We start from the raw sequence: 72089 nt of genomic DNA on the forward strand, positions 1-72089 counted from the left end.
TATTCCCTTTACAACACTGGCAGCTGCTAGCGTTTTGCCTGGGGTTAAATATCCCAGATTTTCTCCTTTTCCCAGAGGAGAGCGTTTCCGGAGCTCATGCCTGCCAGTCTGTGGGACTCCAAACAGGGTGACTGCCACCTGGTGGCGAGATGTCGCCGCTGCGCTAGGCCGGGCCGGCGCCAGGGCTCACCGCTGGCCACAGCTGCACGGTGGGGCTCAGTGTCCCAAGAGCCAGCCGGGGGGCAGGAGAACAGCAACGGGGAGGGCTGTATGGCAAGGTGCCTGGCTCCAGTGCTGGGATGCTGAGGAGGAGGAAAAGCAACCCCCTTCACAAAACATGCTTTGAATAGCAGCGTACATCACCTGTCGTCCCCCTCCGAGCCTAAGCAGGTTTTGATCCCCAGGGCCCCTGGAGTCTTACATCTTGCCTATGGGAAACCCATGATGTGTGGAAACCTCTTCTCCCTGCCTCTCTCAGCAGGCTTCTCTAAAAATCCTACCCCTGTGCAAAAAACCTGAGCCGCTAAGGGCTGCTTAATGGGAAATACCTGACAATCTTCTTCTCTCTGGGGATAGCAAATGCCTACATTTATTTGGGACCAAGGGAAGAGCCCCCTTTCTCACCCTGGTGCTGCTGCGGTCTCCCATCTATCATCTACTTCATCCCTCATGTCCACCCCTGAGTCTGGGATGAGGACATCTCTCCAGGCAGGTTTACCTTGCCCTCTCAGATCTACACTGTCCATCCAGCCAAAAACGGCCCCTGCGTACATGTGCATGCCACACACGCAAAATACACGGTCATTCCACCCGAGGGAAATGCTGCGTTCACAGTTTCTGCCTGCAGTTTCCCCTCTCTGGCTTACCTCCGTAGGGGGGTGGACTAGATGACCTAGGGGGTGGACTAGGTGATCTCCAGAGGTCCCTTCCAACCCTGACCATTCTGTGATTCTGTGACTCTCGAGTCAAACAACGTAAGGGAACAGCAGCTGCCTTTTCAGAGCCACCCCTCACGTAAGGCAACAGCGGGTCCTACACCTGAAAAGAGGAGTAAGCAGTGTAGGGGCGATCTGGTAACTCCCCCTTGCTGGGCAATAAGCTGGGGTGACATCTCCATCGTTTAACACTCGAGATATTCTCCTTCTCTGCCAGCACTGGGAAATGCTGTGACCAAACCGAATGGGTCCTAGGATGCTGTACCTTTCCCACCCTGTATTAACTGTCTAGGTTCACGAGAGGAACAGGGCAGCCAGATCCGATCAGGAACAGGATCTGACCATTAGTACCAAAACAAAGTAGCATGTTTGCATTGCAGAATGCTTAAAGAAGCAAAGTCTATGGGTATATGAGCACAGGAAGAGGGTAACTGATACTGAGCTGAATTGGAAAAATCATATTGGGTCAGGCTGTGGGTCCAGCCCACACAGTGTCCCATCTTTGGCAGTGTCTCAGTGGCGTTTTCAGAAATGGCCTAGGAAACAATTCTTCCTGCCTTCTGCAGTCTCTGAGTTCAATAACAATATGGAAGACACATCCTTAGCGGGGCCACAGTTGGTTGTTTTTTTTCAAATCTATCCCTATTTCAGCTATATGATACTCACTTCCCCATCAGCACATGCATTATTAAAAGCAAAGACTACACATTTGGCTTTATAGAACTTTTTATTTGGAGACACTTCTCACGAATATTGGTTCTTTATTAAGGCAATTCTGAAAGGATTGAAGGGGAGGGAAGGGGAGAGGGAGGGAACTGAGACTGTCAATGGGATTGCATTAAGGCAAAATTCCCTCCTTCTGTATTTCACCACAGTAAAATCCACGTGAAGGCCAGAACAGTAAATGACTCATTCCAAGGAAGAGATTCAGTGCAAATATATCCCACTGACTATCCGTAGATGGGGCTAGGCCCTCGTCTGAGGCAAACCCACAGTCCCTTGTTAGCTGCAAAGCTATGCTGAATTAGCTCTGTTGAGAATCCCTTCCCAGTGGGTTCAGGGAAGCATTTTAGTTTGTTTCGTATGCAAGCACAGGTTTAAATGCTTTCCTGCATCAGGGCCACAGCCCTTTGAGTGCCAGTCTGTGAAGTTAACAGAGTTTAATTTTTGTTCACTGCATAAATACGTCATTCTGGGTCCCTTTGGTTCACTTCCTATTGTATTGCTGCTAACTGAGTACATCCCCTTAGTTTCTTTAATATGGTTTTCATTTCTATCACGCTTTGCAATCTGCTTAAGTTTTAAATGTGTTATGACATAAAAATGAATTATCCTCTGGAAAGCATTCCTTGCAAAGGTTCCAGAGTTTGGGTGTTCTTGGAGGACCAGGTTATGGTGTGTTTTTTCCAGTGAGTAGTAATGTGCTCTGTGAGTAATGCCAGGGGTGGCAGAGGCATAACTTGCAGGGAACAATACTGCTCAGTTCACATACCAGCAACACATTGCAGACCCCAAACGCTTCTCTCTTTCCACAAGATTTCCTAAGAGGATCCTACCATTCCAAAAATATAGTCACTAATACTTGCGTTGGCTTGGAGAAACTCCTTTTGTTATCCCAGGTACAAACTGAAGGAAAGTATGGCAGAAACGCTACCAAAAGCATGAAGACATTTTTCAGGCAGAAGTAGTATATAACCTTTCATAGTCCTAAAAGCTGTCTGTGCTTCCCAAGACAAAGATCTCCAGGTGACCCCTGACAGAAAACTCTGGTATCCATTAATAAAAGGATATGTATAATCTTTGCTATTGAAAACTTATTCAGGAATATGAAATGGTTATATCTAGCAAAGTGGAAAATAAGGCAAAGAAATCAAGCACATATTACTGTTCAAAACAAGACATTTCTTGGATACACATGGAGACTTTTGTATGAACTGGAACCACGTGTGACATTCATGCCTTAAAAGCATGAGCACCCTGCATATTTCCTTGATACAGAGAGGAGCATCCAGTTTGAGGGAATCAAAAGGGTGAATACCAGGCATCAGTACAAGTCTTTTATGCTTTAAACTTTCTTCATGCCTTTTCCCATAAGGCAAGCAAACACTGTCATGACCATTTTGGGCTTTACTTCAACCAGGTCTTCTGGAAGGGCATAGACTCTTGCTCCAATTTTTCGTGCCATAGAGATGGCATACCTGCATTGCATGAGTGAAAAAAAAATAAAAACAAACAAACAAACAAAGAAGTTAATGCAGTAGCATTAATTTTCCCTCTACTAGAGTAGGTTGGGAACTTTCTTACTGACTCATCAAAATCAAATTTCTATAGAAGTGTATGAGACAGGTTCTCAGAGAACATTTCTAGTAAAAGATAACAGTGTATTCCCTGATGGTTAGAGCACTGATTACTGCAACACAGGAGACTGCAGGTCAAACTGGTATAAAACATTTAGTCTCCCATCCCCTGAAAGATTATCCTCACAACCAGCCATTCTGGTCTTGCTCCCCCTCCATCTCTGTGACTGTCTTTGCACATAAACAAATTCACAAGGGTTGAAAGCGGAAGGCTGATGTTGGTGGACATCAGTGTTGTTGGAAATCAACATTCAGGGGCTTCTCTTCAGCTTGAGTCATACTCAAAACATGCAAGCTAACCTTCCCATCTCCCTGCTCAGAGTGCACTGTTGCATGGCTACTACTGACTGTTCTCCAGGGGGTATGTCTCTTCTATTTTTTCATGAAAAAGCTAGAAAATCTCAGGTTATTCCCACTGCAGAGCACATACATTTCTGAAATTCTGTGCAAAATGCAGAAATTTGGGGGGGGGGGGGGGGGGGGGGCAGCAGAAAGAGACAGGGAAAGAGGGAAACATCAGTAGAGAGATGAAGAAATTAAGTATGAAGAAAAGTACACATAGGACTGCAAGGAAAGAAAGAGAACAGATGGTAGGAAATGGAAGGGGAAAAGAACAGTGGAAAAAGTCTATGGAAAAATTATGGCAGTTCTGCTTGCCTTACCGTCACCCTTTTCCCTTTTGTAGCTGCCACATAGCAAAGGAGAAGCTAAACTGATAATCAGACTGAGAGGTGATCTGTATAACTCTGAAAGGGAGATGCCCCCAGGATTGCCTCTCTGCTAGGAAATGGTTTCCACCCAGGAAAAAAAAATCAATATCCACATCCATAAAAACAGTTTTTCAGGCATGAATCCTGTCCTCCCCCTTCTCTCTTAAATATGCCCTTGTCCCACCTGTATGTGACTAAAAGAGGTACCATGACCTCTAATCACTGGTTTCCATGGCTCACTATTGTTGGCATTGTTCCCTGATCTCTGAATGAGTTTTAAATTTAATAAGAGAAAATAAGAGCTTGTGAAGCCAAGTGATTTTGATCCCTTCAAAGGGATTATAAAGCAGGAATTATAACATTACACACTTCATTTCCATTGATAGTGGGTTTTACTGCCTAACTCCTAGTCTTCATGCTTTTAGCTCTGGAGGTATTTCTCTAGTTGAGGTTGTGCCAGATGAGAGTGATAGCAGAGCAGTTCTCAAAGACAGACCCAGGCAAGCCTTAGCAGGTAGCTTGTGTTGCATGCCACTTAGCATGAACGTACTTAGCATTGTTTAGTTTCTCCTCATCATTCAGGTCCTCTGTCTTCAAGAGGTCATATTTGATTGACCCTGGTTGAATGGCATCAATGAGATCCAGTACTGGCATGCTGGTGCTGATTTTGCTATCCTGCATAGATGTAAAATAAAATTAGATGCAAGAACACGATGACAACGGACAGCTCAGTCAAATACCATTCAGGTATGAAGGGCTGCTTAGCATAATTTTTCATCAAAGGCAGACTAAGAAACCTTTCAAGGATTTCCCCCCTCCCAATGGATGAGATATCATGGAATCGTAGAATCATTTAGGTTGGAAAAGACCTTTAAGATCAGCATATCCAACCATTAACCCAGCACTACCAAGTCCACCACTAAACCATGTCCCTAAGCACCACATCTACATGTCTTTTAAATACCTCCAAGGATGAACACTTCCCTGTTCCAATGCTTGACAACCCTTTGGTGAAGATATTTTTCCTAATCTCCAATCTAAACCTCCCCTGGCACAACATGAGGCCGTTTCCTCTTGCCCTGTCACTTGTTACCTGGGAGAACAGACCGACCCCCACCTGCCTACACCCCCCTGTCAGGCAGCTGTAGAGAGCGATAAGGTCTCCCTGAGCCTCCTCCTCTCCAGGCCGAACAGCCCCAGTTCCCTCAGCCGCTCCTCACCAGACTTGTGCTCCAGACCCTTCACCAGCTCCGCTGCCCGTCTCTGGACACGCTCCAGCACCTCAGTGTCTGTCTTGCAGTGAGGGGCCCAACACTGAACACAGGATTCGAGGTGCGGCCTCACCAGTGCTGAGTGCATGGGGACGGTCACTGCCCTGGTCCTGCTGGCCACACTATTCCTGATACAAGCCAGGATGCTACTGGCCCTCCTGGCCACCTGGGCACACGGCTGGCTCCTGTCCAGCCGGCTCTTGACCAGCACCCCAGGGCCTTTCCCACCGGGCAGCTTCCCAGCCGCTCTGCCCCCAGCCTGTAGCGCTGCCTGGGGTTGCTGTGACCCCATGCAGGACCCAGCACTTCTCCTTGTGGAACCTCATACAATGGAATCAGCCCATCGGTCCAACCTGTGAGATCCCTCTGCAGAGCCTTCCTGCCCCTGAGCAGATCAACACTCCCACCCAACTTGGTGTCATCCGCCAGCTTACTGAGGGTGCACTTGATCCCCTCATCCAGATCATCAATGAAGTTATTAAACAGGACTGGCCCAGCACTGAGCCCTGGGGAACACCACTTGTGACCGGCCACCATCTGGGTGTAACTCCCTTCACCACCACCCTCTGGGCTCGGCCAGCCAGCTTTTTACCCTGTGTAGAGCACACCTGCCCGAGCCACGAGCAGCCAGGTTCTCCAGGAGAATGCTGTGGGAAATGGTGTCAAAGGCTTTACTGAAGTCAAGGCAGACAACACCCACAGCCTTTCCCTCATCCACTAAGTGGGTCACCTTGTCATAGAATGCAATGTCATTAAGCAAAGATGGGGTGCTGGGCTGGTGAATTTGCTTCCTGTGAGGAGATAACACTGATACACAACTACTGATGGGAGGTGCAAGGGGCCCCGACTGTGTAACTCCTGAGCTTATTACATGAATTCTGATGGAGCCATCCTTGCCTGGTGTAAACTGTTGATTTACATCCACTGAGTGTTTCCCACCTTGGGAAGCGTTGCAGATGCATTAGCAAAAATAGAAGCCCTCTGGAACTGGTCTGTCTTTGTGGTTATATGGTACCTTGCAAAATAGGGCAAGGTACACCTGCAAGGTACTACCAGGTTATAAGCATATTTCCATTTTTTTTATATACTTTAATACTGTTTTAGTAGAATTTTAATATTGACATTTGTAATTGCTGTTGTTTAATAATCAACAGCACAGCAGCTCTTGCTTAATTTCGGTCATCATTCCTGGCTCCATACTTTGATGTCCTATGTCAAACTGGCATTCAAGGTGTTTCCTGTTACGTTCATATCATGTTTCTGTTACCTTTTCATAATAAAGCCTCTTGAATAAAATCTGTATATTTGAACATGCCTTTAAAAGGGAATGAAAAATAATCACACTGTGTCACTAATTATATCATAATGTAAAGTGTGCATGTATATGCATATATACATCTATATACAGGCAACATATATAACATACACTCCAACACATGGAAAAAGAGATTCCTAAGAGACTTCTAACAAAACTATACCTTGAAACTGGAGATGGTTGAATCCTTCCCAGCTGCAGTCAGCGTTTCATTGACCCAGCTGACAATGATTTCATCATTGACCTTCTCTCCACCACCAATGTCTTCAAGGATATTCAGGGTGTACCTTAAGAGGGTAGCCAGGATAAGTGCATTTGCTCAAAGTCTACTATAACCTCAGAAGTATCCTGTATGTGTGCCACTTGACTGGGATCACCCAATGGTCCTCTTAGACCTGATACTCTCCTGCTTCCCACACACTCACAATGTATATGAATTATATTATAACACGATAATTATACTAATGGGTCTGATTCATCCCCAATTCCGTAATCCCTGTTCTAGGAGTGTCAAAATCTTTTGACACTCAAAACTCCTAGAAGGTCTCTCTTAGTGGATCCTGGTGTAAATGACTAATTCTCATAGTGTTTTAAAAAGTAATCACTGACTTTCAGGCCAGAAGGGAATTGTTATGCTCATCTAAGACTGACTTTCTGCATAAACACAAGCCTGGAATATTTTGCTTGCATGTCAGCATACACCTTGGAAAGACATCCCAAACTGATGGCAAGTAATCCACATCCCTAGATTAATTATCTGCCTGATAAACATATACCTTGCTTTATAGACTGAATTTAGTCTCTGTTCGGTTCCTAACCACTGGGTCTTCCCCCCCCCCCCCCCCCCAGTTATGATGCTCTTAAACACACACACATACACACAGAGAATTACATTAAAGTGGAGACAGCTACTGAACTGCATCCACTTCAGGTAGCAGATTACAAAACTTCTGCATCAATTCCTTGTTTCCAGTACGTTCTCCCCATTTCCTGATACAGAGACCTCGCAACTTCTTTTTCTCTCTTCCATGCAATGGACATTTATTCATGCTATACAGATAGTGACAATAATAATCTTCTGCATGAGCTGATTGCAATGGCCTTGCCCACAAGATAATGTGCTCCTTGATTGCATCCTTAACTAGGAGTGAACAAAAGGTTACTCTGTCTTTGCATATATGTGCAAACAGAGGAGCGAGAAAGCTGTAGCCTGTAAATCCTTCTCAGTGATAGCATCAGGAAACTATTATAATGCAAACTGAGTATACCAAAATGTTCTAAAGTTTGTGTCTGACTGCCATACCTTCTCATCAACTGCCAGACTAAGGCCAGCGTGAGCGTACGGTTTCCTTCATTCAGATCTTGCCCAGCAATGCCAACAAGGGAAAATTTGGCTTGATTCTTTCCCAGTTCCACTGCGTAGTTGCAGTTCTCAAGCTGTTAATGACAGGGTCAATTAGTGCAGCTCAAAAATACAGAAAAAAAAAAGAAGACAAAACACTGTGACTTTAATTTTTTTTTGGATCACTTAGCCCAGATCCTTCTGGGCAAACAGGAGCTTTGGGGCTCTGTATAATACAGCTGTTTGACTACCAGCAGCCATCCATCCCAAAAATACCATCGTAAAGAGTTAACACAGAAGGAAATGTTATAGTTCATCATCAGGGACTGAAAAACAGATTACCCTGGAAAATACAATTCTAAGCTCATGGGTACCTCCAGCACCATGGCATTGCTCTGAGGCAAAGGATTAGTGTCCCAGTCAATACTTTAGGTCAGTTAATCAGTCTGGCCTAACTGGATAGAATTAGCCATCCAGGTAGCTGGGAGAAAGCTTTGTATTTAGCAGCAACTCTGTGATCGGTTCTTGAGGCATCTGGTCAAGAACACTTATCATCACTGTCTTCCTTTGTTGTGGAGGGCAGTGATCCAGACAGCTGCAATTAAGCTGGTGCCATATGACTCATGGTCAAGATGCATTATAACTGGTGACTGAGACAGTAGTAAAAGTGGTCTGCAAGTACAGTTTTTAAATATTGACACAAAAAATTGTCAAGTCTTTTTACTTCACAAATATTGTTCACTTGTCAACAGAGCCAGTGAGTCAAACATCTTGTTCCTTTTTCAGGACAAAAAATTATTTATTGACGGAAAAAAGTAATTTAATGTGCTGTACTTGGGACTTGAGAGCAACACGAGTGGCCACATTGCTGTTTGAATTGATACAGACATCACTACTGGAACTATTCCAGCTTTTTGTACCTTCTTCATGTTGCCACCCAGTTTAGGATATGGTGGTTTGTTCACTCTGTTCCAGTCTACTGGCACTTTGATCTTTTCATAGAGCTGGAAGATAACCAAGGCATCTGACAGGTCACTGAAAACAATAAAAAAGATGTATTGTTAGACAAAGAACAGGGGAAGGGAACTCAACTAAGCTATTAGTAGAGGTAAACTTAGTTTCCTTAAGAAAAGGAAAAAAAAAAGTAGCATATATTCTTATAGGGTCCAAATGTTTTTATGTTTTTGTAAACAAATCGCTGGCTCTTTATTATCCGATGGAAGTGCAGTACCTCCTCTTACCTGTATAAGTGATTTACACGTGGATTAACACCGAGGGAGTTCATCCAGTTTCTGAATGTCCTCTCTTCCCTTGTCTCACCTAAACCAACAAATACATCAATCAACAGGCCTGCAAAAAGACAACTGTCCAGTAAAATCGGTGTCTTGCGATGAAACTATAACTCAGAATTTACAGCGCACTGAACCATAAACAGAAGGCGACCCTGGCTGACAGGTGAAATAAGAGAGTATGGTGCAGCATGTAATATTTCTTCATGCCCTATATATTACAGTATTTAGGCAGATTGGCTTGAAACACCTTCAAGAATTCAAGAACAGCCTGTGCCTCAGCATGAGCAGTTGCACTATGAGGCGGGGAAAGGAGGACCTGAAGCTCAGCAAATGATCCATACAAGGGTGGTCCTGACCCCAGCCCAGAGCAAGCAGGCAGCATGTTAATGCAAGATCTGATTTTTAAATTATATTCTCAATTAAGGGAATGTGAGATTAACTCTAGATTCCACTAACAAGCATGCTCAATAGTGGGATGTCTAAACCAATACTGGTTTAGACATCCCACAAACATTTTTGTCTTTTAACATGTGCTATCCATAGGACAGACCCCTAAAATGTGAGAAGTTACACACAGGTAAAGAGCAGCTTCCCCTTCTCAAGGCTGCCTGTGCTAATGGTGCAGTGAATATATGTCTGAAGGACGTAAGGTTAAGTTAGCGTATCATCGACTCAGAGCTGGGGATACTGTGGCACAGGTGGCCAGAAACATTCTTTATTTGCATTTTCCTTACCTTCAATGGAGCTCCAGTCGATGTCCTGGTTCTCTGGCTTATGAAGGGCAGGGTATTTGTTGAACAAGTTGGCAATGAAGGCCAAGTTTAGCTTCGGGTTCCCCCGGACGACGTCGGTGGCTGTGACGAACTGCCGGCAGCCCAGGCGCTCTGCCTGCTGCAGCATGCACTCTGCTCGCTGGACGTCATCCTTCTCCTGCACCAGCAAAAAGTGGGGCCATCAGCCTCACCCTACCGCCTGGCACTGCACACAGGACCCGCTCAGGATCTCTGCATGTGAGCAAGGTGTGGGGCTGTTCAAGCAGGTCCCTGTCAGATCTATAGCTATTTCCTTTCCCACTTTTAGTAATGGCAGGTCTGTGTTTTCAAGAGGGCTTTACCTACAATGCAGAGCCATCTCACCGTATTGCTTTTAGTTATATTCCATATAAAAGAGGATGGTTTGATGAAAGTCCCAAATAAATGTATTTAAATACACTTGTTACATGTTAGTAGTTTAGCAGCATGGTTCAATGGTTGTTAAAGTTTCAGTGATAATATCTAACAAAAGGCAAACCACATCATTTAATTATTTGAAAGCTTGGATTTCTGAAATACAAGATCATGTTGCAATGCTAAAAAGAGTTTGCTTGTTCTGACATCCTGGTGCAACCCTGTGTTGGCCAGCAATGCAAGTAACAGACAGAAAATACCAGCATTTACTCTAAACTTATCTCATCTTACCCTTAATCCTGACATGTCAATAGTGATAGCTGGAATGCCTTCTTCATCTCCCTTAGGGGCAACTTGGTTCAGCAAATGGTAATAAGCTCTTGAGTCCTGTGACAGACAGAAATTAAAGGGAAGAAAAATTACATCTAAAGCCAGGTTTTGCATGCCAGTGCTCCCCTGAACAATGGGCCTGCATGCTTTGTTTTTATTACATCAATCATTGGGCTACATAATTAAATTAATTAAGCTGGAAGCACTTAGCAGTTCCTACTTTATGCTGTATTTGCTGGATCTGATTCTTCCCTAAGCCAATATATATATGCTGCAGAACGCTCAACACACGAGACAAAATGCTGTGTGTTGCACTCACAAAAAGGACAGCAACAACAAAGAGAGATTAGAATTGAATTAATCTGAACATTAAATTAGAGATAAGAAAATGCATACCTTTATAATACTGTAGAAGTCAGGCTGCTGAGCATTTAATAAAAGAAAATGCAGAAGGAGAAAGCAGATGTTTAAAAGCAGATTTCAAAGCAACACTGGAACAGTTATGGAAGAGAAAGCATAGTATTCACAGACAAAGTTAAAACTGACAACAGTATCAGCATTTTTCAGGCAAAAGAGCAGGAACCAAGACAAGGATTTAACATGTCGTGCCTTTAATCTTTTGTGAAATGTAATGTTGCTTCCCTGTGTGGAAAATAATCTTATTTCAGAAAGAACTTAACTGAAAATAAAGCTACATGTTAGTATTTAGGGACTTGACTAACTAACCCATACTCTTCAAAATATAAAGCTGATTACCCGAATTGTTTTAAAACTTATACATATGCATTACAACCCACATATCAAAAAAGTGGTTGTTTGAGGTGGGGAGACACAGTTAGAGAATGACTGTAAAGGCTAAAGGCTTGGCCTCTAAGAGGTAAACGTGCCTTATTTTCCAACTGTAAATATGGTAGGTGTGATTTAGTGATTTATCTTTCAGTTGCAGATAGGATTTAATCAGTTGCATTATAGTCCTCTCGGCCAGCATACAGAAAGATAGGAAGACTCCATTCCCTTCCCTTTCCATCGATATTCTCCAGTCACTTCCACCCAGTGAACCAAAAACCTGTTACAATAAAAACTGTATTGTCAAATGTGACTCTCAGACTCTCCTGTTGCCTTCCTGGGTGTGTTTTTATGTATGTCAAGTAAGTCACGGTAAATGACTTCTTGTGCTTCAGTCCCTGGTGAAGCTTACAACCAGGCATCTCTGGAGTGGGGCTTTTCCCATGCTCTGCTGGGAGTGGGAAGGTCAGGTCATGGCTAGGGAGGTCGGTGTGCTGGCTAGCCCCTGGCTTTCCTTCAAGCCAGCTCAGACACCCTCCCTGATACACCCCCCACAGCCCTGGAAAGCTGTCTGGGCCTTTCACTGTAGCTTCAGTGCCTGCAGCTCATCAGTGTGCACCATTCAGGTTCAGCTACCTCTGTCTGGGAAGAGTGAAGGTCCTACAGAGAAAGCTCTGCACCCACAAGCCCATGAAGTCCCAAGTGCATGCAATATGCTGCATGGACTAGGAATGCATCCTTGCAAGTGCCTCCTCATCTAGCTATGTTATTTTGAATAGTCCTACTGAATTAAAACTTGCAGGTTAGTGCATGCAGGTTTATAGCAAAGGCTGGGAGGTAGAAGCACATAACCCAGGTGCTGTAGTGAAGAAAAGATCAAGTGGGGGAACTGGAAGAGCCCATCCTCTTCCCCTACACCTGGTTACATGTCTGGGTAAGGTCCAGCCTTTCCAAACCAAAGCCAGGTCAAGAAACATTTAAGGACATTTAGGAAGGAGGACAGCAATAGCGGCAGGGAACTGAAAATACAGCAGTAGAGCGCGTATGCCCTGTCCAGAGCCAGCCAGCCATTCCTTTCCCAGGCGTTTGGTGTGCTAGGGCTGGCCGTGATGCCTGGGAGGTCAGAAGGAGGAATACTACTGAGTGGAAGGGTAAACCCCGCTGAAATGATTTTCTGTGCCCAGCTCTATGTGTTTGGCAGAGCAGTCTCAGCTGCTTGGATTGCTTCAGTGCACAATCCCTGTTTGGAGGACAGGGATTTGGGAGTGGACCTGCTGTTTTGCTGTTGTTGGTCAGTGTTTCTCATACCTTGATGTCTGAGCTGAAGTTGTTGACTTTGTTGCATCCTGCATTCTCCAGGTGATAGTTTGCCCACCTCAGCAGCAGTTCCTCTGGAGACAACTTCATGAGATCCTCCAGGCTCTCTCCTTCTCTCAGAAGAGCTATCAAGGCTGAGCGAGGAAAAAAGAAAAGTAATAATGTTGTGAATACTTGTAGAGGAGAATGTGGAAGTATTTTCTCTCTTACACATTTTGCTACCCTAGTTTCTAAAAGTGAGTAATCAAAGCGTTGACAAAACCCAAGCTGTGTTAGGATGACAGAGGACATAAACAGAAAAAGGGTCTCATCAATAAAATGAAGAAAAGGCTGATAGTTGTGGAGCTAGTAGTGGATCATATAGAAATGCAAGACAATTTCAGTGTGGTCTAAGAATGACTCGATTTCCTTGCTTCAGGTCTTAATGAAAAGATGACCATAGAATCATAGAGTAGTTTGGACTGGAAGGGACCTGTAAAGGTCATCTAGTCCAACCCCGCTGCAATGAGCAGGGACATCTCCAGCTAGATCAGGTTGCTCAGAGCCTCGTCCAACCTGACCTTGAATGTTTCCAGGGATGGGGCATCCACCACCTCTCTGGGCAATCTGTGCCAGTTTCTGCACCCTCATTGTCAAAAATTTCTTCCTTATATCTAATCCAAATATATCCTCTATTAGTTTAAAACCATTTCCCCTTGTCTGGTCACAACAGGCCCTGCTAAAAAGTTTGTTCCCGTTTTTCTTATAATCCCCCTTTAAGTACCAGAAGGCTGCAGTAAGTTCTCCCTGGAGCCTTCTCTCCTCCAGGCTGAACAAACCCAGCTCTCTCAGCCTGTCTTCACAGGAGAGGTTCTCCAGCCCTCTGATCATCTTCGTGGCCCTTTTCTGGGCCTGCTCCAACAGGTTGATGTTTTTTCTGTGCTTATGGCTCCAGAGATGGACACAGTGACATTGAGTACAGAGGTAAGATGGGAATGGGAAAATGAACACAGACTCTCTGCAGCTTAGATGAAAGAAATCTCAGTGACCTTCACAGTGAAACTGGATACACACAGGTATTCTACAGATTTTGCGCATGACTTCATGGGTTCATGGGCCGGTAGAGTTAACTCACCTGTCAGTTGGAGAAGGTAGCCTATTTGCATAGAAAAATTAACACAGCTACGTTCATAGAAGGAGAAAGAGGCAGGAGGGAAGGACTGACCCTTGCAACTGCAGGATGTTCAGCTGATCCTGGAGCATGAAAGACTGGAACAAGTTTCAAAAAGAACAACTAATAACATGGAAACTTATTGTTAATGTGATAAAAAGGGAGAGTGTCTCACACTACTGTGATCTCCTTGTGATATCTTTTGTCATTCCTTGAAAGAAATATGGCTTGAAAGAAATACGGATTTGCTATATAAAGGAAACAGTGAAGACCTACTGTATCTGGAATTCAATAGATAAATTGATATAGAGTGCTTTGGGGTTAAACTGAACCAGAAAGGGGATAATAGAAGCATTTGAAAGTAGGCAGTGGATTTTATGAAGAGAACAATGTTAACATGGAGAGAAGTAGGCTGGAAGAAGGATTCTTGTGCAGTCTTGATCATGGATTGATTTTTGGATTAATGTTTTTCTTTTTGCATCAATTATCTTGGCACAAATACTAGCAATGTGCTAAAAATTTGATGAAGATATTCACTAGGTGGCATGGTCAATACAGAGGACGATCAGGAAGTCACACAGAAATAGCTAGATGACACTAATAAAAACGGAATGTAATTTAATAGTGCCATGTTCAAAGGCATTCACTAGGGAACTAATATGAATAACTGCTGTTAGCTAAAAGCTTATACAGACAAAGGATGAGAACAACTTGAGTGTATTAGATGTCTCCTGAGCTATCTGAGCCACCATGTGATGTGAACAGGGGAAAACCAAACACGATATTAGTGCATCCTAGTTATTTCCCATAGAGGCTGGGATGTATTACTGCCTTGATACCATGTGCTCATGAGAGCTCTTTGGAAATACAGTGTCCCATATTCAAGAAAGGGCAGTTTCACCTGGAACAGCTGCAGAGAAAGGCTATCAGGGAAAGAGAGAATCTGAAAAGAAATTTAAATTATCTTGGCTTATCTACCCTGACAAACTGAAGTCTGAGATGAGAAGTGAAGGAGAAAATACCAGAAAGGGAAAAATAGATATAAGGTGGATAAGGCTACCTACAGAGGAATGGGGACTGGGAACTCTGGAAACTGGTGGCTCTGGCTATGAAAGGGATAGAAATGTGGAAGGAGTGAAGCAATGAAGGTAACACCTGCATGGTAACTGGAGGAAAGAAGTGTCACTGTTGGTTGAGCAGACTACCCAGAGGCACAGGGGACAAAGCAGCAAGATGAGGTATGTGTGGACTGCATGTACACATCCACAGCCTCATGCTAAAGCTACTTCATGGAAAATTTTGGCATCAGGAGTACTGTGTCCAGTTTGGAGCTCCCCAGTACAAGAGAGACACTGACAGACTGCAGCAAATTTAGTGGAGGGAGACAAAGATGATTGGGCTGGAGTACATGATATTTGAGAAAAGGATGAGAAAACTGGGTTTATTTAGCTTCAAAAGAGGTCTGAGAGAGGAACAAGTATTGTCTTCAACAACTGTAGAGAGGCCAGAGCTGTGTTTCCCCAGTATGTTACAGTCACAAGGTGCAGGAAGAGAAATTCAAACTATTAAATGTAAGAAAAAAAATGTCTCAGCAAGAGTAGTTTGGCTGTGGAACAGCCTCTCCAGAGAGCACTGGAAAAAGCACTGAGCAACCTCATCTAACCTTGAGACTGGTACTGCTGTGAGTGAGTAGTGGGATGGCTGAACCAGAGGAACTCCAGGGTGGACCTCCAGAGGTTCCTTCCAGCCTTAATTATTCTGTGATTCTATAATTCTGATTTCACAAAGAAAGAGGAGATGTTTGGCAATCAAGAGCAAGAAAAGAGCAAAGCTTCCTGAATGCAGTGTAGCATTTCCTTATCCCAGATTTAGTGCCCAAACACCAATATACCTGGGTGTAGACCATCATTCCTGACCCAGTGAACATGAAATTAGCTCTGCACATGCAAGCCTACACACACCCTTGGACTTTGGAGTGCTGGAACTTGTAAAGAGCACGGGAAATTAGAGAAATCAAGAAGACAGGTAACAAATACTTGGAAAAAAATTCAGCTCAGATTTTTTTAAAAAGATCTTTATCCTAAAGGCTGTTCAGTGACAACAGTAGAGCTATACATACCTTCATTCCTGCTGATCTCTATGTCAGCAAAGAGTCCGATTTTGATGACTTGCCATAAAAGACCCAAAACCAGGTAAGGTTTCCCTTCTTTTAAGTCTTCAGCTCCAATGTTAACAACGTGGCACCCAATGGCTGAAGCAGAGTTCAGGGCCAGGTTCAAATTTTCCTAGAGAGAGAAGAGAACTTCCAAATGAAGCAGTGACTGGAGAGCTGAGGATACAGGAAGGGAGCACAGCCCAAACTAGTAAAATCTGTGAGCAGTTTCACTGTGAATGCATTCACATACCTAGAATCATAGAATCATAGCATAGTTTGGGTTGGAAGGGACCTATAAAGGTCATCTAGTCCTGCAGCCCCCTGCATCAACCCCCTTGCAGTAAGCATGGACATCTCCAGCTAGATCAGGTTGCTCAGAGCCTCGTCCAACCTGACCTTGAATGTTTCCAGGGATGGGGCATTCACCACCTCTCTGGGCAATCTGTGCCAGTTTCTGCACCCTCATTGTCAAAAATTTCTTCCTTATATCTAATCCAAATACATCCTCTATTAGTTTAAAACCATTTCCCCTTGTCCGGTCACAACAGGCCCTGCTAAAAAGTTTGTCCCCGTTTTTCTTATAATCCCCCTTTAAGTACCAGAAGGCTGCAGTAAGTTCTCCCTGGAGCCTTCTCTCCTCCAGGCTGAACAACCCCAGCTCTCTCAACTGTTTTTTCTTCACAGGAGAGGTGCTCCAGCCCTCTGATCATCTTTGTGGCCCTTCTCTGGATCTGCTGTAACAAGTCCATGTCTTTCCTGTTGTGCTGGTTTTGGCTGGGAGAGCGTTAATTTTCTTCAGAGTAGCTGGCATGGAGCTATGTTTTGGATTTGTGACAAAAACAGTGTTGATAATTCAGGGATGTTTTAGCTACTGCTGACCAGCACTTACACAGAGCCAAGGCCTTTGCTGCCTCTCACCCCACCCCACCAGCGAGGAGGCTGAGGGGGCACAAGAAGTTGGGAGGAGACACAGCCGGGACAGCTGACCCCAACGGACCAAAGGGATATTCTGTACCATATGATGTCATGCTCAGCAGTAAAATCTGGGGGAAGAAGGAGGAAGTGGGGGACATTCAGAGTGATGGCGTTTGTCTTCCCAAGTGACCGTTTAGTGTGCTGGAGCCCTGCTGCCCTGGGGATGGCTGAACGCCTCCCTGCTGACGGGAAGCAGTGAATGAATTCTTGTTTTGCTTTGCTTGTGCACACGGCTTTTGCTTTACCTGTTAAACTGTCTTTATCTCAACCCACAAGTTTTCTCACTTTCACCCTTCTGATTCTCACCCCCATCCCATGGCAGGTGGGTGGGAGGTGGGAGGGAGTGAGCAGCTGTGTGGGGCTTAATTGCTGGCTGGAGCTAAACCCTGACACCTGTGCTGGGGTCCCAGGGCTAGAGGCAGTGCTCTGGGTGGATCTCACCAGAGTGGAGCAGAGGAGCAGAATTGCCTCCCTCAGCCCGCTGGCTATGCTGCTTTTGGTGTAGCCCAGGATATGTGTCTGACCACAGGGACCTGGGGAATGCATAATCTGCTGGCATTACTGGTAAATTCTGAGTGCCAACACAAAGATGGAAAGGACCTCTTTGGCAAAGGTGAATGATGCCATGTCACAAGGCATTGAAGCTCAGAGCATACATCTGCGTTCACAGTGATGTCCTGGCTCAGTCCTGGTTGTCAAAGCCAGGCTTTCCCTATAGCTAAGGCGCAAACACGTGATCAAGTGCAGACTTAGCTTCAGCATGGAGCAAGCTCTGCTCTGCTCAGTCTTGCACACATGGAGGAATGAGGTAAGTTATAGCCCAATCGACTGGCAGATATTCCAGGTTCAGCTCTCCCTAAACAGCCCTAACAAAAGCCCTAACACCTAAGATACAAATAATTTGCTAGCTGGCAAGGTATACAAAAAGCACATGGTCATAGGAATCAGTATGAATAGACTTGAGGTTTTTAACCTTGCAGTTCAGCCAAGGTCAGAACAGGTCAAGCCTGGGTATTTTCTTTTTGAACTTCGGAGCGTGGGGTCCTGGTTTGGGAGTAATCAGTGGAAGCAGAGAGATGCTGTGATTCATAGTGAGGGGTGGAAAGAAGGTGAGGTTTCAAGAATGTTATGTTCCTTTTCCACTTCCTTCCCATTTAAAACAAAGAGTATAAAAAAACCTGACCCACAGGTCTAAGCTATTCAAAAAGGTGGCTTGGTAAACAGAGGATAAGTAAAGCAGACAGAAGTCTTGAAAATATAATTTATCACACAGATTCTCAATTTTTCACATGAATTTCCTCACCACTGGTGTGACAGAGAGATTTGATTAGATATAAAATGCAGAGACATAGTGTAAATTCTCATAAGCTAGAAAAAATTGGAGCATTTCAAATTAATTACCTTTTCTCCACCAGACAGCTGTAAAAGGGTTAAGTTAAAGTGGAAGCTATATTGATCAAATCATGTCTATGTGTGACAGGGATTGATCTGAGCTGCATCACTAAGCTATGCTGCTGACCAAAATGATTAGAACTGAAAGATGTGGTAGACAGCATAAAAATCCAATTTAATGGCTTCTGAGCTTACTTGAGCCCGGCTAATGTTCCATCAAATCAGAGTAGCTGAGGGCTAAACTGGGTTAAGTTCATATCTATTCCATATATCTATTTATATTCTGTATCCAGATATATAGATGCTGTTCTTATAAAAATATTTCTCTACGTACTGCTGCGTGAGAAACACAATAAGCTTTATAAAGTGAAAGTTTGCTTTTTTGTCCAATTTTTAAATCTTACACATGTGCATGTAATAGAAATAAAGAAGGGATTCAGCATTCAAGGTGAAATAGCATGGATTGTAAAAGGCAGGCAAAGACTATGGTCCCGTCTCAGGCACATTGCACATCACAGTGCTTCCTGGATCTCAGTTAATATTTTGGTGAGGACATCAGACTGCAACACAGCAGTTGTGAATTCAAGTCCATGGCTGTGCCTGTGTGACCTTGTATGCAGGGTTCAGCCTTCTGAGAGCTGCTCCGACTGAGACTGGTCACCACATTATCGAGTTGCTCTTGCATTTGTACGGCACCTACTGCAAAGGTATCTCAAGCTTTGAACTGGTAAACATACATTGGGTTAGGTGCAAATATAAACACAGTTTGTTTAATGGGATTGCTCACATGTTTGGAAAGAAACAGAAATATAAGTCTTTATGGGTTTACGATGTGGACCTGAGCATCTCACTTTGGCACAAACAACTTTGCCTGACTCTGTTGGGCAGGATTATAGTATCCCCAGCCTTTGCTCTGAGTATATCAGAGCATCCTAAAGGAAAAGCAAAGAATCTTGTATTTCAGTACCTGTATTGTGAAGGGTGTGAGTTTCTTTTTGTTGATTGTTCTCTCATCAATGGTATCTGGCACTGAAAAGTTGATCATCTTACTGGAAATAAAAGATAAAGTAAGAAATACACTACTAGCTATGTGAACACAAAATACAGATACAGCTTTTATCACTACTCTGTAGGGCAAGCCAAAATGCTGGAGAGTTACTGAATTGAGCAATTCTTTTGGGTCACGTGCAGATTGCACTACACGTGTGTGGCCAAGAATGCCACAAGGTGGTGTGAGAAGTTTATTGTGCAGAAAATTTCTGTGAAAGCACTCACTATCTCGTGCTGCCACGTGAACCCCTAAAATTCCTTGGACAAAAATAAAACCAAGTAACTCCTCAAATTTCACTGTATTGCAAGGCTCCAGAGGCAAGGAAAAACTCTCGTTTAACATGAAAGAAGCTTTATATTTTTAAATATGAAAGAAACAAAACCCCTAGCATTATTAAGGCCCTAAATCAGCAAAGATTCATGAGCTTAATGTAGTCAGCAGCTTCCCTTTAAGCAGAGAGGTGAGTTTCTGGAGGCTCACAGTTCCCATTTGTGAGAAAGACAGGTATTATTTACCAAAGCACTATGCCATCACCGACCGCCTGGAAGAGGTCATCTGTTTCTGGATTCATTGGGACCACGTGCTTACAGTCAGGGTCCTTCTCAAGAGCTTTATTGATCCAGTTGACAAAGGCATACTTTTCTTCCTCTGTAGACACAACATCAAATCCATCAGTTTGCTGATATGGTAGCAATATGTCTACCATCATATTAATTACAAAGGCAGAGCTCCTTGCGGGGAAGACTATCCCACCAGCGTGACTGATCAACAAACGCCTACAAGGGAAGAAGGCTCTAGGGAGGCAGGCAAATGAGCTGAAGACAGCAATGGGTTTGAGCTAGTAATACTCATTCCATACTCTAACCCATTGACAGGGGTTGCCCAATATCATGAGGGCAGGCACATTACAGAGACTGATAATGAAATTCTCATGATTCAACTGCATGTTGCAGTTGCTACGCTCTGCTAAGGGTAATACGTACTTGCACCGTAATGTGAGTGCCTTGCTGTATCACTCCGCTAAATCCAAACCCCACATAACTTCAAATAAGTTCAGATAAGTGATTTCTGTATTGTAGATTACACCCTCCACATGCAATATTTAGAAGAGCGTGGCCAGGGTTGGATTCTGACAAGGAGCATTGAGAGGGTAATGGGCAAATATTGCCTGTAGTCCAACAGGGCTGAAATGTGGCTATCCTGTACCAGCAGCAGCTCACACAGCCCCCAATAGCTCAGAGATGGTGTCCCCTGTGATCAGCTGGGTGGAGGCCTTGGTAGCATCCTCCACTCTCCCTTCTCTGGAGAAAGTCAGTTCCTCACCCTTGCCCATGGAGAAGACAGCCAAGGGTGGGACTTCTTCCCTGTGGAGCTGCTTCAGAGTGGGCTGTACCCAGGAGGCAACAGAAGCAACCATGGCTGTCCCAAACTTTCAGCTTGGGGAAACAGGCTTGGAGAAAAGCCTTCTTTATAGGGGTCATGCCATCTTTAGAAAAAGGTCAAGAACCATTTGGTTACAGGTGAGTTTACAGAGAGACTACCAGACTACTGGTAAAATGTACAAGGAAATGGGTCAGCAGCAATGGGGAACCCATGCCATGCCTCCCTGTGAGCAGGGACAGCAAGGGGCCAGTCTCTGTGCTGCTACAGCCGTGCCAGGAGGCTGTTCCCCAGCAAAGCTGCAATGCATTTAAGGTAAGGGAAGCGAAGCCAGCTGGAGCTTCCTCCCGTAGCTACAGCTTTGCCTGCCCCAGTAAACCAGCTCACATTATTTTTTACAAAGACCCTGCTCCAGACCTTTGTCACCTTCAGAACTCTGCCTTGCACCAGCCTTGCCTGAACAGCCACCAAAGCTCACCGAGGCCAGAGCACCTGGGTTTGCACTGAGATAAGGTGCAGATGATCTCTAAGGGCACGCTTGTTTGTTCCTCATTGCTGTCAGTGTAGGACAGCTGTACGTACCTGAGTAAGAGTGTTGTGTGCCGGCACTGGACTGCTCGGACGTCCCACCGATAGCACAGATCCCCTCCTTTTTGTTGATTTGTTTTCGGAACGACTTAGCAACATCATCACTCTTCAGGTTTTGGAAAATCTTTCAAGCATGAGAGACAATTTTAAGATTTCAGAGAATTGAACCAAGCTAAAACAGTGAGCTCTTGGGCCAGGAGGCACGTCCTCTCTGCTTCATATGTACATAGGGAAGCATAGCTTGTGCGTTATTCAGTGGTATATACTGGATAAAATCTGTGTATTGTCTGCCATGGTAGAACAGGATCGTGTGCAGATTTTTGTTTTCAGAGCAGTGAACAAAGATCAGCTAAGTAACCAACATGTGTATGGTATGAAACAACAGAGCTAAAATGTGCAGGAGGAGGGCCTTTAACAGTTTTGGTTTGAAGACAGGACAAGTAAAAATCTATTTCTCCATCCCAAGGAAAATCCACTTCTATTTTAGCATTTGCTTTTGTCCTAGATCAGACCAGGAAAAGAAGCTTTTTAAATAGAAAAAATGCCCCATAAAGTTTTTAGTTTCAATCTGCTGAAATTTTTCATAACCATATATCCAGAACATAATCTTTTTGCAACTTATAACTGAAAAACTTTATGCCACTGCATATTCCAACCAAATGGAAAGGTATTAAATGTATTCAATACACAGCTGCATTTATGTACATAGAACTTGTCCCAGTTAATTGCAGGATTTCTAGTTTGCTTACCTTCTGCTCTCATCTTTTCCAACCAGAGGACTCCTTGGATTAACTAGGTGCCCAGGATACCCTGTGCTTGTGCCTCTGCTGTGCCCTGGGGACAACCTTGAGTATCCCACCTGGCATCTTATTGAAATAAATAACATCTTACTTACTGAAATAAATTCATCAAAACTGATCCTGCCATCCCCCGTGGTTGTCAAATTCTGAATGAGTTCTCTGGCTTTGTATCCTGGGAGAGGGAGGTTGGCTGCCTTCAACACGTCTGTTAGGTCATTGGCGTGGATGAAGCCGTTCCCACTGATATCTGCAAAGATTGTCACCAACATTTAGATTCTACATCAGCCCAATGAAATTTTATGCACACAAAGGCTGTTTTTATTTTACCTGGGGAAGGGTACATTATATATAAAGGTTTGGTTCCTGAAATTCAGTATTTTCAACCATTGTGGTGTGTATTTTCAACTATTCAGCCCCATGAAGAAATTGCAATCACCATTTAACAAAAAATACCCCACCTCACAGTGATGAAATTATATGGTTAGAATATAGTAATACTTTAACAAAGCTAAGTTTAGATGGATATAACTGACTATCCAAGGTTTGCATATAGACAAACATGTGATTCATAGAGGGAGTATCCTGCCTACAGAACAGCTAAAGAAAATGGAGTTGGTGCAATACAGTTACACCTTACATGTGTATATATTTATAGATATAACTGGTGATTTTAGCCTGTTTTCTGCACCTAGTATCATTGGAAGTCATGAAGGTTTGGAATCGCGTATGTCATCCTTAAAATAAGAACATGGGTGTTTCTCTGCAATGGTGCTAACACAGATAGTCCTGCTGAGCCTGTTGCAAGATCCAGGGTAGGATTTTATGAGATCACCAATACAGGTTAAATAGTCCTTTGTTCTCCAGCAGTCTGTGAAAATCTCCAAGATAAAGAAGTATACTGAATTTATTGTATGGAGAGTTTCTGTTAAAACACTATGCTTAGGTACATAGTGTTATATAGATATGTATATGTATATGTGTCTTTCTTGTTCTGCAGGCTCTTCTTCCTCAGCCCAGAGGCTGAGGTGATTTTAAAGAAGTGTGTACCAATTTTCTGCGTGGTAAGTTGCAATATGAGTCACTCCTTGCACGCTGCAAAAAGGCACTCGGCTCTTAGCATCAGTAGCACGGATTAATACAGATTGCAGAGAGCATCCTATCCATTTCTGCAGTCATACAACAAAAGGATCTGGACTTGGAGAGCGAAATATCTGGGAGAGGAACAAAAGCCTCCATCCAGCATTTGCCTTGTCAGTACATCAGGTGTACGGGGCACACAGTGACCAGATGCTTAAGATTGCCAGCCTGGGCTACTGTGTGCTCAGAAGCTGAACAACCATCACCTGAAGCAGCAAGGACAACTGGTTAACACATAATCCAGCCAGGCTGACAGATCTGCTAATAAAAGTTATGTGAGCTGTCAGAAGCTCAAGGACCTTTTTATAGAATGTGGGCAGACAGCGATGGGTCTGTGTGACTTTACAGGAGACGAATCAGATGATAATTTTAAAGGCTTGGGAAGGAAACACACAGTTTAAAAATATATGGGCTTGAAAGGTCATAGTAAAGGGATGACAAATTTTGTAACCATTTGGACATTTGTCTTCTCCAGACTCTTCCTCCCCACAGGGAGTACTCACTTGAGAATTATTTACAGCATGGTTTTCTCTACAGCTTCTGAGATTATTTCATAAATGCTGCTTTCATCGCCTTGCCATCTCTCTCCAGCAAGAGCCATTGCTCCGCAGCATGCTGGTGTGGTTTCACCCAGGAGGCCCGCAGTGGCAGGAAAAGGAGTTTCTGCGGTTCCTGTGACACTGCAGCAGCGCTGGAGTAAACTGCATTTCCTCACAGCTGGTCAGTACATCAGAAAAGAGCTTGCTACAGCTTCACACTTAAGCAGTGCCTTTCCTGTTTGCCGTACTCACCAACTTTGCTGAAAGCCTCCTGTAGCTCTGCCATCTCCTCCTCCGAGAAGTGTGCTGTTGACGCCATTTCCTATTTCTCCAAGTGGCGGGTCTGCAAGAAGAAAACACTTGGTTTTATTTGGTGACTTTTTGGGTTTGTTATCATGATGAAAAAGGGGGGGTTTCACTTGGTTTTTGAAAGTCTCGGAACAGCTCCCCATAGCTGAAAACCCAGTTCCTCTGTGCATCCCAAAATCAAGTGAAGGGGTAAAATCCTGCGTACATGACATACAAATCCATGTCCCTCCTGTTGTTTTCCCAGGCCCTGCTCAAAATCCCAACAGTTTTATTTATACTAATGTAATTGGAATGAAATCCTACCTCTGCTAACTTTTGTTTCTCATGGAGAAAGCGGACAAAACTGTGCTGGCTCTTGTTATTCCCCCTTTGGAAACACAATTCACCATGTGCTTCTTCAGCAGTGCTGGCAGAGAAGCAGCAGCCCTGTCTGCTCCTGGGGGGCTGGCTTGGAGCTGAACCCTGGGGAATATTTGCACCGCCTACCTTCGGGTACCTAATGAGGAGGCTGGTCACCCTTACCGGGTGGGTGGATGGAGAGAAGCTCCTTCACAAGGTGTTCAGAGCACCAGGGCGGGCTTCCCAGAGGGCTACTTCTCTTCCTGGCTATGGGGAGAGTTTAGGGACTTGCCCACAGGGTACCTAAGTTAGTGCCTGGGGTCGGGTGGCACTTTAGGAATGGGTGGCTGGAAGGAGTTTTTTCTGCCTTTCCTCTCACCAAAGGTATAAAGCAGGAGGAAGGATTAGACTTTCCCTTTCTACGCACCTGTCTTAATAATCAGAAAGTGAAAGTTTACTTCCCTTTGTCATATTATTTAATAGACTGCCAAAAGATGCACGTTATACCCCTCTGCTTTTTTGTGCACCTACTGTCCCTTGCATCTATTCATGAGGAAACTGTTCAGGAGACAATCTATTATTCTATATTTGTCAGAATGTCTCTAGTGTCCTATGTCTCTTTAAGTATTAATTAACCAAGCAACTATTTAAATAGAATAGAATGGAAACCCGAGTTGATCCTGGAAAGTGGTTGCTGTAGCTACAGTGTTCAAATGGGGAAAAAAAAAATCAGAAATACCTCATTCCCAGACTAAAACCAGCATTGCATCATGGAGGCTTAGATTCCAAACTTTATAGAAGGATATACAGGGATAATTTTAAAAATTAGAGGTTTGCTACAGCCTATCTGGGCTTCAGGTCTAATGCTGTCTTGAACTCGTGCATTGATTCCTTGTATCTGTGAGAACCAATCTGGACATGGCTTTGAAAGCCCAAAGGCAATCTCATGGGGTTAGCTTTTTGTCTGCTGTCTCCCTGTAGCATTGCGCACCCTTTTTTTGCCACATCACTGTGGTTTTAGGGTAAGGACAGCTTCCAGAGAAAAATCTGTTCATTCACTCCAACCTTCATAGGCAGAGAAATGCAGCATAATCCACAATGCAGTCACATACTGGGGCACGAGAACCCATGTGCAGCTTTAGCACAACAGAGCTGCTGGTTGCTGCCGAAATACTAATATAATATTATAAATTTTTCTAACCACCTTACTTTCAAACATTACCTGTAAAAAGCCCTGTGATCCACTAGCAAAATAACGACTAGGTTATATATACTCAGGTAGAATTAGATCCAGTCTCGCTCCTTCGTCCTGGTACCTTTCCTGCCTCTGACTCCTCACTACCAATCTTTTTCTGTTGCATGCTGTGGTTTTTTGCAGTACGTGGATTACCTAAAATGCACCTGGACACATGAAAATCTTACACTATCAGCAAGAAAATCCATATTCCACTGCAAGATCATCCCTTCCAGTCCAGTCACTTGATTAAGCAACGTAATTTGCGACATAACTTTTAATAGCATTAAGACTGTTCTAGAGCTTAACAGATAGAAACACCACAGGCTGTTGCCTACAACATTACTGTTGCAAAGAGTTTTACAAACTTGAGGAAAAATTATCACCAACATAAAATGGACTTTTCTTGATTGCATAATTTGTTGCCTCTGATCAGTAACTAACCAAACTGTTAAATACAAAGAACCCTACTAATAGTACATATATTTACGTGTGTGGGCATTTATACTAATAACACATAATAGGATGAAGGGCTTTGCTGTAATGAATCCTTCTGACATCTTTTTTAGGTCAATGTTATCCACTGTGCTGTAAAGGTGGTTACACTTAGCTGAGAAGTCAGATGAATCTGTACCAAGCATGAGAACTGGTCCTGAGGACCTAAGGAGTAGTTGTACTCGGGTGATGGAGGTATTGTCACTCCCCACCCCAACACACAACTGGGTTTCTTCTGCATTTTCATGTCCTTAGTATCTCTTCATTCCAGCCTGTCAGCTCCAGCATGTAACATCACCTGGTGCTGCTGATTAAAAACCAGCTCTCTGTTTAGGCAGCAGTGAGATTTGGACAGGCACCCTCTGTCAGCCAGCCCCGTCCTGTCATCTGTGCAGCTCTTCTGGCAGGTCAAGTGCATCGTAACTCATCACCTCTCTGAGGGTTTGACAGTGGGGCCCATCACAGTACATCTGCCATGTAAAATCCATACCAGCAAGAAAATCCCCACCTCTACACAGTTTCAGGGTTACCTCTACTCCTGGTTTTGGCAAGGGACATAATAAAGGCAGCAAAAGTGTTAAAAGTCTTCGCTGCACGTTTTCCAGGCTCACCCGCAGCCAGAAGATCTCTGTGAAGTTACTGAAAGCCCTCACATTTACACTCAATTAATCAAAATCAGAATTTGCAGATTAAAGATTTCAGGGTTATTCACAATTAAAAACAACTGTCATTTTTTTAAATTGTTCAAGTAGTAAAAGCAAAACATAGGGAAATCAAGAGAGTAAAAGTCCAATGCTTTAGCAACACACAGCAAAAAGGAGCAAACCCACTTTCAAAAAGCTACTTTTCAGTATATAAACTGCTTATTTTGCTTAGATCATTACAAGTAAATTATGATATCTAGGCACATAGAAATGTAAAATGCTTCTGGGTAATGGTAGGGGAGGTTTGGCCCAATATTTTCTTACTAATGTTATCAGCCAAGAGCAGGGTCATTTGCTTCTAGGGGTCAAGCGCTTCCAGCACTTCATCATCCTCAATGCAAACTGAAAATACCTCAGGCATCCCATCAAGAGGGCATCCAACAACCCTGGGTGAATAGTCCGATTACTGATAATCCACAAGGCATTGTAAGCATATGGTGCACTGCTCTGCTCCAAACTGTTTGCTAAATCAGTATGACAAGACAGATGCCGAGAAAAAAAGTGCAGAGGGTGGTATAGCAGCAAAGTATGTGGAGGTGACAGGTAATATGAACTAGTTGAAACAGCTTCTTTGAAGGGAGTGGCTGTTGAGGTGCTGAGAGAGGAGCAAAGGGAAAATCAGCAGATGAGAACCTGGGGATGGCTTTGAGCATGGAGATGTAGAGCAAGAAGCAAAGAGAAGGCTGGGCAAGGGTGAACCACAAGAAAAAGGGAGGGGAGTTTGAGAAGGAACAAATGCAAATGGCTTAGCTATCAGCACAAATGAGATTTTAAAGGTCAGCAGCAGCTGGGAGGAAGGATCTTGAACTTGGTGTGATCAAAGATCAGTGAAAGAACTGAGGTTCTTTAGAGAGAACAAGATGAAAGTCAGCACATGCTTGTATGTGGAGGCAGGATGCTGAGGAGGGGAATACAGCTCCACAGGTCAGAGCAAGAAAGCAGAACAGCCAACAAGAAAGAAAGGGATGGTAATAAAAATTCAGAAGGAAAAAAATCACTCCTTCAGACAGACTGAGCTTCAGATGGCATCAGGACATCTGGATTACACATTGCCTGAAAGTGACACTTCGTTCTTGTTTGCCAAACAGCATAAACCCACTATTGCAAAAGCAAAAATAAAGTTGTGCAAACTACTTCTTCCTCCCCAGAAGGCTGTTGATTTACAGATTAATGTAAAAAAGGGAAAATAGCCTCACCTAAGCTGCTGAGAATCGTACCAAACTGATATCAAAAGAGCCTCTACGAAGCACTGCCTTTCCTGCCATCATTTCCAAACCAATACATTACAGCCATGCCGTAAAGCTTCCTTTTATTTGACCTTATCCTCAGAAGGACCTACTATCACACTGATATTTTAAGAGATCTAATAACAAACAATTTTCAGTATGGAATATAAAGGAAGAACTAAAATAATCTCAAACCTGAACGTTACCTCTAAATTGAAACACAGCAATATTGATGTTCTTTCATCTCTTTCAATTTTGAAACCATAGCCTGAGAAGCTGCCTGGTTATGCATTAGTTGGCAAAGTGTGCACCCACCATGCAATATAAATAATAAATGGCAAATCCATTAAAACCTCAAGGTTTCCAAGGCTTGTATTAAATGGTTACCTTGTTTCATATTTTCCTCCACTTCTCTGGTGTTTAAGCCTTATTGCAAGCAAGGCAATGAAAGCCTTGAAGGTGTGAAACTGCACTTTACAGCTAGACATGAAGCTGTACCTTTCCCCAAAGCAAAAAAGTAAATTTCATGGGGCAACATTACATTTCACAAACACATACTTAAGTTGTCAGGAATGATTTAACTGTGAATTTGGTGCTGAGAAAGTTGAACAAATTACTAATATTTACTCACTTTCTACCATCAGGGCTTTATTATGTTAATGTACTAGTGCTTTGTTAGTAATACAACAACGCCTCTAGCTGTTGGAGTGATCAGATAAAGAACTGCATATGTGTTCCCCATCATATATACATTCCCCTATTTCTTCTGCTGTCTTCTCTTCATACTTTTTTTTTTTCTGAAAGTGATGCAGCAAGAGGCACATGCTGTTGCGAAACATAGCTGTTAGAGTTGCATGGGGCAGCGTAAGACTGTGTCTCCCTCTGCACACGAAGCTCTGCTTTTTACTTTATCAGAGCTCACAGCTCCAGTTCCTTTTCTTTTCTCTTTCTTGTCTCATCCACAAATTCAATTTCCAAATGTCCAGCTTTCCATAAGGGTTGGGGGATACTTCTCCAGCTCCTTTCTGCATTAGCCTTTCCCTCCTAGCTGATAGCAAAGAGGCACCACCAGCAATCCTCCCACAACACGCAGCCCGCCCTGGACAGTGCCACCAGTAGGCAGGAATAACAGAGGTGGCCTCAGAATTGTGCAGAAACTCTTGTGATAGATCTGAAGCATCTTGCAGGCCAGAAAAATACAAGGGAAAAGAGAGTATCTTGAGCATAGTCGATCTTTGCTCCATACCTCTTGCACCTTTGGGGCCCTCCTCATTCCTGTCACTCATCAGAATATCGCTGATAGTATAATCCTCCCTAGAAATATTTCCCTCTGCCTTTCCCTCATAAGGTCCCACATGTAAATCTACATATCCATATGCATTTCTGTTCAAATTATGTCTCAGTCTGTTGATTTTCTACAGTGTGGAAGGGCTGAGGGGAAGACAAGAAAAGAGGAGATTTATGAGTTAGGCTCTGATAAATATTTTCCTTCTGGAGACAAGTTTTGTTATTTTAGTTCTCACCAAGGGGTGAGAAAAAGAGAAATTACTCAGTGGATCTCGTGTTGAAAGAAGAATCAATGCTATAACCACAACAGCATGGCCTAGAAGTTCCCCAATTTTAAAGTTTCATCCTGTGCTTATTGGCAAAAATCTTAAATTAAAATGCAACAGGCAAAGCTATCTTGTTGGCCAAACATATGTCAAACATCTTTTTCTACATAATTCAGAATAGTTTATCTCCCAGTTAAACTTCATATTTTCAGCATACTTGCTATTATCATGCTTCTCTCTCTTACAATTATTATTATTATTATTTGTTATTCTTACAGTTTTGATCGAAATAATGTGTTTGTATCCTGTCACTAGCAGGGTGATCCATAGTGCACCCACAGCAAAGTAGGACAGTAGCATTAACACTAAACTTCCCCAGCCTTGCTGCCGGGTTGGAGCAGTGATAAATTGCCACGGTGGCTCGAGGGCATCCAGCCATCTCAGACAAATAAACAATCCCACACATGTCCTTTATACTTGTTTAGCATCACAGCTTTCAAGCAGATTGTGTGGACGTTTTTTTGTGATAGGGCTTTTTTTTGCTAATGATATAAGATAAAAACTAGAACCCCTATATTACTTCCTTGCTGGTGAGTGTCACCATCTAGCCAGCTACTCACAGCATCAGCAAATACCATCAGGTTTTGAACCACTTGTCAATTAGATGCATTTCTTACACAACAACTTTGAAAATTACTTAAGAAGCACAAATTGCAACATCTTTGAACACCTGAGGTGGTTCATAAAAAAAAAGTTTGTTTTTCAAGTTGTGCACTTAGTGGTTTGACTATTTCCCTATTTAAATAGCTATAGTTATACACATGGATAAGAGGTTTTTCTAATTTCCTCAAAGATGCTGAGCTAAATTTTAAATCCTAAAGTAGACAGAAACATGCTTGGCTCTGTTAGCAATATGTAACTTGGATTACAGTACCTTCAATTGGGGTGGGATCTCACTGTTTAAACCAGCATACAAAACACAGAGAAGAGTCTTTCTGAAGTTATGGCAAACAGTTCCTCCCTGGTACATGATAAATACTCACAGTTTAGCCCACATTAAATGACAATCTTTGCCTCAAAGGCATTTTAAGACAGCAAAATCTCACCAAGTGTGCAGGCACTGAAATTAAGTTGTTGCACTTCACATATTATTTCATATACAATTTGAAAATACAGAGAAAATACATTTATCACTGTTCAGAAAGCAACACAGTGATGCCCATGAGTTATTTTCTTAATGTTCCATTTTATAAAGGACCTTGTTTGTCAATGTGATGCCTGAGTCCTAAATTAAATACGACTCAACAGGGCTTAGGAAGGGAAAATACACAGGGTTTGTAGAGAAATGAAGATCTCTTTCCAATATACCACTCAGTGGCAGGGTGTACTAATCCTTCAAGGAAACCGAAGAAACAGAGCTGTGAACCCATAAATACTCTCCTTATGTGTCTTTTATCTGTCAGATAAATTCTACCAGGGAGACAGCATATCTGTGCATATTATTTTTCAGTCAGAGCCTGTAGAATTTTTCTTACAAAAGAAAAAATTGACGTAGTACACTACATTTTTTGTTGGGTCACTTATCTTTTCTATCCCTTTATCCACACAAGCTAGCTAGCTTTAAAATGAAAACATTTTTATATAGAAAAAGAAACATTTTGATTATCAAATGTTTCCAGTGATTTTTTTCCCCTCTTTTTTTGGCCAAAGCTGGTTTTCAAACCAAGCCAAATTGACAAACAGCTTCTGTCATTCCACAGATGTCCTACTCGACAAGGAAAGCCCTGGCCCACCCAGTTCCACCTTTGCTAACTAAGGTGGGGGAAGAGGGGAGCACCTACAGAGGCTGCTTTGGATACAGGTATGAGGAGCTACCCCACCTCTGCCCCATCACGACTGGGATGGCAGATGTGACACAAAACCCAAGGCAGACAGATGAAAACTGCTCTTCCTATTCCTGTGAGGCACTCATTGTGCTGCAACCCAGCGGCAGAAGGTCAGGTCACAATGTACTGACTCAGTCCCAAATGCCCTGTGAAAGCCCCGTAACCGATACAAGAAAAGGAGAACGTGGCCTCTTGTTTCCAGCTTGTTAGCAGGAAAAGAGTTCCTCTGTGCATGGAAAGTATTAAAAACATGTTCCAGCTGTAAAAAGGAGGTGGGTATTTTATTTTTAGATGCAAACTTTATATTTGCGTTTGACTGATTGCACCTGGTTTTATGAATCTGTTACTGTTGCTCCAACACCAGCAGCTGTATTCTGCTCTCAGTTTTGCAGGACTCCTCACTGATTTCAGCAGGGATTCATAGGGGCTTAGCAAGCCCTTGAGTGATCAGGCTCTTCCACTCACCAAACCAGACCAGAACATGGAGAGCACATCTGAGCATAGCCCTCCTTACCAGCTGTCCTGCTACTTTGGACCCGCTCCTGCAATGGTGCCATGCTGGGAGATGTAAGGTCTCTTGAGTGTGCAAAGGGGAACTGAAGCAGGAACCAGAGCAGTAGGACGCACAGTCCTCCTGTGCCACTTTCCTCTGAAGAATAATTTGGATTTATGGCATGGTTGCTGAGTCCCCACCACTGGGCAGCCCTCATGGCTCACATGCTGTTCTCCCTGTGAGCGCTGCCTCCATGTCCGGGACACCCCGCTTGTCTCATCTGGGGGTGGCGATTTATTTCCCATCCTAGTTTTCCCCTTTGATAACTGCAAAGATGCGCAGAGAGATCAATGCAGAGCCTCCTACACTGTCTTGTAGCACCTAAATACTATTTCAGGGTTTTTCGTATGTATTTTTCATTTTGATAAACGTTTTATGTTTTGTATCAGCGTTTTACTGGAGTCTGCTGTTCTGCATGAAAGGGCTAATAGTATGAAAATCAGCTACATTTCTGAATGCATTGTACTCTCCTGGTCGCCTCCATCTCCTTCCTTCCCCTTTACTCAACCCCTTTATAAGGTTCTTTCATACTTCAGAAAAAACATACGGTGATGACTTTTGCTGTAGGATTTCTATCAAGATAGCTCTGCTCCATGCTACACAGATGCATTTTAAGCTGCTTGTGAATGAAATCAGAAGGAAACATGATAAAAAAAAAAAAATTTGGTAGCATTATACAACATGATGGAGTGCATGGTAGGTTCTGTGAGCAGGGTGAGAGAAGTGTCACCACTGGACTTGTTTAAGTATGATGAGTTTCATATAGTTTCTCAAACACTGCATAACCGTAGCAGTATTCAGTCCAAACCCTTACTCGGTTTCCATTCAGGAAGCAGATTCAAAACCAGCAACAGAATACAACCTTTTTTTGACCTGTTGTGTGAACACTGTCTTCAGCTTCTGAGCTAAGCAAATCTGGGTCTCACAGTCAGGACTGAAGCAGAAATCCCCATCCTTGCTACCAGCAAGCAGGGAGGTACTTCCCAGTCCCTCGTGGCTCTAGCATCTCTCCTCAACGGAGTTTCCCACCACAAAGGGGGTTTCAAAGTCTCCTGTCCACTCCGGAGAGCTTCCCCAGCCCCACCCCTGACCCTGCACAGACCCTCTGGCCCCATCTCGGGAGGGCAAGATCATCCCTGTGTGAGAAGCAAGAGGGGAGGGAGGCAATACATGCCCAAACCTCTCTACATGAGATGTTTCAGGGTGTGATCTGCTTTTATCAAGACAATCAAACCGCTGAGCATCCATCTGCACTTCTCATGGCACAATCTCACCTGCCATTTGCTAGAGATCGTCTTCACTTGATATCTGCAGCAGTGAGGCACCAGCTGGCCAACTTTGTCTGTGGCTTCAGTGACACTAACAAAGGCCTGAGGTCCCATTTGCTTGAAAAGTCAAGTTGCTCACAGATTTAAGGGTCAGTTTACAGTGTTTAAACCAAATCCATGTGCTGAGGAAGCCAGTATCTGACAAAAACAGCAGTCTACTGCTCTTACGGAGCAAAAAGTTAAGCCCAAAGGCTCCTGTTTACAATGCTACCACCTAAACCTTCTGTAGACATTTGCAAGACACAGTTGGTCTACAGCCTGAGCTGAAATCCCAAAGAAGACAAGGGGCAAGCCTGACCAGCTTCAACAGTCAAGATCTTAAAAGGCAAATACAATGTTAGAACCTCCTCATATCACTGTTTTTAAAGCAGAAGTCCCTACTACACTCAGGGTCCTTCATGAATCAGTTTTATTTGTTCTCTGAAGAGTGAAGTTACATTTATAAAAGCCTAAGATAAATGTCTTAACAGTCAGCAGGGTAGATTGTAAACACTATGGGCCAAAATACATTAGCTTTGTGAATCAGTGTTTTTCATCACTGGAATGAGAATTACCTCCTTAGAGGGATCCACTCTGTAGTCTAAATAATGGCTTCTGACTTTATCATACCCTGACGAACCAACGCAAATTCAAAGACTACCACCCTACTCAGTCAAAGACCACTCTGCCCAATTAAATCCATCAAACACTTCCCTGAAGGTCAGTAGAAATGCTGTGCACAAGACGATTGGAACATGCTTCATGCTGTACAGACCTGCACTGCTTTGTCGTTGTGACCACAATTTCCTGCACAGTTAAACTGTTCATACACTCAACGAGGGCTGCTTGCTAAAAGAACAGCGTGTGCTGTGATCTTACCTCCCGGGCTCAAGCGGTGGGTCCAAACTGCGGGCACAACAGCTCGACAGCTGCAAATCCAACAGAAAGAGGAGAAGTTCTTAAAAAAAACCAAACTTCTGGTGGCTGGGGAACTGCCAAGTAGTATGTCGAAACAGGTTGCTGCGTGACGAGGAAAATCTTCCTTTTCTGCAGAGCAACTCGTCAAGCCCAAGACTGTAAGCCCAAGACTGAGCCCAGAGCGGGAAGTGACTGGTGACAAAACATCATCGTGAAATAGATTGTCTTTATAAGGAAATTCTCTGGTCTCCCTCGCGTCGTTACGCCTACAATAGGTGCACTGATGTGTACTGCTTCCTCTCAGTTTTACCCTCTTTGGTTCAGTTCTCTTTCACTAAGCAGATGTATACGCACCAAACACCTTCTCTTTTTGGTGATAAAAGCAGCCATGTTTTAAATTTGCATGACAACAAGGTCTGCAGTCCTACCCTGCGTTCAATACAGGGCTGGCTGCAAAGTCAGGCTGGGGCTTTTGGGGCCGCATCTCCAGGGATGGAGAGTCCTCAGCATCTCTGAGCAACCTCTGCCAACATTTGACTGGTCTCACTATGAAAACTTTTTTTCTTTGCATGTGGTTGGAATTTCCCTTGATGCAACTTCTGACCTTTTATTCTCAGTGCACACTGACAAAAGGCTGGGTCCGTCTTCTCTGTAAGTTCCGATTAGGTAGGTGTAGGCACCAATAAGATTCCCCTCAGCCCTCTCTTCTCCAGGCTGAACAAGTTCAGCCTTCTCTGCCTCTTCTTGGATCTCATGTATTCCAGCCCCTTGACCACCCTGGTGGCTCTCTACGGTTTGTCAAAGCCTTTCTTGTACAGGGGAGCCTCAAACAGGACACAGTGCTCCTCACGCCACCTCACAACTGACACTAATTTCAAGGGTATGTTTCCCAGCTACACTGAGGGTCAAGGGTAAAAGTGTGTGATGGATGCAAACATTAGCTGTCTTTCAACCCTGGTGATGCAGCATTGCAGAAGCTGTAGCAGAACTGAAAACACAACATCAATAGATGAAAATGATTCATCAGTCCCATGGGGATTTTAACAAATGTCCTGCCTTAAGAGCAGAATTCCCACCACTTTCCATAGGCTGAAGAATCATCCTTCAGCTTCTTTAACAACTTCTATTCTGACTTTTACTACCTCTGAAAACAGGCAGCTGAAAAAATAACCCAACTGAATGGGCTTTAATGAAAAAGCTGTCATTCATGATTCTTCAGACCAGCTGAACCATCAGCTACAAGCTTATGTCAGAGAGCTTCAGGAAAACCTTCTCATGAACAAATCCCCATAGTTAAGATCTATCCTTGAAGCACACGTACATTTGCTGTATTCAGAATTACACTGAAATATGTTCCAGGCATTTATGATTACTTCCTTCTACTAGAAAAATACCTCCTGTGTGGTATTTCGTTATTTGACAGACTCCCCTTCTTTGTTTGCTAAGATATTTAACACTAGCCTGATGATTTGCCCCAACTTTTTTCTTACAGGCTTTTTCAAATCCTTAATTATTTCTGTTGCACTCCACAACACCTCCTTAGATGCTGCAGTACCTTTTCTGAGATAGGGAAGAGGGCACCAAATGGATGCATGCCTTAAATCTAACATCTTACTTGCACAGGAAAACTAGGGGCGGGCGTTTTCTTATCAGAGACGTTTGCTAAGCACTCTTAACATCCTCCCTTGAGTTATCATAGCTGTTGCAGAAGTTAGGTGAGGTACTCAGATTTTCCACCCTAGCGTATGATATTTTATATTCATCTCATTTAGACTGAGCTTAATCCTGTGTCATCAGCACACAGTACTGATTCATACCAGGACATATCAATAAGCACCAGCTGTGCTTAAAAAGTGCTCAAACAGCTTAGAAATACGAGAACAGTGGGGATGAGATTTAAAGTATGATGGATTTATAAACAACAAAAAAATTATATATTTGCCATATGGACCATGAATCCCTTTTCCTTTTGCTGCTTTACTGCAAGACCTACTAGAATGTCACTGTGTATACCTAAAAATGCTGTCTCACCAAAATTCACTAAACTTAAATAGTCTTTACACACAACCTGAGCTGAAGTCCTGTCATGACAACGCACTATTTAAATTCTGCACTGTGCATCCTTGAAGCATCACACAAATAACAATTTTATTGGGCAGCACTGAAATACACTGCATTGGTACAGTGCAATAGTTAACTCCCACCTGTACCTGGTTAACTTGTACCTATGTGATGCTTGTTTATGGTATTGCTGGCAATATATGATTATATACCAATGATCTCTCTAATGTAATTTCTTACACAGGACAGGATACTGCAGGCAATCATTATAGTAACTATTTCCTAGAAGTGTGTTGAATCATAACTCTTCAATATAAATGAAGTACGCTTACAGTTAGCAACAGACTGGTTGGTGTTACGATAGGATGTGCTGTGATACCGAGTTCAATGTCCATTACTGTCCCCCATTAGAAAAATAATACATTTGACCTACACCTCCAGTCTTAGGGGCAAAATCTCAGTACAGCTACTGTGAGATTTACTTGAATGAAAGGCAGAGGAGTTAGAAGGGTGTTCCTCCAGTTACATGCAAGGATATTAGGAAGCAGCTAAGATGACTATTAAGAACCATAAATTAACATGTACTGTGCCTAATCACTGACAGAGAGAGGACTATAATTATGAACAGACTATGCCCCTGAGCCACAGCCAAACAGGTTCAAAACCAATCCTTTCCCCTCTGTTGTCACCACTAAAACACATCAAAAGCCTTGCCCCTTATCATCCCTGTGCCTGAAGGACCTTTCTTTCCACGTACCTTTTGCAGCACTGATACTCTCATCCTGCTGCCCGTGCAATGCAGCCACGCTTCGCTGCAGGTCAGGCAGGCTGTGTCACTGCAGGCTTCAAACCCTTCCACAGCTTTTGTCCTCCTCTCTTGCAGCCTTGGCTCTCCTCTGCCCCTGCCTCAGCCCTGCCAGCCCTGAGCAGCAGCAGGTGTTCACTCCTGCCTCCTCGCCTGCCAGCGGGCTCTCACCTTCCTCCCCTTCACCCCTGGGTGTCGTGGGGAGCCTTAGCAAGGGCAGCCACTGGCCACCTTCTCCTGTCATCAAGCTTGGATATTTCTTAACAAGGTAAGAGGCAACCCAAAAACCCTGCAGGAACCATTGATCCCAATTGGTTTCTGCCAATGAGTGGGAATTAAATTCAAAGGAACTGGGGCATCTGCCTAAGAAAAGGTACAGCAGCAGCTTCAAATTACTTGGCAATATTGTGTTCTGGCAGCCCAGAGGGGGTCTGCAGGGATCCCCAACTGAGGAGAGATTTGAGGTCTGCTGTAGGTGAACAGTTTCCTTGTGGGAACTAGGGAAGAGTATTCCTGCGGTGGCCTTTTCTGGCACGACCACCTCTTTCTTGGCTCTTGCATTTGTAACTGCTCACTGCAGTCTCCCAAGACCCTCTTCCTTGGTCTTCCTGGAGACTGCTTCTGCTTCAGGGAATGAGTTGCTCCAAAGGCCATTATTTTGCAAAATCACATTCGTATCACACACCACCTTCCCTTGCCGCTGCTGATACAGTCACAGGTTGTGGACTGTCCTCCTTCCAAGAACATACACAGGATGGGAAGGGCGTGGTGGGGAGCAAAGCAGGGACAGCAGCACAAATCTTCCAGACTGACAGTGGCAGCTTCCTGCGGACCTTGCAAAGTGTCTTTGTTTTAATGACAGCACAATTTTAAATGAACCCTTTGAGGGGAACCTCCTGGTCCATGAAAAACTAGGGCAAATCAAAATTAATGGAAATTATTTAAAAATTATCTCATTTAAACAAATAATATCTTGCTTTTACGTAAGTACAGAGTACCTGGTCTAATTCCCACTACAGTTTGATGCAATCTAAATCACACCTTTATTCCATGTGACCCCATTCTTGTTCCTATTGAAGTCAGTGACACTTCCAGTAGCCACTAGTGATTTAGATACTGAAATAACCTGCCTTGCTTCTGAAAATGGACCCTGAGAACTTAAATGCTGTTGAAAGGTAAATGAGTCCTTGTGAAGCAGGAGCCACTACTCTGATGGCATGTGCTCAGGTAGAGGGGAGGTAATCTGACCTACTGCTGGGACTGTCTGCGTTAGCAATGTATCTCAAAATGCCACTTGTGAACTCTGTGGGAGAGAGAATACTAAAGACTGGGAGCTTTGCAGAATGCATGTGAAAATAAGACCTTTTGTGCTGTATTCTTCCTGCATTACATCTGCCAGAAAAAGCCTTGAGAATACGAAGCAATAGTGGGTGATCCCATTGAATTGTTCACAACCTGGAAACCAGGGTCTTTTGCAGCTGGAATCATGATATCATGAAATACTTGTTGGTGCAACAAGAGCATCTCACTCTCTGTCTCAATCTGTTTGTGCAGGAAGGAGTGGGGCAGACCTGTCACTGCAGGACTTCACCTCCAGCTGGAGCCTGCCACTGAGCTGTCCCTCCCAGAGACGTGGGATCCCTGACCCTCATGCAACCACCACCCTCCATGCCAGGACCCCTTGTACCGGCACTCCCAGCGGTGCCCTGCACAGCCGCTGCACGGAGCCAGAGGAGGAGGGAGAAGGCAGCGTGGAGGGTGCTGGCCCACGCCTGTGCAGGTGTGAAGAAAATGAAGGGAAACCTCTGCCACACAGCAGGGCTGGCAGCCTTGAGCGGGAATTGGCAACAAGGCATTTTTACCTGGGCAGGAAGGGAAGCCTAGGCTCATATACTGGCACGTCTGGAGATAGAGGAATGTAGAAAGAAGGTCTCTCATACTGAAAAGCATGCTTTTGGCAGGGTCATTCTCAGGACCAGTGGCTCTCCAAACTCACACTTTCCCTTGGAGCTGGGCACAGGAACGACCAGGAGGATAATGTCCTGTTAAACTTAGGCTGGGAGACTGGTTTATGGTTTTACATGCTTGTGCAGCTTTTGGTTTCCAAACCCTTAACTCTGAAAACCCATCGTAGAGCCTTTTAAGGAAAACTTTATTTCAGTTTCACTGTCAAGCTGTCTTATTTAGGAGTCAAGATGAGCCACAACGCTCAAATAAGCTACGAGTAGACTGTTTCCACATCACAAAGCTAAAGATCACTCCTAAGCAGGGGGTACAACCTACAACCAGCCTAGAAAGATCTACACATCTCAAAACATACATTCAGGGCTCTGAGAGAGAACAGTGTCTGCTGGCAGAGGGTGAGACAGGGCAACAGTCAATTGTAGGTCCTGGAGCAGGTTGTTTCCTCAGCAGAAATAGCCAAACATCTCTGTGAAACAAAAAGCAGATAGCTCTGAGGTCATGGATGAACTTTGGGTTGTCGGGCTTGGTACCGAATTCCCAGTCATTTGCTTGAAAGTGATTTCCTGCACTGAAGTGACTGAATGTGTTTGAAAGTTTTCCTTATGGCCCAGTCCCAGGTCCTTGCAGTGAGAGCTTAGCCTTACTTAAAAGGCATAAGGAACAAGATTAATTTCTTGCAAGTAGCCTGAACTTTGAAGGAGAGGCATTTAAGCAAGTGAAAAATGGCAGGGAAGAAAACACCCTGTAAAATGAAAGCAATGATAAATAAATAACAGGAAAGTGTACACCCCACTACAAATTTAATAGGCTACACCCAGCCATGAATTATTGAGCAGAACCATCCATTTGCTGCAACGGCGAGTACTGGTGAAATATTAATAACGGTGCAGGAACTAATCTTGGGTTTTACTTGGTGGGAGAGTGAAAAGAAGAGGCTGGAAAAGCCTGGCCACTGTTAAGCAGCAGAGCAGCCACGGCCAGCAGCCAGCCCGCAGGTCTGACTGCAGCGGGAGGCGGAGGGCACGCGCCCTGCCTCTCCCAGGAGAGCACCCAAATCCCACGGCTCGAACAGAGACCAGCAGTGACTCCTCCAGCTGATATATCCGTTTCCAAAAGGATATGGGTCTAGAAGTGTCATTCACAGAGGCTGTTGCAACAATACTGGCTCTTGTGTATTTATTTTTTTGGGCAATCCTATGAAAACCAGAGTCTTGGTTAGACCCTGACTCAGCCCAAAACCTGTTTCTGAGCTGTTCGGGTTTTCTTTCAGGGTCTGGAGCACAAGTCTGGTGAGGAGCGGCTGAGGGAACTGGGGCTGTTCGGCCTGGAGAGGAGGAGGCTCAGGGAGACCTTATCGCTCTCTACAGCTGCCTGACAGGGGGGTGTAGGCAGGTGGGGGTCGGTCTGTTCTCCCAGGTAACAAGTGACAGGGCAAGAGGAAACGGCCTCAAGTTGCACCAGGGGAGGTTTATATCGGGTATTGTGAAAAAATTTCTTCACCAAAAGGGTTGTCAAGCATCGGAACAGGCTTCCCAGGGAGGTGGTGGAGTCACCGTCCCTGGAAGCATTTAAAAATGCATAGATGTGGTGCTTAGGGACACGGTTTAGTGGTGGACTTGGCAGTGCTGGGTTAATGGTTGGACCTGATGATGTTAAAGGTCTTTTCCAATCTAAATGATTCTATGATTCTACAATTTCATCTTTGTGATGAGGGAAAAAGTATGAAAACGTGACTTCGGTGGCTCAACTCGTCAGAGGCTTACAGGAGTAAAAAGCATGGAGAAACAGATGGAAAAAGTATTTTATTTTTAATTATAATTATGACACTTGATTTTGCCAAGCTGGGAGGAAACAAAGTCATGATTTCTGAGGATCTGAATTTGTCAAAAGCTGTCTCACTGTAACTTATCTGTTATACTTACAGTCTATCTCACCCAATTTTTGCTGAATAAACCATAGGTGGCTTTGGCTTAGCGGCAAAATGGGCTTCCCCAGACCCACCTGCCCTGCCTGCTATGTGGGCACAAGGCTCTGCCATGTGCCTGGGGCAGCTGTCACGGCAAAGATAAAGCACTTCTGCTGGGAGCCCAGGCGCCGCCATCCCACTGCCACAATTTCAAGTACCTGTCTTCTGCTGCAAGCTGGTCCAACTGCAGGAAAAAAACCCATATTTGTAAGTGAAGCTGCTCCCCCCAGACAAGTTCTCCACAGGCAGCTTTTTGCCAAGAAAAATGTAATTCAATTTCCTTTGGGCCCAGATGGAAATCTGCACATGAACACTTGTAGGACTGAACAAAATATCATGTGCACACAGGCTCACTCGCACACGTACCTTCTTGAATACTACATCATTATATTTTTATTTTATATGTTTTTACATTTTGGAAATTTTAACCTCCTAGGCTGTTTGCTTTCCTTTTAGCTTATTTTTCATTTTTTTAACTCAGCTTCTTTAAAAGCTATATTCCTGTATCTCTTCTTCTTTTTGTTGGCATTTTCCCCTTTATTCTCTCATTTTCCCTTTGCACATTTTCTGTAATTTTTTTCCCTTTTCCCTCCACCTCTTGCCATTTCCTTACTCCCTGGCTCATACCCTGTTTAAGCTCTCTCGCTCTCACGCAGTGTGCTTCTGTGAGCATTCTTCACAATATTTCTAAGGATATTTAGCTCAGAAGCCCCACTTCTTTTTACAGCCTCTTGCCTGCATTTTCCAAGCATGGTGGTCAATGGCCTGAAGTTCTGCACAGAAGCTGCCACTCAGAAACCTGTACAAGCAGTTATTAGTTCCCTGTTGGGAGGGGAAGTTTGCCTCCCGCAGGAGGAACTTGCTGCGTTTCTACAGAACATAAAAAAAAATGACAGAATGTGGAGAACAAATGCCCAAACCGAGGGCATTTCATTTCCAGCCTTGCCACGGCTGTGTTTGCAGAGCCAGCCCTGCTTCTGGCTCCGCAGCAGAGGGACTCGCCATGCTCCTGCGGGTGGAGGTGAGAACCAGCGCTAGGCTGACCGTGTGCTGCACTGGGTGACAGCCTTTCACTCAGAAGGAACACGTCCTGCATCGACTGGAGCTGCAGGAAGACAAAAAAAGATTGGGTGGTTTGGGTTTTTTTGATGGAGGCATCGGCATGGAAATTAAAGACAGGAGGTATCTGAGGTCAGGCTTTCTGCAAAGGTCCTGAATCCAACAAACTCTTACCTGGTACATCTCTATTTTTGGAAAAGGAATGCTTACAAGGCCACCCTCTTTCCTGACAAATCTAGTCCCAATAATGTTTTTACATGGTGATTAAGAAAACCTCCAATCAGAGCTTGTATTTGGGATTAATCCCTTTCATGATATACATAAACTAACAAATATGAGGGGAAAAAGCTTGGGAAGGGGGAGACACTTCTGCCCCTCTCTGCCTGCTAGCAATCGTGAGCACCGATTACAGCTGGTCTTACTTGCAATTCTGCTTCAGGCCAAGCCCCACAAAAACCCAGTTACAATTCCTTCATGTTTTCAGTATCAACTTTGCTTATCTCAAATAAGCAAAACCAAGCTTTTCCTTGCTTTTCTTGTTCTGTTTGGTTTTTCACTTTGCTGGTCAAACACCTTCCTGCCCTAGTGGTTAGCATTGACACCTCTTGGAAGCTCAGCTGAAATAAGGCTGGAAGCTCAGCTGAGATAAGGTTGAAGAGATGTGGATGCGCTCTGCAATTGGAGGGTATGCATCCAAAGACATGTTCCTATTCTATAAGTCTATACAGAGCAGTAGCCAGGCTTTGACAGTAACGGTGGCCAAGATTGTGAGGCTTTGCATGCCTAAGCAAAAGTTTGAGGCACCCTGGACAAGTTTTAGCAATCAACATATTTAACACCTAACTAAAATACGGTCAGGAAGACCCTCTGTATTGGGACAGTAGTTAAGTTAACAATCATACAGAAGGCGCATGTGGTAAAAGTGAAAACCAGACTAATTTTGCTGACTGCTTAAAGTGAAAGACCTTTGAGGGAACACAGAGAGATGGAAGGATCCACCACTCGAAAGCCAGTACCAAGTGTGACGTGTCAGATACTTATCAGCAGCACACAGATGCTGCTTGTGTTGCTGCCAGTGGGTACCATACAGGAGCTGCCTGCACTGCTAGGAAGCAGGCAGAGCACATCCTCAGACATGCAGGGGTGTTCCTCGGCTCTGCATCCTCATTTAGCTGCTCCGTTTTCTTTGCTGCTGTGGCAATGCACACCAAAAGCTAATGAGGCAAAGTCAACAGGTGTGTTTCCAAATGTCAGAAGACTCAAAAGAGCCCCTAAACAACTGTTCTTGAAAAGGAGCACAAAACATTAGCTCTTGCGTGTTATCTAAAAGACAGATAAACTTGAAACAAACATTAATTGCTCTTTTGACACAGCATTCAAGAGACACAGGAGAAACTGAAATGTTAAACAATTCAGCAGCAAATGAAAACTCCACAACTGTATTGATCTTCTCTGTGTGTTTGTCAGTGGTGTCAGGAATTTAGAAACCAAGGCCTTCTGCAGGGCAAAGCCAGGAGATAAACCCTGTGCTACCCAAGTGACACACACCAGTAATCCCAGCAAATGCCCACTTCGCTTTCACATATCATGGAAAAAGAACAAACCCTCCCAGGCAGCTGCCCAGAAATCCCCTGCACAAACAGCCCAAGGAGCAATAGTGGTTGGCCATATCCAGCTCTGCATCCCACTAAAAAAATGCACAGACCATGTCTTCCTTGCAGGTCACCCACAAGTCAACAGTGAGTCCATTTTCCCAGGCACTCATTGACCTGTAGGGAGCAAAAGCACACAACCCACCCCCTAAACCTAAACCCCAAAGGGACAGTGTCACTAGTCCTGCTCCTAGCCGACTTTGCTGCCCAGTTTCCATCCCTCATTCTACAGCTGGGCTGATGAGCGGGACAGCTCTGGAGATGATCTCGGGCAGATCTATTTAGCCTCTTCTCAGATAACTATCCGTGCCTCACACAATGAATGGCAAACACCCTCACCTCTGAGCTCAGCTGTTCCCAAACAGCAGGGACAGAGACCCTGAACACATTCAGGATGAAGGAAACCTTTGCAGATGATACCACTGGCCAGCTTATGTCATGACCTGGAAGTGAGCAACTGGCCAGTATGGACAACTGAGGCATGGCCAGCAGCCCTGCTGTCACTGCCCCTGGGTAGGCAACTGAAGTTGTTCCAAGGACAAGACATGGGCATGCAGGGAGTGTGGGGCTCGATTGCCCTGGTGAGCTGATGCCTGCCCTATGGCAGCAGGAGGGAAGGGGGAAAGCAGGTGTTCCATGGACACAGGGAGGATGGAGCCAGACAAGCTTCCCAAATAGCTGAAAGCCATTCATGGAACCTTACCCTCTGCCTCTGTCTCCTCTGCATATCCCACACAAGATAACTGAGGGTACACAGAGGAGAGATGGGCACCAGGAATACCACCTGAGCAGTAGGATTTCTTGATGCATCATCAGTGTAAGATGATTTCCTCCTGCAGTTTCGACACCCTGCAGTGCTGGTGACATTTTGCATGCTCCATGGGCACAAGGAGCAAGCCAAAGAGGCTGCAGTGTAAGTCCTCTGCAGATCTCCACAGCCAGGAGTATCTACATATCCACCCTGGGGGTTGCCAGTCCTGTTCTACCAGGCCCGTTCCCACTGAAGCTGGTGGCAGACATGCCTGGCAAGCACTGCCATGGCCAGTAATGTACAGACTGGCCACAGAGTCCACTCCAAAATTTTGGACCAGGTACAATAAGCCATGTTATTACTCAAGGATAAAAATGGCCTCAGTCACTATGAAGTGCTGGCCAGAAACCATCCTTCCTGGCACCTCAAGTTTGTGTAGAGGAATGGGTAAGGCAGCCAGGAATTTTTCTTCCAGAATGGTCCCAAGTGCTCAGCTTTTTTCCACTTTGCAGCTTTGTGTCTTCTTTGTTGCTAGGGCTAGTTTGTACAAGAGCTCCTGGAGCCTCTGGGTACTGTGGTTCCAGGAATGAAGAAAGATAGAGGGTAAGAAGGCAAGCTGCCCCAAAGGGCTGGCACTCTCCCAAATGAAACAGAGAGGGAGGTAAGAGGAACCAGATATAACAGGCAGACAGGATGGTTTGCTCTACCACCATCATTCAGGTAGCTGCAAAAGCATGGGGGAGAAGAAAGCGGGAGCACCTTCAGTTTTTACTACAATCCCCTTTGCTAGCCAAGACTGAAGGAATAAGATTGAGATGAAAGTCTAGCACAAACCACCAAATAGCTCAAGGGAAAGAGCGTTCAGTGTCAAGAGTGCCAGGAGCAGTCTGCCGGCTTGCTTTGGCTGGTTTAATGCTCCTTCAGGCATTTCTTTGCCTTTTCCCACCTGGTGAATTATGAGCTTCACATGAGCAGCAATGAGTTTCCTACATGACAGTAACTCTAAATCCTTTTCCAAGCATTAGTGTGGAAAGTATCCAAGTATCCAAGTTTTAGCTATAACAAAATATTTTCTTCATCTCTTCTACATATTACATGTACTGAGTAGTGTGTAATGAAATATCTGCTTTAGCTGTCACACACACTGCACAGCCAAACCATAGGAGAGCCAGGCAAAGACCTCCCACTGCAGAAAATCCCATCAGTTTGCCTGGTTCCTCTCCCTCCTCTGCACATGAGCTGTTCCTGCAACTGCAAAAGGAACAAAAACTAGGGGGCAGCTCTGATGGCCTGCAGCGATCCCCTACAAACCAGTCTTCTCCTGATTCATTTCGCAGAGGAGACCTCCCGTGCTCCTGTGCAGCACACTGATTAAGGGCATCCTCAACTGCATGCTGCAAGCTGTGACTCACACATCACATTTAAACAAGAGGGTTTGCAGGCACTTTTGCAAAGACTAGATTTAGTTCAGCCTGTTTGTATTTCCTCAGTAGTTTCAGCTGTATGTTGTAATCTGTTTCCTTCATGGCTGAAGATCTGTTACCTTTTATTTTAAAAATAAGTGCATTTCCACACCCCAGTGAGATTTCAGTACTGTGGGCTTTCTCTACTTAAAGCTCAGGGACACCTTTGGCAGGTGTATTTCTGGCCATGGCCACATGAATGAGGCACCGTGAGGACAGCTGGCATGTGAACTATTATGCTTCAGCTACTCTATGGCCAAGGGTTTGTTCCAGCAATGAATGGAAGAGATGTTGACTCATCAGTGAGAGATAAATTACTGTGCATTTACTAAGATCCTGTGTACCGGCTGCGCTGCAGCCTCCCCACAAAGCCGTGTGGTCCCCCTTCCTTCCCAGCACACAACTGTCTGCAGCCACAACCCCAGCTTTTACTAAAGGCCATCTTTTCAGCAAGTCTTCCTAGCTGCCCTCGCAAAACAAGTCAGCATTTAAGCAAAGGCTGTGCACTTCTGTCCAGAATTTCTAGGACATGCTGCTGCATGGGTTCTGTGCACCTGGGCCAATGCAGGAGTCCTCAAATCCCACCACAAGAAAGGCTCTAAGGGGAAGGATGAGAGGATAAATACATGGCAGATACATGGTAGTTCCAGCCTAAGGGGATACTTCTCTTGCAGCTGCAAAGATTTCTGTTTACCATTGGTTGCACAAACCCATTTAACTAAAGGTATGTAGATGCTGAAGGCAGAGTAGTGCAGAAATACGATTTGCTTAAAAAGCTAGCTTAAAAATTTGCTTAAAGAAGCTAGCTCAAATGCTGGTAGTAACCAAGGTGCCACTGACTAATGTAATTAATTAATTATTATTCTACTTTTTTATTTAAAAAAAGACATATTTTTAATACATGTATCTTGGAGACATCTCCTATGGTTTGAAATAGTGGTCTAACCATCAGACATCCTTCCCCTTCTGACTTTCTGCTTGTCTATATATCGTACGTAATTGTGAAAGTAGATGTTGAAGATGTCTGAACATTGGGATGCAAACGAGAACTGCAGACAAAGGCTAATGCTTGGGCACTCGAAGCTTTGCAGCAAGGGCAGCCAGCAGGGGTTATCTGAAAATCAGTGTCAAATGCCAGTCCTCACCTGAGGGCTGCTTTTGAATTGGCTTGAAAACTGGTTTTCTAATTCTAGGAGTGTAGCATCCACACAAAAATACTGGGGCTATACCAGTGGGTATATCACAGCATTGAGAAATCAGATGTAAAATGTGTCAGCTATCCTTTAAGGTGGGTCTAAAGGATCTTTAGCAAGGGTATTTTCCTTCTCTGAGTCACTATAAATCCCTGTCTCATTTTCTGGAAAGTATCTCTCCTTTGATACCTCTTTTTTGACCTAGCAATCTCTCTGAGGCAATCGGACAATATAAGAACTGTGTTTGCAATGTAAAAATAAAGAAACTGATTACTGCCTCATCCTGTAGAACAGTTACCATCATCAAGAAGCAAAACATTACTTTCTCTTTTCGGGATTTTTTTTTTTGCTAACTAATTATTTGTCCCAAATGCCTTGTGCATACTGACATGTCCAGTGCTACCTCAAACCCAACAACTTTTGCAAATATCAGGCCTCCTACAGACATGCATATTCAAAGACAGTTTCTTTTTAAAGAGTTTATGGTTGGTGTTAGTCCTGAGAAACACACTCTCATGAGCACGGGAGACTTTCAGCAGCTGATGACCCCATCTCATCAGGAAGGGAGTTGCACAGTGTTACTTCCTCTGCCCTATTTTCCCCTTGCACCATCTATCCATGTGATGTCTATGTTATTACTGACCCACTTCACAGGCAGCAGATGACCCCAGGCTTGGCACTTGGTGGCACCACAAGTCTTTCCCACCGGGTACAGGGGAGCCCGTTTCCACACTCAGAGATGGCTTCTTTATGGGGCAACCCCACCAACCAACTTGGCAAGGCATTTGGCTTTGGGTACCTCGTGAGGAGGATGCTTTCCTTCTGCTGAGTCTTGGTCTTTTTAGCAAGGGGAGCTCGTCCAAGCTAGGGGCTGCTCTGCCTACCCTTACAACAGAGCAGTCGGTGAGGACCCTCCTGATGAGCATGCTCATGGAGTTTCAAGGTGGGTATTTTAAAAAAAGAGTCGTTGGAGAAACTAAGGGTTTTTTAAAGAACACATGAACTACATCATTTTAATTCATCGGCAACAATGAATATTTTTACATTGTTGCTCATTATGTGTCCCTGCTCACACTTCCTGTGTTAATCACAGTTCTGATTAACTCTGCTCATTAAAGCAAGCTGATCAAGTCACTAACATGCAAATGACCTCACTGCACCTGCAAAATGTAATTCAAGCAAATTTACACTGTATGACCTTTGCCATTTCCCTTAACCCTGAACATGTCAACTCTGAGATCCAGAACCTGAGGACTTCCACAAACTTCTGGTCTGCAGGTCTTGCAGAAAGCCTGGATGCGTCTTCGTCCCTGGGACCTTAAGGTCCAGCTTTCTGATGGTAGCTGCTCAGCACTTTCCTGAGACTGCTCTATTTTTTTCATGTCTTAGACTGGCTAATCTGAAATCTCAGTTTTATTTTGAAAACTCTGACCTGGATACACAGGTGAAAAAACTGAGGAGCAAAGTCATGACACTTGCCTGTACAAAAAGACAGCAAACATATGGGGAGGGAAAGAAGCGAAAAATAGTCTACCAAAGCTAACTAATGGGAGCCAGTTACATATTCAAGAGTTTATTACTAATATTTCATGATAGAAGTCTCACAAACTGAACTTCATATTTCTCTTTACAGAATGTCAGGCAAGCAAGGACTGTATACAAAACAACAGGACATAAATGCTAGAAAAGTTTGCTGACACTTAGGAGTACAGATGTTTTCAAATGTAAAAGTAGGGTAAAAGTTGTATAGCTTGTAAAGATTTTGATATATGGTATAAATTACTTATTTTCTTGCAAATGGAGAGAGGCATTTCGTCTGTAAGGTACACTGAAATATCACCCTTTGAGTTCTTCCCATAAGCAGTAGAATACAATTATATTGACAACTTCCTAGAGTCAATCATTCAGACATTTGTTTAAATAAAAATTAGAGAATGTTCTCATGTGTCTTTACATAATCAGGAAACAAAGAAGATGTTCTAATGATGCTATTTTTAAGTATCTCTTCAGTGATTCAGTTTGAGTCTTCTGCTTAACAGCAGACACTAGGGTTTGCATTTTTCCTTGCTGTTTAACGATGACCCCATAAAACTACTGGGGGCGGGGGCAGGGAGAAGCAGTAGCTCAGTAACTCTGGCTTTTTTTCATTTTTTTTTTCACACAATTCCACTCTTACCCAGCACACTGCCTCCCTTTTACCTTGTGTACACTCAAGAAAATGAAACTTTTTTTGCACTTTTTTTCTACAACACTGGGATAGGCAATTCAATCCCAACATGGTAACAAGCATTTATAAAAAGTTAACAAAACTGCTTTCATTTCAAGGTTAGGAAACATAACAGCATAATGACAGGAACAGTAATGAGGAAAGAAATTCCACTTTGGTAAGAAATACAGCTATTTCTGCTTAGAGGAACAAAAAAAAACTTTGTAAAATACTCAGGTCTCTGAAACAAATATTTTTTTACTGCAGTTTTATAGTTCTTCATCTCTGGGGAAATCAATTTCAGAATGATGCTGACCTTTTCCAAAAACTTTGGACTCGTCGATTTAAGTGTGCTGTGAAAGACACGGGCTGCCACTCTGCTGTCCCAAATACTCCAACACCAGAGCTTTAACCATGCTTTTCCATCCTGTCGTACTCAGCTTAGACTGAGAAGAAAGAACCGTGGGTATGTTGGTTGCAAAGGACCTCTGGAGTTCACGTACCCAAATCTCATGCTCAGTGTGTTACATTAAAACGCAATGCTACGAGGAAGGAAACTTTCCTGATCTAAAAGCATACCTGCTTACTTAGCTCATACGTATGAGTGTTCCCAGCTAAACCAGTCCGCTTTCTGCAAGATAAGGCCTTGCAAGAGCAAAATTAAACACGCTGAGATTTTCTTTAAAGAAAAAACTCTACAGAACAACCTCAGAAGTTTCCTGAAACAGCAGCAGCAAGGGTGTACATTCACAATCTAATAAAGGCCTACTAATGCTAAAATATCACAACAGGAAAATAAATATTGAAGGATCAATAATGAAAATCAACAAAAATAAATACATTTTAAACTAGGGAAATATGTTATATACTGATTCAGAATAAAAAAAAAAGATCACAATAGAAAGAGTAAATATGAATAAAGCAGATTAAAAAATATATTAGGTTTATTCAAAATACTGATTAAGTGGACTAGCTACCTTCCTATAAAAGAGAAGGAAACTGGACTAGCTGTCTTCCTGCAAGTGAGAAGGAAATGAATGCACTGTAAATACTAAGGGTCACTAGGTAGGGTAGGAAGGAAAAACAGGCACCTACAGACTGCAGATGTTTACACAGGGACTATTCCCCTCGCTAACGCCAAGCATCCGGACTCAGGCTCCTAAGCCTGCACATAGCAGGACCAACTTCAGGGCTCCTGAGAGCTGGCTGGGTCAGGGTTTCTGCTTGGGCACTCTCCAGAGGGTCTCTGCCCACAGGCAGCACAAAGAGAGCCTGGAAAAAAGCAAAATACTGAGAGAAAAAATAATGTTTTCTTTGCAGCGTCCACCACTAGTTTAGAAAACCATCCCTCAAGTCCGCCTTGTAATGCTATTACCAATTGCTGAATTTTCCAGTTGTGTGCTATGTCAGCAATAAATACTAGAGGTCAGCAGGAGGACTAGCAGCATGGTCCTAGCTTCTTCTTGATGAAAATCACTCAATTTTGGCAACGCACAGAGTTTCATCCAGCCCTTAAAACTGTAATGTGGTATCTCTAATAGCATGGAAGAGACTAGAATTTCTGATGAATTATTGTAATTTAATGAAAAAAACCCTGCAGATTATCTGTAAAATAAATACACGAATAAATAAGTATGGTTATTTAGCAATAGTACAGGTTACACTTGTGCATGCAAAGGAGCAGAAGACGTGTATCTCTGCGTTTCCTCCTCTTGATCTCCTGGCATGTGCTCCCAACACAACCCTGCCTGTGGTTTTTCGCTGCTCCTTTCTCTTGATTTTGTGTGGATGATCGGAGGGTATGAGTTTTCTAAGGGCTTATTTTTCAGCAAGGGCTACCTGAAGTGAGTGTTGCACATGGGAAAATTCAGGAGTTGCAGGTCTGTTACAGAGACAGTGATGGGATGCGAGAGGGTAAGCATTAATGGTGAGAAAGCACCCCGTGATGTGGAAAATGGGGTTTCATCTGAGTTTCATCTTGTTTTCTAACTCAGGAATACCGTGTATAGCATACTCCATTATTGGACTGCCACCATTATTGACCTTCTCACTCACAATTTCTACATCTTAATGACTGCTAAAGGAATAGAGGAGATAATTTTGGAAGCAGCCAATGAAAGTACCGTCCAAACGGTCACCCATAACAGATCATCAATGAAGAACAGTGCCAGACACTGCTGGGGATCTGGGCCACAGTCCCTCCCATGTGTCTTGTCACACCAGACACCTGCTCAGGCGTCTGTGCCACTACCCAGTTGCTGTCACAGCCCCTGCCATTGCCATGGGAAGGGTCTGGAACAGAAAATGGAAAAAGGCTCTTTCCCCACCAGGGAAAACACACAAACCTCTGAGTGAGATGGTGTTTTAAGTACAGCTCTTGTAACTTTCTTTTATGCTGAAACAAAGAAAGATAGGCCTTGATCTTGCAAACACAAAGGCCACCTTATTCCTGAAAGGAGGAAAAAGCCAATCCCACTGAAGCCTGGAGAAGTTTTGCCAGGAGCCCCTATAAAAGCAAAAATTCATCCCAGAATGCAGGATGCAAAACTTCCTCAGGAGAGGAAGCCTAAATCACACTCCGGTATTCAACAGGTAGGATTTTTAGCCTGGGGTGCACGTACTAGCTAGCACTGGCCCATATGGTCATACAGACATGGCTGCAGAGCCAGGAGGCAGCGCTGCAGGAAAGGGTTCCCCGACTGTCCCCACCAGCGGGCACCTGGCAGAAGGGACCTGGCCAAGCCCAAGCACTGTACCATCATCTGCTGTGCCTGGACCGACCCCACATACCACTTGCCAAATGCTTGGCTTCATGCATGTTGGTGAAACTACCAACCCCGCTGAAGTCACCGCTCCAGTGGAGAAAACTTAAGAATTCTGGCAAGGGTTTGTTGGATTATCCCTATTGCCAGACATAAAGTGCCCCATTTACCTCCAAGAGAAGACTGCAACCCAGTATTTCACTGTCAACAGCATGAACACACATAAAATGTTTCAGTAAGAGGTTTCGGGTATCCTTTGGGTATCCTTCCAGCCTTCCTCAGAGTGTCATCCTCAGGTGTGTCATCCTCAGGGTGTCATCCACACCTACATCTGACCAGGGGACTTGGGAGTGTGCCTGGGCGATCAGGTCTGGATGCTCACCCTGGTCGTACCCTAACTCCAAACTCAAAGGCAGGCATTAACAGCCCCATTCCACCTCCCACAGAATGGGGTGCTGGGGCAGAAACTGAGGTGTCCCGCCAGCCCCAAGCACCACCACACCACGGTGGAGATGCAACCACCGCTACTGTGCCAAGACAGGGACAGTGGAAGTCCTGCCCAAATGAGCTTACAGCCTAATGGGGGAGAGCTCACGATTTCGCACGGTGTGCATGTAACGTGCATTTCCTCGTTGTGACGTTTTGCTTTGAATCTCGCACTGCTAAGCACAAAGGCCAATGACAAAATAAATCACTCGGGCACAGTATTGATTCTTGGATGACAATTACATAAAAAAAAAACCAAAACTTAATGTTTCGGTGTGTTACATAAATATTTCCCCTCTGGCATCTATTATACACATTGCAGCCATACCTTTAAATTAATTTACGCAGTTTCTTTTGAGGAGAGGCATCCAAATTTTTGCCTCAGCCTATTCCACTCACTTTACGCAGTGGAGTACATGCAAAGGAAGAGCAGAAGCAGAGGTAAGAGAGGGAAATTGATTGCTGCCAGCCCGGTAGGGAAACGTTAACCTTGCAGGCAGGGGACAAACAGCAGAGTCATCTGCAACATGCAAACCAGCTTCTTCATTTCCATAGTGAGGCAAAGGAAATGCCCTTCAGAAATTCTCAACACTATTACCGCTATAAAGAAGTTGCCTTTAGTGGGACCCTGTGGACAAAAAGGAATTTAAAAAATAAATACTAAGATTAAATGTATTGGCTAAGCAGTTTTTGACACCGAAAACGGTGGTGGGTGGTCAGTGTTCGCCTGACACTGATGCAGACTGGTCGTCAGTCCCTAAACGCGACCTCACGAGATCGTTTTCAGCTAACAGAGATGCTAAAAGTGCCTCCGCTTCGGCACCCCCCCCCCTCCCTACCCTGCCCAGCCCGCACCCTGACCCGTGCCACATCTCCGAGTCACTCTCAACCGACTTCACACCCCGGCGGGATTTCCGTCGCTCTCCAGCCGGCGGGGCTCACTTCAACCAGCACTGCGGTGCCAGGTGCATTTCCGAATAACCGTGTTGCCGAGATGAATTCTAAGAGGTTTGCCTCAGCCCGGCCCAGTTTGCTGAAGCAGCACCAGGTTCACGCCTGCCCGCCCCCCCCCCCCCCCCCGCGGCCGAGCACAGGGCGACACCGAGCGCAGCGGAGCCCCGCTGCCAGCCCCGTTCCCAGCCCCGCCAGCGATGCCCGCTCCCGGGGCACGACTCCCCGCCCGCCGCCACCCCCACCCCCCCGGAGCCGCCGCCTGGTGCCGAACCGGCGCCGGGACCCCCGCGCTGCTCCCTGCCGGCACCGCAGCCCCCGGGGTCACCGCCCGCCCGGCTGCCGCGCCCCCCGGGCCCTCCCTGGCGAGCGGCGGCAGCTCCGCTTCGTTTTAATTTTCATTTTTTCCCGCCAGCACCATAGGGGGACATCAACCATCACCTATTAAGCATAACCGACAGAGGATAGTTACCAGCGAGGAGCGGCGCTGCAACAGGCGATGCCGAGCAGGGGGCGGGCGGGCTGCCACAGCCCCTCCGCCTGCTCCCACCGCCGACGCACCCCGCGCCGCCGCGGGAGCCCCGCCCACGCCGCGGGAGCCCCGCCCACGCCGCGGGAGCCCCGCCCACGCCGCGGGAGCCCCGCCCACGCCGCTGGGCCGCGCCCCGCTCCCCTGGGCCCGCGCGCCGCCGTCGCTGGCGGCCGTGAGGTGTCGCCGGCTGGGGCGGCCGTCGCGGCTCGGAGAAGGGGAGCCGGCGCCCCGGGACGCCCCGAGCTCTCCTGGGGGCTGTGGGGGCCTTACAGCGGGACGCCTGGCCGCCCCCGGCAAGCCCCGGCTCCCGGCGTCCTGTGCCTGAGCTCCCGGGGGCCCGCGCCGCCCCTGGGGAGGGAGGAGGGTGCGTTCCCTGGGGGCCTCGGCCCCGGGAGCGCCTCAGCCCCCCGGCCCCGGGGCCGGCCGCAGGGTCCGGGAGCGGCCTGTCAGGGACCGGCAGCAGCGGAGGTGTCAAAACTACCCTGTCCTCGAACAGAGGCAGGAGCTGCGCCTGTGGTGCTCGTGTCCCCCAGCGCTGCGCAGGGCAGCCTTTAAACAAAGCTATAAAAACAATGATAAGGAGGAGGGGAAATTTCAACTTAAACTTGGGAAAGATTCAGAGTGAAAAGCAACAGCAAGCATAATGTTGTACTTCGCCAGTATTGCACGTTACACTGTAAGAAGGGTGCCTCTGTAAAGAGTTTTGCCCTGCACTGATAATGCAGAACCAGATTCTTGCCCCTGATCAACATTCACCTGGTTTTGATGCCGTGCAGCAGAAAGTTCCTGATATTTGGCCATGGTTAGAACAGAACACAACCATTATCAAGGTTTGTTTTGATCCACGTCCGAAGGCATTCTGTGCCACTCTCCCTCTTTGTGCTGTGCTTGTTGTAAATTGTTGTCGTCCCCCACCCCATCTGCCCCTGACTTTGCTCTTCTCCCATTGCAAGGTCTGAGCCCAGCAGGGTTCGTCAGGGATGGCCCCTTCCTTTGTTCCTGTATCCAGTGCTCTAGTGCGTATTCACCGGGCTGAATTTCCCCGCTACTAATTTTCTTCCCTTCTTCAGCACTGATGAGTCTTGTTGGCTCAACTGCCTGGTGTCTTGAATTAAGTAACACCTACAAAAGTGACCACAGCCATGTCTTTGTGGCCACAGCCTTTAGACTTTCATTCTGGTTTTAACCTAGATTCTCACCAACTATAACGGTCAATTTTATCTCATGAGAAAATAACATTCCCTCTCCCTTTGGCTTTCTTTTATCCTTTCTGTCTCTAGCAGCCTGAACAACTCTTATCTTTCTTCCCTGCCACAAACACTAGGGTTTCTTGTCTGTGCTGCATTTGCTCCACTGCCCCCACGCAGTCTCCTGCTTTCCTTTATACCCACCTTGCTCATCTCCATAACTTCAAGTTTCCTTTGGTGCTTTCACCTCCTTCCCTGACTCTAAGCCAACTGAATGTGCTGTCTACTCGCTGTCAGGACTTCTTTCACTCCACTTTCATCCTAGGCCTTCATTTCTTTCCAGTCTGTTCTGCCCCTGGGTGATTTGCTGGCAGTGCACCTCAAGGTACTGATGATTTCTTCTTAACAAATCTGTGAACATTTCTCACCATCCTTGATCTGTCAGCCAGTTTCAACACAGGTTGCCTATAAATGAGAGAAAACAAGAACATTTATCTATCTTTAGATGTGTTCCCTAACTGGGTGTGCACTCTATGCCTTGATTTTTATCAGTGATGGAAGGAGGCCCAGAGGTTGCCCAGAGGGGATGTGGTGTCTCCATCCTTGAGTAAAGCTGTGAGCAATCTACTCAGACCTCATAGTCAACCCTCCCATGAGCAGCTATCTTTAAAGTGGAATTGTTCCGTATGCTATGATCCATGTGGCAGGTGCCAGAACCCTTATCCCAAAGAGTGAGACTGGAATGATAACATGCAGTGTATCACAAGCAAAGTCCAGACATATCTATAGAGTGTTTTGTTACTGTTCTTGAAACTCAGCTTCTTTGGCTTTTTAAGGAGTCCTGAATTGTGGGGTTTTTTGTTGTTATTGGGTTGTTGGGGTTTTTTTTAATGATATTTTATTATTCCTCCTGTGCCTCCAGTTTATTGCAAGGAAGCTGTCCACAGCCTCATGGTCATGAACTATGCCAGATTCCAGTTATTTTTGTGTAGTGGTAGCTCATCTTGTTGCAATGGCTGACCACTTATTCAAACTCAGCATGGCTATAAGTAAACTCCAGGCTTCCTTTTCAAACTTCCCCTGCTTCTTCCTGTCTCCATCCCCTTGTTTAACTGTCATTCAAGTCCATTAGCTGAGCGTCAAATCTGAACTCAGTCCTGCTTATACACTTCAGAGCCATGTCCATTTATTTCATCACAGTATTTTTTTCTTTTCATCAAAGTTTATATAATGCTACAGTTTACTTAATCTTATCCACATGCAAAATTGCACTGAAGTCTAAAGTTTACTTATTTTCAAATTAGATTACTGAAATATTTTTTGCCTGGAAATGTCATTGGTTTTAGTTGTGTAAGGGCCCTTTCTGAGAAAGGCTTTGTTCATTGTCTGGGTGCCAGGTTGCAGAGTGATGATGTCTTAAAATGTAGTGAGGAAACAACTAACACTACATCTGGCTCTCTGAGCTCCCCCGCAAATCAGTTCTGTGCCCACCCGCCTGCAACGAGGGGCTGCCCAAAGCCTCCCAATGGGGGGTGTGCCCAAAGCCTCCCACAGCTTAAACACTGACCTGGGAAGAGTAGAGCTCCTCAGGTGAGCATGGAGGGAGCAAACAGCTCAGCGGTGTGTGAGCTGGCTGCAAGGGTGCTCTGCTGCATGTAGGCGTATTCCAGGGCAGAACTTGGGTGGACAAGAGATTGCATATAACCAGCACTTATGCATGCAATAAAGGATCTCACTTGGGGTCTGTGCCTTCATATGCTATGTAGCTGTATGTAACAATTTTCTTAATCTTTGTAAATCTTTGTGTGAACCATTAGTTTACTAATGTACTTTCAATTTCTCTTCCAAGTCACCTTTATAATGCTTTCCCTTCTGTGTTTTCCTTCTGCTTTCAAGTTCTTTAGGATTCAATCTTTATACTCTGTGATGTCTTCTATGTTTTCAGCCCTACAAAAAAACAAATCCCACCCAAACTGCAATTTAGGACATAGATAATCTTGAAAACTACTGCATATCAGAGATTTGCTATACTTGGCTACTAGTAAGAGGATTTCTGAAAACAAATCAAGGATTCTTTGATTGAAATCAGTATCATTGTGTGCATTCATAAACTAATAGGAAACCAGAAAGAAGGATAAAATTGCTACTTGCAGACTTGGCCTTCTGCCAAGGTTAACTGTTGCTCTTATTAAATCTGTTTATCCATCAGAAAACTCTTTCTGGGAGCTTTCAGAATGCTTGACATAAGGTGTTTCTCTATTTTACTGTTCCTTGTTTGGCTCAGATGTTTTAAACTCTAATTGCCTTAACTCTTGTGACAGAGATGCTGAAAAACATTCTTTAATGCAAGCATTCCAGTTAATAGAATGGCTCTTTTACTCTTTTTTTTCTTTTTTAATACTGTCACTGATTTATTCCCTGAAACGCTATTTATAACTAGAAAAACTGTTGAATCAGTCACTAAGAGAAAAAAGGTTCTTTTTGGCCACTTCTGTTTTGTGATTCTTTTATCAGCTGGTTTATCTGAGCAGACATTTATCGTTCAGCACCTTAAACTAGAGATTACTATTTCTTTTGTTGTTCCTTGTCCCATTTTTTCTGAATTTTTTAAAATATCTTCAGTCTTCTGAAAGAAACAGAGGCAAAGCAGAAGATGGTTGAGCAGCCCAAACTGCTTGGTAGACCTCTGCCTCCTAAGCTGCCGTCTAAACTGTCTACAATATTTGTACAATTTACCTTCACCAGCATTCTCCCTTACAGTTCCTCATTCTATGTGTTCTCTAAAATTAACATAGAATAAGATAGATTGGAAGTTAAGCTACTAGTGCAAAGCAGCCTGAGTAAGACTGCAGTATGACCCTTGTGACCTGCATCTCTCTGGGAGGCCCTTGATGTAAATGGTGGAAGAGTCATCGGGGCAGGTCATGGAACCTGGGTCTTCCACTAGCTAACAGAGGCATTCCCTCTAGATCATACAAAAATAAGTGAGAGAACTTTAAAAATGGCTGCATCAAGAAAAATTAAATTAAATCACATGGACTCAGACCATAAAGGAAGTAACATAAAATTTTTATTCAGACAAAATGAAAAAAAAAATTAGGTTTGGGGGGATGGTCCTCCTGAGAATATACATCCATGTAAAAAGACATTTCTTAGCTTAAACTATTTTAAAGGCATCAAGGATTTCTAATTGAAACAAAGGACTTGCAGTGCAGTATGATTCAGAAATAACTGTGCATTTTGTATGCCTGTACAAGTGAATGAAATGCTCTTTCCAGTTTGTATGAAGTGGCTATTGATTAAATGTTTAAGAACTAACCTTTAAAAATAAAACTGAAAACAATAACATGATCTATAATCAAAATATTTTTAAGCTAAGTAATAAAAAAAATAAGCTGGAAACTAGGTACCAGTCCTGAAAACAGATCTGTAGAGAAGGACCCTGGCATCTGAACAGGTTCACTGACTTCTGTCAAAGTGTCAGGCCTCAGGATCTGCTGTAAAAGCATAGCATACAGGAATTTTACAATTATTTTTTTCCCACAAATCAGCACAGTGAAGTGGTAACATGAAAAACCAATGCTGTCACTATGAAATGGGTCAAAAAGACTAAAGCAAGCTTTCTTTTTCCCATCTAGCTTCTTAATTCTGTGGGAGTATCTAAATAGCTAAAACTTCCCAATCTTTACATAGTCAATAAAGCAGGCAAACAGGAAAAAAATTTCAACATTTTTTATGATGTTTGAAATAAATGGAAATAATTTGACTTCATTTTATTTTGTTAGAATACTGTCACACTGTATTTGTTACTACCATTATATAGTACTAATTTAAAAGGAACAACAATAATATATTAAAAGCAATACCTTTATAACAGTATTAAAATAGTAAAGAAATTCAGTTTGGGAAGTAAGGCTGAAAATTCAGATGGTGTAATTATTGGCTCCTTGATATTATTAAGCCCTTCTGAATATTATTTTGAAAGGCTGGTCAGATCTATTTCTGTACAATACATTTCCAGTCTGGTGCTGTCCAAACAGACATATTTCTGGCTCACTACCAGAGCTGAGCTTCAATGATTTAAACCATTTTAAAAGTGATAGATAAACCTTCTGTCCTGAAACAAAGTTCTGTTGTAATGGCTCTCCTTGTAGTGGTACATATTAGTGATGGATGTTGATTATAGTTTATCTATTTATATATTAAACCTGACAAGAATCTAAAAACTGCGCAGTATAGTTAGTTCAAGGATCATTTCTCCAAATGTAACCATTTCACCTGAAAGATATTTATACAGCAGCATGCCCATTGATCAGCAAGCAACTCTTCAGCAATGGTAATTTGATTGTCTTGGTGGATGGAATTGTTTTGTGCTTCATGAAGTGTGAGACCGAGACCCGAGAACAGAAGCCCTGGGCTAGGAAGGAAAGGTAGTGTGCTGTGGCATAGGTGTCTTTCCCCCTACGGGGCAGAACAGAAACAGGGTGTAACACAGCAAAGCAGTTGACTGAAAAGGCAGCAGAAATGTCAGGGGGTGGACTGTGCCCAGCAGAGGCCTGGAAGCTGTCAGCCATTGTGGTGGATGGCAAGAAAGCCAGGGAGATAAGCTTTTCCAGAAGCTGATTCCTCTGTTCCTTTCACAGTCTGACCACAATTGACCTCACTTGTATCATCATAGTTTAAAAAAAGTGCACTCCAAGGTGCTTTTTTCATATGGAAATTGCCTGCATGTTTGCCCCTTTTCCATTCAATAGGGTTAGGTTGAGGTGTAGGTGATATAGGGAACACTCACTGGAGGAGCCCCATCTACTTCTCAGGTGAAAGATCTCATCCCTTTCTGAATGGAAAGGGATGGTCAGGGGGCTGGAGCACATGACATATAAGGAGAGACTGAGAGAGCTGGGTTTGTTCAGCCTTAAGAGGAGATGTTTAAAGGGAGATCCTACTGCTGTTTTCAGCTAGAGTCAAACTCTTCTCAGAACAACAGAAGAGGCAACTGACACAAGTTGGAAAATGGGAAATTCTGGTTAGATACAAGGAAAAACTTTTTCCCCATAAGGTTGGTCAAACAGTGGCACAGGTTGCTGAGAGAAGTTGTGGGTTTCCATCCTTGGAGACATCTGGGAGTCAGCAGGAAAAGGCCCTGAGCAACCTGGTGTAGGCCTGCTTTGAGCAGGGAATTGGATCAGATGATCTCCCAGACATCCCTTCCAGTATGAATTATTTTATGATTCTATGTTGTTCTTGAAGCTATAAAACTTTAAAATTAATCTTTTATATTTAAGGTCTTTCTTACTGCATTTGAAGAGTATATAGGGCTTTTCACAATCAAGATTCTGAGTGATATGTATAAAGGAACCTAGTGCTTGTACATGCAACATGTCTTCTGCTATTATTTTGCACTTCTCTTTAGAAATGGCCTTGGAAGAAAAAATGAAAAATCTGATTCACCAGAAGAACTTTTGGAAGAGGAAAAGAAATAAAAAGTGTCTATTATACACTACTTAAAGCTACCTGAACCCAAAAAAAGGACCCTTTACAGGTAGGATCAAGAAGGATCACTTTTGAGAGAGAAACTACATGGATGACATGGGTTGATGGTCATAAAATGGCATTATGGGAAACAAGATTCTCAGAAACACAGCATGCCACTTGTAGACTGGAGAACTAAAACTGCTACATCCTGTTACATTAGCAAAATAGTGGAATTACAGTGTAACAAATTAATCTTGATTTGGCATTGAAGTGACAATGAGTTTGAAGGTACAAGATGTAAAGCATTCAGCCACTTCTGAACTGTTTCAGACTGAGTACGCTCCAGCACAATGAGAAAGTCTGAAGTGTGTGTTAACTGCAAATGGTAGCTATGGAGGAAGGCAAACTACAGCCATTACTGCAGGCTATAATCCAATTCTACTCACAGGCCTCTTTTCATGTGCAGAAAAAAAAAAAATAATTCCTCTCCCATCAAAGGAAAAAGAAAGGAAATATTTGTAAAGAACCTGCAATCTTTTTATCTTTATGCAGGTATTGAGTTCACTGGTTACTGTGTGAGAGCTCTGTCTGAGTATGGCAACAAGGGATCTCAAGTATTAGATGTAGTGTTGCAGAACACTTCTTCAGTCTTTATTTTCTAATGTTTGCTTTCCCCAAAGAAGTTCTGTAATGCCTGATCCTTTTTTATATCATAGATTCTAATGATGCCCCTGATGGCAGTAGTGTGGAGGATGTTTAGGAAACCAATTTCCATTTTATAGCAAGCAAGATGAAGAGGAAAAACTGATGTCTAAGTCTCAAGTGGAAGTATTGTGTTGCTTCTTGTACCAGGAGATTAGTCTTAGCCTTCAGGTATAGCCTTTAAAAATACATTACTCGTGTTGCTGTGTTTAATAGTCAATAGCAACTTGCATTCCAAAAATTATCTTAGATCTTATTGTACCACTGCATGAAAAAGAAGTGCTTAGAATGATTGAAAACTTTTTTTGTTAATATTAGAGTACCTCAAGGGATAACTGATTTACATAGATTCTGATTCTATAAATCCCTTGCCTTAAATTCTCCATTGTTTATTTTTTCTTTTCTTTTGTCTCACCTTCTTTCACCATGTCCTCTGTAACTTTACTGTCTCATTTTTTCTGATGCGTCCTGCATAATTTTCATGGCACTTGCTCAGTACTGAGCCTATTGCCAAAGTGTAATTCAACCCAATTTATGTCAGCACCTTACAAAAGTAGTTGTCAAAGCAAAAAACGAGAGAAGGTGCCTCTTGCTTTTGGTCAGGAACCACAGATTTAATATTCCATGATTTCTGGGAAATTGTCTGCTGATCTAAACTTTGTCCATTGATGGGTCTGAACCAGCAGTTTAGTCTTATAGCTGAACAAGCCAGAGGAAGCTTCATCCAAACTCCCATGTGGAATCTTTTGCCAGAATTTGTGTTTCTGCCTTCATGGAGGACACAAATCCCTGGCAGCTGGCATGAGGAAATAGTTTTCTAAGTCACCTTTATATAAATGGTTTGTAGGCTTCACCCAGCTGTGTGCTGCAGGATTCTACTGGAATAGGAGTTGCTATCTGGATAAGCAAGCTCCTCCTTGGAGGTAGATAGTGGATTTCAGGTATGGACTTCAATAGCTCCGTTTTATATCTAGTGGGAGGGTGGGTCAGGAATAATCGATTAGCGATTTTGGGGAATAATTCTAGCTGGATACATTCTGCTTTAAATGAACCTCAAATTTAAGCAAATGCTCTGTGTAAATTAACTGTAAATATCCCATTCCTTTTCCCATAACCTTGAAAGAATGGGTGTCGTTCCCTTCCCTGTTCTACAATCTAGAAAACAGTATTCACAGTGAACTTGCTTGGTACCTGAAAACCTTATGCTGTGATATGGCTGTGTTTGGAAGCTGTGGTAAGAAATATCCCAAGCTGTTGTAGCAATACGGTACAAATTTTACCTGATGCCTGTTTACTTTGAGGTTCTTTGGTACAATATGCAGAAGAAGTTTAATTATAAAATCAAAGAGATTATGTTACTTCATTATCCATTTCTACAAGTGTGACCAGAATGGAAACTGGCAATGACAGAGATGGAATTACCAGAACCATCATCAAAAGCAAACAGTGCTGGGAGTTCTCTTTCTTGGTATTATAAAAAACAATTATTGATTTTTCATGTTCTTGCCAGCAATACACTTAAGAGGGTGTAGAGAAAAGTATTTATAGATCTTTTTTCTCTTTGCTGAAAAGTGTACAGTATATAAATTCCTCAGCTGTATAAATAATCTCCAAAGCATCCAGATCAATGGAGCTACTCCCTGCTTTACCACCTGATATCCTCAAATGACCCCTCCTCCTTACTTTGTTCGGCATCTCTACACTTTGCCTACTCTTTACTAAGAGAATACTACTAGCATTTTGCTGTCTTTGTAAGGGGAAAGACTAGTCTTGTCAAGTTATTTTTAGTAGACAATCAGGCCTTACCACATACTAAAAAGAGGTCTTTTTTTTAGACCACTTCATGGTCATCACTGGTGAAATCTTCCTTGCTCTGTCCTTTCTTCTTTTGAGGCAAGCTACTTAAAGTATTCTAAATTACTTAAAAGCACTTAAATACCACAGCATTGGCCCAGCCTTATGAGGGCCTGTTCACCTTTTGCATGTTGCAGACAGCTCCAGGCTAGCCTTGAGTGGGCTGATGCATCAACACGGTGAGCCACAGCTACATGCAGGGACACAGGGTGGCCCTGCAGGATAGCCAGGTCAGTGCAGCCCTGCGTCTCTGCTCATGCACATCTCTGCACTGCCATGGTTGCGCTGCATCCTTTTCTGAAGCAGGCAGACTTCAGTTACTCCTAGAGTCTCACCAATGCTGCCTGAGGTCTGAGACACTTTATTCCAGAGTATACATGTCTTATAAATTTATGCAGCACCTAAACAATGATGTCTGCAGCTTTGTTAAGGCTTCCCATAAAAGAAATAAAGATTTGTCATATTGCTTTTTTGCGTGTCTATAGGAGAACTGAGAGGCCTGATGCTTTGCTGAGGTTAGGGCTCTGTTACTGAAAATCCACCATGTGCAGAAACTCCAGAGGTCACTGTGCTGCTCTGCTGTACAGCAGTGAAGGTCTATGTGTAAAGAAATTTCAGTCATGTATAAAGAAATTGACGGTCATGACAAACATTAACAGAAGAATGAAAATTGGGGAGGGACCTCATTTTAGAGTCAGTATTCTGGTGTTCCAGATACTTCTCAGCCACCATTAATAATTGGTCCAAAATCTTCCAATTAAGTCGAGTTATAAAAGTGGTCCACATTTAATTTTCTTTTAAATGTCTTTATTTTTAATTTTCAAAACACATTTTTTGTCTAAGGCACATTGCCTTTGATATGTCAGTTTATTTATTGAAGCAGAAGTGTAGATTCATAAAAAGTTAAAAGACTTTATCATAGTAGTAGAAGACAGAAGTACTGAACTGTAACGCCTGCTAAAATACCTTGCCATATTTAATCTCCACTACCTAAATGTATTAGTCAGCTGTGGCTCATTTTCAGTAAACAGGCATTCTAGCTGAAAACATTTTAAGAAAGAATGGTCTTGTGGCTTCCCTTCTTAGCTCTACTGTCTGCCTTTTTGTTGCAGCAAAAAAAAGGTAGCATTTAGAAACTTTGTCAATACATTAAAATTTGACTGTCCTGTGGAGATTCTGAAGTACAGAAGGAAAAGTCCATTTTTACAGTATTTCAGAATGCTAAGACCTAGCTTCATCCTCCTGGCTTTAGATATTTAATGCAGGTACCCATCTCAACATCCACGCTGAGTGGAGAGAATACCTCCAGAGGTCATCTCAGCTCATGTAAGATCTTAACCACAGTTTTGCATACTGAAAATAAGCTAAGCCACCATACCTTTCCATAGTAGGTAAAAAAACAGAAAGGCCTACACACTGTGTAGCAGTTAGAAATGGTTTGAGCTGTAGGGTTGGACTAGATGACCTCCAGAGGTCTCCTTCAGCCTAAATTATTCTGACTCCATGTTTCTGTCACTTGTGTTTCTGATTCATCATTCTGTTTTCTTTCATTGTAGGTTGTTTTTATTAGAAGATCTCTAGTATCTGGACATTGCCTATATGGTATTAACTTTATTCCTAAGACATCAAGCACCTCAGGTATATAAGCAACATAAAATGAAACTAGACCTGTACATCATAATGCTGTGGACCTTGGTTGGATATTAACTGTGTTGCTGAATACATTGGGAAGATTTACTACACCTTCTCTCTCCATTCTTAATGCTGTCCTCTGTGAGAGGCTCATTTAAATAAAACCAGTAAATCATAGATACATACCTGAAATAGCTATGGGTAGAGTAGAGCCAGCCACTATTTGCAACCATCTTGATGATAGCTGTAAGTTGAATATCCCCATGCAAAATAAGATTATTCTCTCATTTGGACCGTATATGTGCACATACACTTGATTTGTATGATAAGGAAAGAGAAAATGTATTTCTGAAACATGTGTGGTTGTTTTCAAGCAGTGTGAAGTGTTGGTGAGGTAAGAATTAAAACATAGCTCTGTGGGACTCGCCTAATAGAAACTGTAGACAAATTTTATTCATACATGAGACAAGAGTGTTGCTCTTTGTTGCCCTTAATGTTGATGTTTTCTGTGAACAAGTCTAATGCATTCAGATACACCCACTCCTGTCTTTCTAGATAACCCAGGTATTTATATTATAATTAGCAAAGTATTGTATGTACAATTGTGTTTAGGATGTAAAGTGCACTGTGAGAAATGCATAGCATTTGATATATACATGCCATCTTGTTTTAATAATTCATCAGATAGGTATCAGAACATTATGTAACTGTGGTCAAGGTAGGATATGGTGTGAACAGCTTATAAATACCTGGTAATCCTTGAAATTGCAGAAAGCTCAAATGTTTGAAAAAATTGAAGAGACCCAGCTCTCTGCTTTGCCACCTGGGATTTTGAATCTTCCACTAGAATTCCTCAGAATTAGAAAATAGCTTCATACACTCCTTGTTGTGGAATGAAAATGTCCGGAACCAACCTCAGAAGCTCTTTCATCTGGCTGCTCTTTGCTTCTCCAAAAATAATCTAAAAGAGGGATACACAGGCATCACAAAATATATTAAAAAAAATACTGGATAAGTAACACAGGAATATGTCCTGTTCTGTTGCCCCTCCAAGGAGTATTGTAAGCAAGATATATTCATAGATTGCCCCTAATCAGTAATTGTACAAATATTAGGAAAGTGGAAGTTCATACTTGGTTCACTCTTCCACATGAAATTAATGTTGATTGAAGGTTGCTGTTACATAACATGGGTTCTATAATGGTTTCCATGCAGATATGCTCAGTTCAGATTTTGAATGTATGTCTGAGTGAATATGAAACTACTTCTACGGGAGATTTATCAGGCATGTAAATACTTTCTTGCATTTAAGGTTCCTAGGATTTGACGCCACCACCTGTACTCCAGACAAAATGTGTGTTGCAGCTTCATGTTGTGGCTGTGTGTCAAGCTAGTCTGTTCAGAAGGGAGATGGATCCGAAGCTTCCAGCTGAGACAAAAACTGTATCAGGTCCCTTTCTGGAGATTGTGGAATCATTTTCTTCCCTCTCTCCACCCCACTCCACAGTACAGTACATCTTTCTATTTTTGACATGTTTACCTCCTCCTTCCCCAAGGAAGCCATGCAGACTGTGCATTAAGGCTGGAGTAATTACTTCTTTGCAGTAGTGTGGCCTTTGCTAAAAGGGACCTGAGAAAGTTTAAGCACCTTCTCCAGTGATGAACAATAGTCATTTTGAGGCCAGGTAATTTCTTCAAATTGCATTTGTGACTGAGGAAGTTGAACTGCTTGGGTTGTGTATATAGTTATAGAAGGAAGATGCAAAGTTTTTGACCCAGTTTCTTCATTGTAGTTTTGCTGTCTGTGACTGCTGCAGTGGACCTCAATAGGGCAAAGGAATTGGGCTTGTCCGATGTAACAGGAACATATTTAGATTCGGAAGGCTTCCCTTTTACTTCCATGCCTGCTCATCATTATGGCATAGAAACTTTGTCTCAGACTGAGGCTTGACTCCAGTACTTTGTAGAAAGTGATGTGGATGACAGAGGAACTATGAATGGGATAAAACAATTAAGAAATCTCATGTTTTTCTGTTGGACAGCCTGGGCCTCAGCTGGAGTGATGGAATTGCTTGCTGTGTGCTGTTACCAAATTTTTCCTAAAGTTCTACCGGCTCTGAATGGTTTGTTCCATATCAATGAATGTGTAGTTGAATCAAAATGAAAGGTAGACTGTCCTATGTAAAATCTCTGAAGTTACTTGCTGACCCTTTGTTTTCTCCAGTGATAGCTGGTGGGGGACTAGATTCTTCCCGACTGCTAGCAATATGTCATTTTACATCATAATACTTGTCATTGCTTTTAAAAAAAAATATTACTTTAATCCTGGAATACAGATTACATCTAGGATTGATCTGTCAAAACTGCAACATTTTTGCAAGCTATAGAAGGTCTTGTAAATATGTTTTGGTATATCTTGCAAATACATTTTGTTTACTATAAGAAAAAAAATCATACTTTTTAATGAGTTTCTGTCCCCAAATCTGAAATGCCTGATGTTTTCCTAAACATAAAAAAACCCAACCAAACAAAACCCCCTTGCCTAAGTGACTTGATAAAGACAGCCTGCAACAGACCTGGGGTCAGAGCTCCAGCATCTGATTTGGTACCCCTTAACCACAGTACTGCTCAGTAAGGATTTAGTTGATGCTTTATGTCACTTCCCACATTTTATCAGTGCAAGTGATACACTATACAGAAATAGTGACACTCAACTGCTGTTTTAATAAACAAAACTCAGACCCCCAACCCCCCAATTTTATTATCATTCACTTAACAAGACAGGTGCAGAATTAAGTGTAACAGCTTTTCATACCTTTTGATTAAATGACAAAAGTCAAGCATTTTTGCACAGCCACACTTCGAGGGTTTTGTTCTGATCTACTTGTGTCTATTCCAAGGCAAACTTTTTTTTTTTATGTTCAGAGATTTTTATCACAGGTCTGTAATGGACTTTGGACCCTGATGTACTGAAGTTAATGCCTGAGTCTTCCCTGACTGTGGAATGCCTGCAGCTACAACATGGACTGAACAGGGGAAAGGAACTGTTGCCTTACTCTCTTGGTATGGCCCCATGGGACTTGCCCAAAACCTGATGTTTTCACAGCCTTCATCTGGAAGTGCCTTGGATTTGTGTCTGTCATAAAAGCCATTCAATATTGTATGACTTGAGGTTGAAAAGACTGGTAATGGCTTTTCATAGAAGCCATTCATTTTTTACACAGCACTATAAAGGGGCAGTTGGAACATAAAGGCAGAAGAGTTTGAAAATGTTAAGAAAGAGATGAAAAACTGATGTCACGGGCCTTCTTTGTACCCGAGCACTCCTATGGACAGATGGACACCTCTGCTCCAGTGATAAGAACACAGAATTTGTCCCCAGATAATTGTTGGATTAATTGTCTCAATAACATCAAGGGCAGGGCCCAACACGTGCCTCCTGCTTCTAGGAGCATTGGGCCACAAAGGCAGGTGCCTACTGCTGACTTCTCACTCTGGCCCCATGAATCTTCCGTGCCTATGTAGCTGTAGTAGTCCCCCTTTCCCTCCCCATCACCCCTTCTGCTTTCCACCACACAGCACTTTTTATTCCTATTGACTTGTGGATGGTGTGATATGTTTACAAGGAGCTGAAACCACCTCAGCTGAAGAAGGAACACTTTTCAGCTCCTGGTAAGTTGTGCAGGCACAGTTTCCCTTCTGCTCTCCTCCTCAGCAATTTCAAGTGAACTCAGTGTTGTCTTTGTGTTTCCTAAAGAATGGTAACCCATATGACTGTGGGCAGCAATGTGTCTTCAAGTGCCTTGGGGAGCTGTGAAGAGATTTTAGGTGCCTGTGAACAAAGGCCAAACCAAGGATACAGCTAGGCTTCACTCTGTTAGCTCAACGCTCCTGAAATCTCGTTCCTGTGGGACTGAAAGATGAAAGTAACTTTGTGATTCTTTCTACATTTGCTATGCTCATTATAGTAAAAAACTCAAACCACTTTGTCTCTGCTGGAATTTCCACTGGATTCAATTGGTTTGTAGAACGATAGAATCACAGAATGTTTTGGGTTGGAAGAGACCTTAAAAATCATCTAGTTCCAAGCCCTCTGCCACGGGCAGGGACACCTTCCACTACACCAGGTTGCTCAAATTCCCGTCCAGCCTGGCCTTGAACACTGCCAGGGATGGGGCATCCACAGCTTCTCTGGGCAACCTGTGCCAGTGCCTCACCACCCTCACGGTAAATTCAGCTGAAAGTTCTCTCAGTGCAAATGCCCAGCTACAGGCTGCCAGAAATGGGGATAAGCAGCAATGTGGGCTGGGAGCAAAGTTAAATTTAAATGCAGAAGCAGAAATTGATGTAGCAAAAAGAGAACTGAAAGAGGGAATTCAGAAGTTTAGTAGAACTCATGGGAATTATAGTGAAGAGAGAGATCTGAAGAAGTTTATGCAAATGATAATAAGCATTATTCAATCACAGAAAACAGGGAAATATGTCACTTGCATTAAGATTGGCATTTGCTACATGTTAAACCTTCACATACAGAGCAGAAAATTGATTTAGACACCACAATAGTTTCAATGCCTATCATAGAGCAGGTGGTCTGAACCCTATGATTTTGAGAGGACCAGGAAGCGAAAAGCTCCATGATACAGAAGGAAGGGAGATTTCTGTTTTTCTTTAAAGTTGTTTGGGACTGATGTAGTCCTGAAGATTTGTGCATACTGAAGAGTCTGTGGCTGGAATTCAAAATAACTTCAAAGCATCACCAAATCCAGAAACTAGCAAGATCCCAGTAACCTTACCAGCAGTCTTGAGTTTTATCTCACCTGATCCTGGCTACTCACAGCAAGGAAAATGAACTCTGGCACTGCGGAGTACAGTAGGTGCTTCTGCAAGGAGGGGATGCAGGCACAGATAAACATAGGACCTCCTGTGCTCTGGGCTTGGAGTTGGCTGGCAGAGGAAGAGCTGTGAGCAGCAGTTACATTTTCTTCCATGCAAATTGGTATTATTATTATTATTATCGTCATCAAAGTGCAGCACTGCTTCACTCTCTGGCTTCCAAGTGAGAACTGGGCTGCACCAGGCTGGCATGGAGGAGTTGGTATGTGTCAGTTACTGCCTGAATAGAGACGCCTTTACAGAACAGTAGTCCTGTGTCTTCCAAAAGAAAAACATTTGCTAGTGCTGTGCTGCTCTGAGGATATCTTTAAGCGATTTCTTCTATTATTTTAGGAATGGCTGTGAAGCTTCCCAGGACTAATTAATATATAGTGTCTGCAGACTGAAAGAGCTCCAAATGCATTCAGGATTTCTGGACCAGACTCACCACCTCTGCGCCAGCCTCTAGGAAGCATTGCAAACTTGGCATCAGCAGAAAGAGTTGGCATCCACTGTGCCTTTTACAGAACGCAAATAGTAAACATACTTAAGGGAATATAGGAATAGAGGTGGGCAAGTTTGGAGATGTGAGAATGAGGAGCTAGAGCTTGAAGCAAACACATGGTGCAGCTTCTGCAGACGCGAACTGCTGGTGTGTGCGTGTGCATTGCTTTCTCCAGATGGACGTTTGCTCACTTGGGGTGGCTCTGAGGGTGCATGTTTGGGGTAGAAAGCAGCAGGAACACAGCAACGCAACATTGCCGAGGTTAGCACTCCGGGCTCTGCCCCCGGTCCTGGGCAGGTCTGGCGGTTTGTGTGGCTCCAGCTAGAGTGAGGCGTTTGCACAGGCTGGCGGTGTGCATCGGGGCTGCATCGGCCGCACGCCGATGTACCGGCAGGGCTACGGGGCACCGGCCAGCGTCGCTGTTCCTCACCCCGCAGTGCAGAAACCTAAACCGAGCTGTGTACAACCGGCCCCCTCTAGCGTTACTTTTCCAGCGAAGCTAGAATGCTTTGTAAAACTCTGTGTGTGTGTAATTTTATTTATTTTATACATATAGCATGGTGAGATGAGCTAGTGACATGATCGAGGTTTAAACTGTTTGAATCGCTCACAGTCTCTCTTACCCAGCAGAGCAAGGCACATGGAGCAAGTCACCCTCTGAAGTTTCTGTGACAGAATGAAATGAAAATTATGATCAAACCATTCAAACACGAACAAAGCTGCTGCTTGTGGATACACAGCTTTTCACTTCAATACTAATGCTTCTCTCTCATCTCCTCTGTGAAAGTCACCAAGCCTCATTTTCCTTGCTCTTCACCCAGGGCATTTCCAGCCACACCTTTAAATGGAAAGCGAGTGTTAGAGGAGATCCACCCCTTAAAACTAAACTTCATCATTTTACTAGCAATATTTATTGCAGTGTAACTTAAGGCATCTGACCCACATGCTGGAGCGCAGGCATCATATTTTACAAGTGATGGCCTACATACAGAACTCATGCTTACACAGTTCCTCAGAGAGGACTGAAAAAGCTTAAAATTACAGCCAGATTGCGCTGGGGGCCTCAGTTTGATCTTCCCACCAAGTCAGGATTTTGAAATTGTGTACCTTGGAGGCAGAAGACAAAGCTTTGGTGAGGTGAGAAGAAAAATCATCATCTTGTTTTATCAAAAGATCATTAAAAATATAACTCTGACTTTCACATCGTGTTTGGATAGCCCAGCAATGGCTTATTACTGTGTGGTCAAATACACAACATCTGGATTCCCAGATGTGGCCAGATTTGGAGACAAGAGCCTGTAATTCAGCCAAAGTTAAATGTGACATTTCCTGATGGTTTTGCATTGGGCCCTGCCCCTTTAAATGTGCACGTGTGTGTGTGTGTGTGTGTGTGCGCGCGCATGTGTGCACACCTGTGTCCAAGGAGGTGTGTGTGGACATAGCTGTACAGGCAGGCAGGGAACATTTTTATTGCAAGACTTTTCTCAATTCACTGCTC

The 72089-nt window shown here is 43.7% G+C and overlaps 1 protein-coding gene and 1 long non-coding RNA gene across 2 annotated transcripts; both read right to left on the reverse strand.

The window, feature by feature from the left end:
* Window positions 1–1643: 1643 nt before the first annotated feature.
* LCP1 (lymphocyte cytosolic protein 1) lies at window positions 1644–34690 on the reverse strand. Its single transcript, XM_055802308.1, has 16 exons — window positions 34474–34690; window positions 24241–24331; window positions 22408–22559; window positions 21507–21636; window positions 20060–20192; window positions 19461–19542; window positions 16091–16256; window positions 12813–12955; window positions 10680–10775; window positions 9957–10152; window positions 9172–9250; window positions 8851–8965; window positions 7892–8025; window positions 6752–6875; window positions 4553–4677; window positions 1644–3133 (listed from the first exon to the last, which is right to left on the reverse strand). Exons 2-16 carry the CDS (start codon window positions 24305–24307, stop codon window positions 3001–3003), a joined length of 1875 nt encoding a protein of 624 aa, XP_055658283.1. The 5' UTR covers window positions 24308–24331; window positions 34474–34690; the 3' UTR covers window positions 1644–3000.
* Window positions 34691–48974: 14284 nt separating this feature from the next.
* On the reverse strand, window positions 48975–54417 carry LOC129784350 (uncharacterized). Its single transcript, XR_008747003.1, has 2 exons — window positions 54305–54417; window positions 48975–53509 (listed from the first exon to the last, which is right to left on the reverse strand). It is a non-coding gene; the product is annotated as an uncharacterized LOC129784350 (long non-coding RNA).
* Window positions 54418–72089: the final 17672 nt, after the last annotated feature.

This window comes from Falco peregrinus, chromosome 4 (genome assembly GCF_023634155.1).
Source record: "Falco peregrinus isolate bFalPer1 chromosome 4, bFalPer1.pri, whole genome shotgun sequence".
NCBI classification, from domain to species: Eukaryota; Metazoa; Chordata; class Aves; order Falconiformes; family Falconidae; genus Falco; species Falco peregrinus.

What these genes read in the sequence shown, in the direction of transcription:
- LCP1 (XM_055802308.1), bottom strand. Translation starts at nt 24,307, where the DNA reads ATGGCGTCAACAGCACACTTCTCGGAGGAGGAGATGGCAGAGCTACAG. An exon ending in TCACACCCTTCACAATACAG is followed by an intron (nt 16,257 to 19,460) that starts GTACTGAAATAC and finishes TTCTCTCTCTAG; the next exon opens with GAAAATTTGAACCTGGCCCT. An exon ending in CGTGTAAATCACTTATACAG is followed by an intron (nt 8,966 to 9,171) that starts GTAAGAGGAGGT and finishes TATTGTTTTCAG; the next exon opens with TGACCTGTCAGATGCCTTGG.